General features: G+C 44.7%; 2 protein-coding genes across 3 annotated transcripts; one reads left to right on the top strand and one right to left on the bottom strand.

Annotated features, from left to right (window-relative positions):
- Positions 1–34,058: 34,058 nt before the first annotated feature.
- LOC131818081 (RNA-binding protein 42-like) lies at positions 34,059–44,799 on the bottom strand. 2 transcript variants are annotated; one of them, XM_059152160.1, is made up of 3 exons: positions 44,225–44,799; positions 39,038–39,103; positions 34,059–34,335 (listed from the first exon to the last, which is right to left on the bottom strand). In XM_059152160.1, the coding sequence occupies exons 1-2, from the start codon at positions 44,782–44,784 to the stop codon at positions 39,088–39,090; spliced, it is 576 nt and encodes a 191-aa protein (XP_059008143.1). In that variant the 5' UTR covers positions 44,785–44,799; the 3' UTR covers positions 34,059–34,335; positions 39,038–39,087. The 2 variants fall into 2 exon arrangements, with proteins under 2 accessions (XP_059008143.1, XP_059008144.1); XM_059152161.1 differs by lacking the exon at positions 34,059–34,335 and adding an exon at positions 34,356–34,680.
- A 1,454-nt stretch (positions 44,800–46,253) lies between these two features.
- On the top strand, positions 46,254–49,901 carry IRX5 (iroquois homeobox 5). The gene is made up of 3 exons (XM_059152159.1): positions 46,254–46,895; positions 48,000–48,405; positions 48,560–49,901. Exons 1-3 carry the CDS (start codon positions 46,647–46,649, stop codon positions 49,354–49,356), a joined length of 1,452 nt encoding a protein of 483 aa, XP_059008142.1. The 5' UTR covers positions 46,254–46,646; the 3' UTR covers positions 49,357–49,901.
- The last annotated feature ends 21,910 nt before the right edge of the window (positions 49,902–71,811 follow it).

The following is a 71,811-nucleotide window of genomic DNA, read 5'->3' as shown; positions in this document are numbered from 1 at the left end:
AACTTTTGGCCCTTGAGTCCAGGAGACGGGGTCCATTTGCTGTTGGTTGTAGAATATGCGCCACCTTGTTACTAGTCAAGCATGAAAGACAGTTGCGGGGTGGGGAGGGTTGAAACTCGGCACATCAAGGGTGACAATACACTGCAAAAGTGTGCCTTAAATTAGAATATGGGCACAGATCGGTGACAGGAAGCTGCTCTGTACTCCCTAATTACAAAGTCTCACTTCCACACAACTGACACAAATGTTAAGTCAAATTAAATATTGTCCAATTAACTAGCATCCACAAGACTTCCAGACCAGTGACGAGGTTATTATCTGGCTGAATACAGGAAGCGCAAGGACTTGCAGAGTCTCAGCCAGCCTAGATCTGCTTAGCTCCGCAACCGCGACAAGGTTAGGCCATTTTGTTTTCACACGTCTCTCCTTCAGGGCTCGGCTTGTAATATTTACAAAAAAAGGCAATGCTGGTAAACAGTTTCACACAATGAGGTGTGAGAGTGGATAGGGGCCTATTCAAGCTCTGAACTCCCCTGATGAGCTGCCAAAAGTTGTTATGAATGGCCCAGCTGACAGGGTGATGACTGATAAAGCAAAAACAAACAGCTCGGGTAATTCATGAAAACACACAGCACCAAGACAACTCAAAGTGGCGAGTGACAGTTAAGATAATGGAATTTTGGAAGCTTTTTCTTCAGGGGTCCTTGCCATACAATTATTCTGTTAATAGATTCTCCTTTAATGTGGCTGGATCTTCAATTTTTTTTTTTTCCCCCATCCAATAATATTTATTACAACTGCTGGCATAGGAGCCCGGACCCTGGCCTTTCAAACAGTGGTCAATTTCTCCTCCAAAAACCAGAGCAGGATGAAATGTTTTTAGTTGAGACTCATGTCTGCTGTTTTAAAGACATAAAATATCCTATTTCCGTTTTTGTTACTAGAAACATCTCGAAGCATTCTTCCCTCATCTCTTTCGTTTGTAAACCGTTTGCCGCAAACCTTTGATTAGAAAATAAATGTTGGTTTACACACACAGCTGCTAATATTTTAAAGGAGGACAATGTAAACATGTTAGTTTCCAATGCTCATAGCCTCTTTGGGGTTCATTCCTTTAAATCAGGCATGACCAAGCCAAAAAGTATCAATTTGTCAATGTTTTGCCTTTGGACCCAATGGTTTGTTGTGAAGTACACTGTGGTTTCTGTAACAATGGATGGCCTATTTCTCAATTAATGTTTTAGAAAAGAGAAAGATGAAGACATATATGAAGCATGTGTTTGCATGCACATAAATCCTATCAGATCTGTACCCAGAGAAAGAGAGAAGGAAGCAGAGGCCAGAAAGCCTAGGAGGAAAATTCAGTTTCTGTGTACTTTATTTATTTATTTTTAAATGTTTATTTGAGAGAGCACACAAGCAGGAGAAGCAGAGGGAAAGAAAATCTGAGGCAGATTGTGGCCGACCGTGGAGCCCGAGCCATGGCTTGATCTCATGAGCCTGAGATCAGGACCTGAGCTGAAATCAAGAGTCAGAGGCTTAGCTGATGAAGCGACCCAGGAGCCCCAGGTTCTGTGCATTTTAGACCCTGGCTGCCTTGAGGTCTGGGGACAAGGAGCTAGCTGGAAATGCAGAAATCTGGGTCCCACCCTAGACCCCAACCAAATCAGAACTTGCATTCTAACAAGATCATCAGGTGATTCAAATGTATATCGAGGTTTTGAGAAGCTCCATAATTTAGATGACTGAATTTTCCTTAATAGTGTAAGCTTTATAGCTGTAAAAATTTACGAGGATGATCCATGTTTCACCCAAAGTTGAAAACGAGATCATAAATTATTCAAAGCTATTTCTGGGGCACCTGGGTGGCTCAGTAGGTTAAGTGTCTGCCTTTGGCTCAGGTTATGATCCGGGGATCCAGGAATGGAGCCCCGCATTGGGCTCTCTGCTCAGTGGGGAGTCTGCTTCTCCCTCTCCCTCTGCCCTGCTCATGCTCTCTGTCTCTCTCCCTCAAATAAATAAATAAAACCTTTAAAAAAGAAAAATAAAACTACCTCAAAGTAACTTAATATCTTCCTTCTAATTTCTTCTTTTCTTCTCCCAGCTCCCCCAAGAAGTCTCAGAGTGTCCTTGAGAGAGGTTCAGCCCTCTGTGAATCACTTTCCTTCCACCACAGACATTCATGGACTCCTCTGCCACGTTTTTGAGGGATCGGCATGACGTTAGCAGCCTGGATTTTAAAAATCCAGTCACTGCAATGAGCTATATGACTACTCTGGCAACAATAAAGAGATTTTTAAAAATCGTATCTTTCTTTTAATGTTTGTTTTTAAAGATTTTATTTATTTATTATTTGAGAGAGTGAGCAAGCTTTCCTCCCGGGACTCCAGGATCATGACCTGAGCTGAAGACAGACACTTAACAGACTGAGCCACCCAGGCACCCCTAAAAAATCAGGTCTTGACTGTGGTATCAACTATTTAGTGGCTAGAATCCAGAGTAACATAGAGGAGAGACAAATCTTACAGGAGAGAAGAATGAATTGCTAAATCCAGAGCTGCCCTACACCTGCCTACCAAAGTCAGCCAAGACCCACCTCTGGGTGTGCGTTCCTTTAGGCTGTGTTCATTAGTGTAACTAGCTATTTATAGTTTTCTTTAGACTTAAAGGGATCCTGAGACCCGGTTCAACTTAACAGCTTTTCTGGGTATTGATAAATTTATATATGTATACATTTAAAAAACTTAACATGGCCCCACTCCAAAAACAAGCCAAAAGTTAAAAGATATGTTGGGGAAGCTATTTGCAACATACATCATAAGGGCTCATTTCCTTAACTGACAAAGGGTTTTAATAATTCAATTGGAAAAAATGCACACCCAGTGGGAAAATGGACGAAGGGTATGCATGGGCAATTTATATGGAGATGTAAAAAAATACAGATTGAATAAACGCATGAAATGGTCCTCAGTCTTATTAATAATTCAAGACATACAAATCAAAGCAAGTGTGAAAGAATGGTTCTTCCAGATCATATTGCCAAAAATAAAAATTTTTGGTAATATCAGGAGCAAGCAGACGCAGGTACTTTGGTCCATCGTGTGTTTGAATGTATTGATTCAGCTGTTTTGAAGGGCAGTTTGGTACCGTCTACCAAAATTTGTGAAAGTGTTTACACCCTAAACCAACAACTCTGCTGCAAGGAATTTAATCTAGGAAAATATCAGCGAAGTGCCTTAAACGAGATGGATGAGGATGAGACCAGAGCAACAGTATTGGCAGTATTGGATGTCTGGAAGCAATCTCCAGGAGCATCATGCCAGAGGGCTGGGCACCTGGGATAGAGCAACCCAGCAAGAGAACCTGGTGGCCGCCATTCAGGGAATCATCTAGTCCTGCACATGCTGCTGCAGAATGATCTCTGAGATGTACCAGTCATGAAGGGACAGGGGACAGAAAAGCAGGGGACAGAGCAGTGTACACTTTGATATTTTTAGGTTAAATAAAAATATGTATATATTGGTCTATAATTGATATTTTTTATCCTGGAAATATAAGAAGCAGCTAAGACCACTTACCTTTATGGTAAGATCGAGGGATGGGAGAAAGACTTCTCATTTTAATTATATGTTTATCTTTTGAATTTTTAAAAATGATGTGTGTGTGTGTGAGCAACCAACACCTTGGCATTGAGATTATAAACCATTTTGTTTTATGAAGTCCCAGATGTCAGAATATTGCAGAAAAATCTTTGGAGTGATTTTATTCTCCATAAGCTTATCTTCACCATCAAATTACCAAAGGCAAGCTGATTTCTCAACCATGAAATAGCTAGATTTCCCAAAGAACTGTTGTGTCCTCTGGAGCAATAGTGAGCAATTTTGGAGGGTATGGAAAACTTTGAGAATACATGGAAAGCATAGTCAGAAGAATTTAGCTACACACAGGATTCTGGGTCCTATTTCAGAGATTTATAAAACACCTGAGAACTATCCATGGACTGTGTGGGTTCAAGGCCCTGAGGTTAAGGATCAGCTGCCCTAGAGAATCTCAAGGACAGGATGCCACTGGTTTTTAATTTTATACACAGTTCTTTGCCTGGACCATTTGGCCTTCAAGAACTTGCTGGGATGCTCCTGTGGGAAGACCTTCCTACCTCTTCCAGGCCCAGGCCAGCTGAATCAGGTGGCCTGCTTTGGCAATTACATGGCACTCCATGCTTGTCTCTATAGAGTGTAATATCTGTCATGCTGTGTTATAATTGTTCACTTGTCAGAATTAACATCAAGATGGTTGGCTCCTGCTGGGCAAGGACACTGGTTTTATTGATCTTTCTTTGTTTAATATTTGGAGACCTTAAAAATGCCCAGTAAATGAACACATGAATGAAGGTCCAATATAAATCATCAAATCTTTGTGAATAACTAACTACAAACCTGGCTTAATCTATCCTGGGCAACCCAGCCATCTTTTTCATCCCTTCCTTTTGGAGTCATCTAGAGGCTCTAGAGGAATTAAATTTTTTTTTTTTTAAAGATTTTATTTATTTATTTTACAGAGAGGCAGGCAGAGAGAGAGAGGAGGAAGCAGGCTCCCTGCTGAGCAGAGAGCCCGATGCGGGACTCGATCCCAGGACCCTGAGATCATGACCTGAGCCGAAGGCAGCGGCTTAACCCACTGAGCCACCCAGGCGCCCCAGAGGAATTAAAATTTTATAACCCAGACCCACATGAACTTTACATGTGATTTCTCTAATCCAGGGCTCTGACTCCTTCCTTTACCCCACCCAGCCCTCTGGTAAATTCCCTTGTCATAAGAGGGATGGATAGGGATGGGTTATTCAAGTTAAACCATCTGGGGTTGGAAGAATAAATATCATTCAGACTGACTAATGACTGGGTTTCCTCTGATCATCACTTATAGGGTGGTGAGAAGGAAGAAGAGAGAATCAGAGTATAATGTCCCATACCAGCATACTCTAGAGGCATTCAATGTCTCATTCCAGACACAGTTCAGCTCTTTCCCCTGTTCTAACCAAAGAGATAATGTTAAGAAGGATAAAGGGTGCCATGTAGCCATAGATCTGAGCGGGAGTTCTAGATCGGCATCCATGAAATCTTGACCAGTAAGTTATGTCCTATGACTCAATGCATTAGTCAGGATAGGCTGGGCTATGCTTCAGTAACAAATAAACTTCAAAAACAAAACAAAAAGTGGTTAAACATAATACATGTCTATTTCACTCTCATAAAGTCCTCCATGAGTTGGGTGAGTTCACTAGGGTGGCCGTTCACCATGTACTGACTCTACAACCCAGCATCTATTATTGAGTTGACATGACCAGCTCAACACAAGTTGCCATGATGGGAAGGCAGAGTGTGGAGCATCCATGCTTATGCCTATACTCACTTATGTTACCTCTGGAAGTAACACATGCCAGAACTAGTCATGTGGTCCCAGGCTAAAGGCATGGGAGTTGGGGAATACAGTCTGTAAAAATGAGACTTGCCCAGGGATGCCTGGGTGGCTCAGTTGGTTAAGTGGCTGCCTTCAGCTCAGGCCATGATCTCAGGGTCCTGGGATCGAGTCCCACATCAGGTTCCTTGCTCGGCAGGGAGCCTGCTTCTCCCTCTGTCTCTGCCTGTGCTCTCTCTCTCTGACAAAATAAAATTTAAAAAATCTTAAAAAAAAAAATGAGACTTGCCCAATAAATAGAATCGTCTCTGCTACATTCAGTGACCTCATCTGTAAAATGAGGATACTATCCACCTTACAGCATGTCTGTAAGGATTAAATAAGATTTCGTGTGAAGAGCTTGACACATAATAGACACTCACAAAATGGTGTTGGTTATTTTCATTAAGGCCAATAACTCTCTATTTGTTTGACCATTACAGAGGCTTGTTACGTGGTGGGGTCACCATGACTTGGGAGTGAAGCACTGTGATGGGGTGAGCTAGCATGCCCGGCAGCATGACTCTTCACTAGAGGCAGAAACCATGACCTTGGGGTGTGACACACAGGGATCATGGGGCAGTGGGAACCTGTCTGGAAAGGCCCAGAAAAAAATGAGTGGTCATCACTCCCATGTGGTCACATTCCAGTGAGACACCCGTAGAGACGGACACAATAATTTCTTGGGTGTGTACCAGCAGCCAACAATAACAGCAAATTCCAACAACACTTCACACAAATAATAAACTCAACTCTTTTGATAGTGATGTCTTTCTCTTTTAATTCTCTTTTGCTATCCCTCTAAATTGTTTTGCTATCACATGTGTAACAATTGCTTGATAAAGTTGACCTTATTTTGGTTACATATGTTCAATGTACACAAAATTTCAGAGGCAGGCAGTAGACTTTTAAATATGATGTGATTAATATCTACCTACTGGGAGAAGGGAGGAGAGATAAGAAATTGGGACCTTTATAGGCAACCCTGGAACTAGGTCATCTGATCCTATTACATTCGTGTTTTCCAGTTTCCTGACTGCACTCTGTGTCATTGTAAGCATGAGGCCTCTAAATACAGGGCTCACCACCCAATCGCATGGGTCAGTTAAACCATTTATTTCAGTTATTTTCTCTAAATAAAAATGATACTCACAAAACAATAATCAAATATACAGATTCTCCAGTAGCCTAAAGTATTTCTAGTATTCCTCAGTTCATTCGATTTGACTTCAATTTGTTCTTAAACATGGAAGACCAGAAGCACAAAGAGCTTTGTTGAGAAAGATAAGTCAACTTCCACCACTCAACATGGCCTCTGGCAGACCTTATTCTATAACATTCCATTGGCCCAGTTTAGACCTCAGCTTAACAGAGTGACTATAGAGTGTGGGGCCTTTTAAACACTGTTTTTTGTTTTTTATTTTAGGGAATAATTATCATCTCTTGTAATCTTTTAGGTTTCCCCAGAAAAGCATTCAGCTGCTCCAACAGTCTGGCACGTCACCTAACCCCAAGAAAAACCCACTGGTACACCCAGCACGTGTTACAAGCAGGTACTGTGTGTCTGTTTCTTGGTGCTGTGTCACATTTATGACACACAGCCAGTGAATTCAATCACTTTTGACACATTACACCAGTCTCTGACACGCTGCCGGTGGAAAGGACATGACATACTCAAAATGATATTCGAAATCGTGATAATATACAGAGCCAAATAATTGGGATGTAATAACACTTTCAAATGTTCAAAAGTGGTGATAATAATCACTTTGTCCCATTGTGAAAATATATCTTCCTCAGACAAACAACACCTAAGTAATAATGGCTACCAACATATTTAATGCCTGTTATGTACAGACACTGTTATAGGGACTTCACGTACATTATCTCTGGTCCTCCTTGTGACAGCTCTCTAAGGAGGGTACTATCATTTACCACCCCCTTTTACAGAGAAGAAAACCAAGAGCCAGAAAGGTGAAGTGATAGCTGATAAGGGGCAGAAGCTCCATTAACAACCTTGCTACATACACCTCCTTTGAAAGAAATCTAGAAGTTTCAATGGGCCTTTAAAAATTCGCTCCATTGGGGTGTCTGGGTGGCACAGCGGGTTAAGTGCCCAACTCATGGTTTCAGCTCAGGTCATGATCTCAGCGTGGTGAGATGGAGCCCTGTATCTGCTTAAGACACAGGACATGGAGCCTGCTTAAGATTCTTTCTCCCTCTGCCCCTCCCTCTGCTTGTATGCATGCTCTCTCTCCCAAATAAATAAAAATAAATCTTCAAAAAAAAAAAAATTCACTCCCTCAACAAAATTGTATCCCTGATACATGCAACAGAATAAGAAATACGGAACATGCAAATAGTATGCTAGTCTTGCTGCATGAAGGTCATCAGGCAAAGAGCTCAGTTTCTATGGACCTCTGTTTCTTTAACTCTAAAGTGGAGACAATTTCAGCATCCTTAGCACAAACATCAGGAGGCCTGAAGCCTCAATAAGCCCCGGGACCTCAGAATGTGACTGTATTGGACACATGGGCTTTGAAGAGGTGATAAAGTAAAATGGAGAACATGAGGGCGGGCCCTAATCCGATCCCACTGCTGTCCTAATAAGAATGGAAATTTGGGTCCACAGAGACACCAGGGATGTACGCACACATAGGAAAGACACAAGGAGAAGAGGGCCATCTGCAAACCAAGAAGAAAGCAGATACCAAGCCAGGCAACACCTTGATCCTGGGCTTCCAGCTTCCAGGAGTATGAAAAACGAAATTTCTGGTGTGGAAGCTACCTGGTTTGTGGCATTTTGTTATGGCAGACCTAGAAAATGAATCCAAACACATTTAAAATGATTAGTGTAGTACCTGGCAAATAATGGGGGCTCAACTGGGTTTTGCTATTAGTTGAGTTGTGATGACGCACAAACCCATAGGCAGACAGCCTTTATTTGGGCTTAAAGAACATGTACCCTGAGGTATTCAAACATGATCTGAAAAATGTTTTTTTTTTTCCCCAATCAATAGGCTTCATGAAACTTTAATTAAAAGGTTGAATATGGTTCACTTTTCAAACTAAGAAGGTCTAGTGAGTGCGGTTAAGTGTCAGTGACTATTACCTTGCTTCATACTGTGATGTGAAATTGCATGTGACTTTGAAAATCTCCTTTCCTTCTTGGTAGTTACCAGGGCATGTGCAGTAATTGTAGGGTGGAAATGGACACCGGGGACAGTCATAATACACAAAAGTCATAAGGCAAAGAGGATGGGAATATCTAAACACAAACCAGTGTGGATCAAAACAAGGAATGCGCTAAAATTTTCTTGATGTAAGCTGGATGAGAGCTGGCATATACATGCCTTCTCAGGGGCCAGTTCCAGGCACTTGTCTTGGACTTTTGGGTTAAGAAAGGTTCTGATGTGGGGCGCCTGGGTGGCTCGGTCAGTTAAGTGGCTGACTCTTGATTCGGGCTCAGGTTATAGATCTTGGGGTCCTGAGTGGGGCCCCTCGATCAGTGGGAACGCTTCAGGGTTCTCGCTCTCTCTTTGCTCCTTCCCCCTCAAATAAACAAATAAGCGGGTTTTGTTTTGTTTTGTTTGTTTGTTTGTTTAAGACATGTTCTGATGACATATCTGGGCTCAGAGAGGAGGGCCACACTGGATGAGGGACACTGTTTGAACCTGGGGGGAGGAGTGCGAGGGTAAGTGAGCTGAGCCACTTGAATATGGTTACTAATTGGATCTGGAGATTGGTTAATGGCCCCTCCCGACATTTCTGTTACAGGCTTAAGGCCTATCAGATCCAGGCTGCTGTGCGTATTACATGTAGTTGAGTACCATAACTCAGCAATTCCAAATGCACTAAAAAGTAAATGTTTTTCTTTAAATATATATGTCTTGTGACATTCAAGCTTTGTTATTGAAGAACATAAGGAAAACATTCAGTCTTGAGCTAACAAAGTCCATCAGCTGAATCACTTGTCAGGTTGTTCTAATTCGAGCTGACTAGCCCAGAGAATCACACATTTTTAGAGAAAACACATGTTTTTCCCCCAAAAGTCAGCATGGTGGCTTTTTGGTCATCACCAAAAATAGTGTTGTAGCTTGTACGCTTGCCGCAGTGGCTTTACAATTTTTAGGGACTATTTAGCTGCTGATACATGCATATTATCTTGGCGTAGGCTAGGTCATCGGATGCACTATCCACTGAGCTGTCCCCTGGAATGGGAGAGGGAACCTATTGGCCTCATCACGCCCAGGCTCTGTTTGCTTCTATTCTAAAAACCAAGCTCACACGGTCACAGTGAGCCCTTCCCTCGGTGACCCCATTAGAGAAAGCCACTGCTAATGATTCACAATTAGCACTGACAATCCCAAGTGCCAAGTTGTCTAAGGAAAGGTGCTAAGAAGACTAAGAACCTGAGTGTAAGCCCCAAATGGGCCAATTGGCTTCACACAGAGAAACATCGGCCACAGTCCTCCCTCCCCCACCACATGGTTAGAAGGGGGAAGGCCAAAAGGACTGACTCACGTCAAGCTCAGACCACTGTGGAGCAGCTCCAGGAGCAGGGGCTGCGCAGAGAGCCCCACCCTTCTGTTCCCCAAGAGAATGGTAACTCAGTGAGATTCAAGACTCAGTACATACCACTTTAGTAGGAAAACAGAAGGGCTCCAGTGTGCGACATAAGTCATCATGTATGACTTACATACATGATGCCCATAGCATCTAACACAGTTCCTCACACTCCGAGATGTATGACCAACAGTTCTTGCCTGACTCCATTCTAAAATAAACATCAGCCAACCACTGTTCATTCGGTCTAACAAAGTCTGCTAACCTCCAGTTGGTTGGACTTAAGGCAGCTGCTGTTGGAACCAATCATACTGAGCTAGACATTCTGCCCCAAGATAGCAGATCTAAAAAAAAAAAAATATCAATGACTCTACTACTTCACGTGTTCATGCAAAATATAAAGTAGGACAAAATACCATGGCGCTGGTTTACGTCCAACAGGGAAAACTATGGAGAAGACTGTATTGCTCCCTTGGAGCTCAGAGAAACTCACAGGCAGAAGAAAATAAATAAATAAATAAAAACTTCACCAGTCTAGCCACCATTAAGGCTGCTCAGATCAGGGGGTGTCCGGCTTATGCCAGACTCATTCATTCTTACTAGCTACGCACAGCGAGGGTTTGCAAACGGCCCATTTCCTACGCCATTCCGTAAGCAGCACCTTGGCAGTCTGGTTTTGCATGCCACCAGTGGAATCGTCCTCCTGTGGCAAACACTCTGGGTGGCTGCTTCCTTCCTGGGAGAGGCAAAGAGATAGGCTTGTATATGTAACAAGGATTTCCTTAACTGATTCAGCATACCTTGTGCTTCTGGCCCATGACCCTTCCCAGTTGAAATCGCATTTAGCTATGCTTTTTAAAATGTGGTTTCTAAGAGAACACAGTCTCTCACTCAAATATTGGGGCTTCTAGCATGTTCTCTGAAGACAACGCCTCAAGTCCCTTTGCACTTCTGTCTCCTATGTGGCTCTAAGAAGCCTCGAGAGCACAAGGATGGAAAATGAATTCAGGCAGCGTAAGTGGTAACCCTGTCCACCATTTCCTCTTCACCGCAGCCCCGTGGAATGCTTTTTGAAGTCAGGAGGAGCTCTGAGGGAGGGGAGGGCTGACTGGGACTACCAGCATGCAGAAATGTTCAGCTCCTTAACATGGGGCCACATGTGGCAGCAAGGAAAACATCGCCAGGATGTGAAGCCTACTTACTTCAATGGTATTCCCCTTGCCCTCTAAGCTTTTCAAGCTTAAGGAACTGTAGGAGTAGATGAACTTGGGGGGAAAGGTGCTTTCAGTCCAGGATTTGTTCTGTACAGTAACTCTTGGAACAGGGCCCTGCTGCTTTTATTCCACTTGGTCGCCACTCGGGTCTGCAGTCTCAAGCTGCTGGAAGGCTGCGTGTAACACAAAGCCCAGGGGCACTGGGGGCTCTGGAAAGCCGGCAGCTGGAATCTTCGGTGTTTTGCATTAGTGGGCAGTCAAAAAGAAATATTTGCTAGGATAGGTCCCTCCAGGGTCTTTCTCAGGCTATGTGCTATACTTATTTGAGTTATTTCAGATCTGTGCATTTGCTGAAGATGATTTGGGGCTGGCTTTTGTGCTCCTCTTTGCCTCAGGAAGCCACAGGTTCGAGTCCTGCTATCCTGTGAGGCATCAGCCACATAGCGCTGGTGTTCACGCCAGGAAAGATTGGTGGCTGGAAATGTCATTGCTCTTCTGTGCCAACAAGAGTTGGATCGGATAGATGACCTCTGCGCACTTTCCTTCCTCAGAGATGTCACGACTCCAGGCAGCGATTCTGCGATGCAGCCATGGAAAACAGCTGGCATTGGACCAGCGCCGGTCTTCGAGTTCACAGATGCAATGAACTTGGGTTCTAAGCCTCCCTTTTTACTTGTGAAATTGGAATAATGGTGGTACTCTACCCCCCTGCGGGAATTAAATGAGATCGTGCAAGTTACACGTGTATCGTGGTGCTTGGCACGCAGTGTTTGTGCTGTAAATGCGAGTTCTCACTATTTGACACTGCGATTCAGCTTCCAACCCCAGAGCACGGATCTACACACTTCCCCCTGAGAAGAACAGAGATTCACTTGTCACAGCTGGAACACAGATGTGGAGCAAGGAGAGGAGGAATGAAGGGGGTGGGAGAAGCAGACAGACGCTTCCTCTCCCCACGGATCTCAGTGTCACTCCATCATAAAGTGGTATGCTGTTCCAGATCTGGCAACATTACAAGGTGACAGAGGTGCTTCTGGTGGCAGCTTCCTCCAGGCCAGGCGCATGGAAAACTACACACGTTCTCCAGCCTAGAAAAATCTAGCCCTGCTTTGGTTAGTCTCACTTATTCTTTCAACCAAGATGTACAAAACTGGTGCTAGAATCTGAGTAGCGTAATAATAAAAGACACAGCTTTCAGCTTCCAGAGGAGGAGACGATCCAGGAGTGAGAAAACAGAGACCCAGGAGGAGCTTTCTGAGGAGGGGGATAGCTGAGCTAAGGCCCTGAAGGAAGAGGACATGAGCTTGAGGCACAGCAAACACAAGACCTAGATGCCGAGAAAAGCACTGGGAGAAGTAGGAAAAGTCCATCAGCAACAGCGAAAACCCCTGGGGGGTGGCTCACCAGGTATCTGTGGTCTTTCCAGAATCTTCCACCTGGAGATCATTACCTCACCCTTCACAAGCAGCCAGCAACACTTATAGCTTCTCAGCTCTGTAATTACACTGAGGTGGATCAGACCCAAGTGACACGAGGACTCAGAAGTTTGCAACAACTGGAAAATGACCACCAGGGTGACCTTCCTGTGCCTCGATTCAACAAATAAGAAGGGGATGGGGGCTCGGGTATGGGGTTTCACACACCTTTTTACTTGCCTTGTCCCCAACTATTTCCTATGAAAGTTCTTTCCTTGGAATTCACTCTATTAACAGGTGCACAAATTCTAAGTTGTACACTAATCACAGTTAAACAACTAAGACACTTAGTCCTAGCAGTCCTTTTCACTTGGCGTGGGTTAAGCCCAAGCCAGAAATGATGTCATCCCTAGACTACTGTTTATTCTGCTTCCTGAGCCAGCCAGTGCATGTCCAAGTCTCCATTCACGAATCTGTCCTTCGGGCTGCCCTGTCTTCTCCCCGAGTGAGCATAAATGGAGCACCTGCTCACTGCATATACGGCACCGTGAGAACAGTCCTCTTGAAAGGGGTAGCACCTGCTCCTATGGCATTTACCAACTAGCAGGACAGGACGCGCTCATAAATCATTTTTGCAACTGGCAATAGCCATCAGGCCAGCCATGGGCCAGAAAGATCAGGACCTTGCTAAAGGAGAGCTAAAGACTGATCTCTCTCTCTGAAACTATCCCATTCCTCCAGGACCCCTTGTGCATCTGTTCCTCTTCCCCAAGGATGTAAGCTCTGGGAGAGCACAGAACTGGCAGAGGATGCTTGGAGGAAAGATGATGTATTTGATTGCGGGTATTCTTTTCACCATCCTGGAGGCCATGCTCAGTGGCAACAAAGATGGATGTAGATTCCCGAAAACACTGTGTGTTCTCAGCACCAGGAGCACTCCAGAAACAAGGCTTTTTCTCAGGGCTGTCCTTGCTTCCTGAGCTCTCTTGTTCATCTTAAGCCCAACCAACACTTCACCAGGATTTGACTCTAGTTGGATTTTCTGTGAACTAGTCCTCTTTTCCCCAGGACACGTTCATTCCTTCTCCCACTTCTCACCCCAAACCACTTCTGAGAGGCTTCAGCTGGAAGAATTTTAGGAGCTGGGGTCTCATCTCCTTTCATTTCCTTCTGCTTCATTATTTTTTTTCTAGAAACTTTCTACATCTGTAACCGTTAGATTGACTCATGATCTTTCAAATCCCCTCTAACAAGTGCTAGACTGCTTGACCTAAACCCTTGACTGAAACTCTTCTAATTTCCCGTTTCTCATGACAGCACATCCCCAACAGAAGTCCTTCATGTGGCGGGCCTCCGTCTGACATACTGACATTCCTCAGTGATTGTTCTAAACACCAGCAGGTATTTTACTGGTAGAAAGAAATGATAATAACCCATTTCCCATACCTAAAGTCAATGGATACATTGTACAAATTAGAAGAGGATGCCTCCCCTTTGCCCCGGGAAGCCTGGGGGATGCGGTCAATTAAGTGTCCTACTCTTGATCTCACTTGATCATCCCAAAGTGAAACTCATCTACCAACAAGCTCCATAAATGTACACAGGGCTTCCAATCAATTTTTTAGGAACTTCGTCTTAAATATTATAGCTACAGATTGCAAGACATTGGAGGGGATCCTCCAACATGGAAGAAAAACACCCAGACAAACAGAAAAAATGGGATCTGGAAGAAACGGAGACTATGCAGGGAATGAAAGAAAATAGTGTTTAAAATAAAATTATTAACACAAGCCAAGGAGCAAAAGCAGCAACCAGAAGCTGGAGGAGCAAGGGACAGGTTCTCTCCTGGAGCTAGCAAAAGAGACCAGCCCTGCCAAAGACCAGATCTTTAGTCCTGTAAGATTCATTTTGAATTTCTGGCCTCCAGAACTATAAGTGAATAAATAGCTGCTGTTTTAAGCCATTCAGTTTGTGGTACTTTGTTATACCACTGTTAGAAAACTAACTACAGGCCTAGGTATTGAGTATAATTGTAACTTATAAAAGTGAAGTCTAGGAAATCTCTAAAAAAACCCAAAAAACAACCCTAATATCATTCATGAGTTAATTTTGCAAACTTCTCCCACTGGCTAGAAAAAAAGAAAAATCCTTCCTAATGGCTCCCCAAATCTATTAGAAGTCAGATAAAACAAGATGGTCTTTTATGACAGGCCTATGTTCAAATTTGGGCTTTCCCAGAATTTGTCAAATGTAAATTATGGATAATAATACTCATATACATTTGTTGTCAGGATTTATCACAGAAGTTACCAAATTAAAAATAAAGCAAAAAAATATCCATCAGATTATTAATAGCCTCAGAGAAATAAGAGAAGATGCTATAGCTATAAAACAAGAACAGGCTGTTACCAAACAGGAGCCATCAGAGTGTAAAATAGAGCTTTTGGAAAAGTGTGACACCTACAGTAAAAACATTTTCAGACAAAAATATTTTATTTCCATGTACACTTCTTTAGAAAGCAGTGGAAGGATGTGCTCCATGAAAATGAGAGGCAAGAAAGAAGAGGACATAGAACTGAGAAAACAGAGTCCAACACAGAAAAGCAGAAATAGCATCATCCTTGGCTCATGCCCTGTTCCCTCAACTGCAAAGCCAGCAATAGGCAATGCTCAGTTGATCTGTCTCAAATTGCACCACTCTGACACTGACCTTGCAGCCTCCATCTTGCACATTTAAAGCCCCTTGTGATTACACTGGTCCTCCTGGAAAATGCAGGATAATCTCCTTGTTTAAGGTCAGTTGATGAGTGACTTTAATTTCACCTGCAACCTTAATTCCCCCTTGCCACATAATGGAACATATTCACAGGTTCTGAAAATTAGGACATAGACATCTCTCTTTACCATGACTTTATACCTTTCTAAACTATTTGCATTGGTTAATATAAGTCCATATTGCTTTTATAATTTAAGATTAAGAGTACTTGATAAGGATTATTTTTTTAAATTTAAAAGATTTAAGCTTTCTTTTACATTCTAATGATTAAAAAAAGTGTAATGTTGCAGGATTAGACAAATGGAATATTCCAAAGAACCGGCAATCCGGAGACAGGTGTAGGTGGAATATAGCATTAGCCCAAGGTCATATATGAAACCATGGAGAAAAAAGAACAGATGCTTTACAGAAGGAACCTGTGGTTGTTACCAGAAATAAAAGGTTTAATCTTTATCTCACACCACACACCCAAGTAAATCCCACATGAGTTAAAAATCAAAACATCAAAAAAATTAAAAGTAGTAGAAAATGTAGGAAACCACACTTGTAATCTTGAGATAGTAAAAGGCTTTCTCATACCTCAATTCATATAATAAAATTTGGCAATATTAAAATAAAACCAAGTATATATACAACAACGGACTTAGAAAAAAATTTTAAAAAGTATAACAAGGAATAAGGGCGCCTAGGTGCCTCGGTCAAGCATCTGATCCTTGATTTTGTCTCAGGTCGTATATACTCTCAGGGTCCTGAGATCCAGTCCAATGTCAGGTTCCATGCTCCACAGGGAGTCCGCTTGAGGTTCTCTCCCTCTCCTTCTGTTCCTCCTCCCACTCACTCTTTCTCTAAAATAAATAAATAAATCTTTTAAAAAAAGTATAACAAGGAGTCAGTAGCCATTCTCAATAGAGATCTTCTGTAATTTGATAGGACGATAATGTTACAGGAAAATGAGCAAAGGACATGAACAGTTCACCTCTCTGAAGAAGAAACCTAAGGGCAATAAATACATAAAACTACATTCAAATCACCAATAAGGAAAGTCATACTACAAGGAAAAAGCACAAGATATTTCTGCAGGCACATTGTATTGGGTAAGAACTCAGACTCTGGTGTGCTGAAACTCTAGGGTTTGAAGCCTGGCTCTGCTGATTTCTCCCTGGTGTTCTTTAACCTTTCTGTCCTCAGTTTTCCTCTATGCAGAAGAGGGATGGGGGTAATAATCCATCTTAAAGCTTTATTATAATGATGAAATGAGTTAATATGTGGAAAGTGCTTCAAATAATGCCAGGCGCAGAGTAATCACTAAATATCAGTTCAGGGACACCTGGGTGGCCCAGTTGGTTAAGTCCTAGCCTTCAGCTCAGGCCATGATCCCAGTGTCCTGGGATTGAGTCCCACATCAGGCTCCTTGCTCAATGGGGAGCCTGCTTCTCTCTCTGCCTCTGCCTGCCACTCTGCTTGCTTGTGCTCTCTCTCTCTCTCTCTCTCACTCTTTCTAACAAATAAATAAATAAATAAATAAAATCTTTTATAAATAAATATTAGTTCAATATTTTATAACACATGCACAAATACATGCATACCACAAACACACACACCTAGGCACACTCAGAAGTTTGCAGCACTATTTGCCCTAACAAAAAACTGGAGATGATTTTACATGACATCAATAGGCAGTAGATAAATAAATTTCATATCTCCAAAATTTGGAATGGCAATTAGCTATTAAAAGGAAGAAGATCTATGCACCAGTATAGGACGATGTCTATGCACCAGTATAGGACAATGTCTATGACAAATTAGGTGGGGAAAAAACAAGTCATAGACATCTACAAATTCTGTTCTTTAAATATATTATATATAATATATACACATGCATACATACCTGCATGTGAGCATGTATATATGCACAGAAATTGTCATTAATGCTTGACATGTTATCAAACTGTTCGCAAAAGTGACTACCACAGAGGTAAGTTGGGTCAGGGGTGAAGGAGAAAGGGAGAACTTATCCAATAAACTCTTACATTTTTCTTTTCTCTTTTTGTTTTATTTATTTATTTTTTTAAAGATTTATTCATTTGAGAGAGAGAGAAGAGGGCGTGAGCAGAGGGAGAGGCAGAGGGAGAGGGAGAAAGAGAGAAACAGACTCCCCTCTCAGTGTAGAGCCCAACTGGGGCTCAATCCTACAACCCTGAGACCATGAAATCAGGAGTTGGACACTTTACCGACTGTGTCCCCCCAACTTTTTGTTTTAAAATAAGCATGTACTTTTCTAAAAATTACAAAACATAAAATAGAAGAAAATCACGGTCAGTTTGGATACATTCTCAAGACAATGGCAAGTGAGAGAAAATTAGGAGATCGAGTCATCCTGCAGCTCACCACCCCCAAGAAAAGATGGAATGAGTGGCAAGGGAATTGGTCTAGTTGTGTTTCAAAGGGTCTCAGTTTAGTTATGGTTTTGCAAACACTTTGAATGTGGGCTAAAAATGTCAAAGTCCTACGTCTTTGTCAAAGTCCTACGTCTTTCAAGGACAAAGACTACAACAAATAGCCTCCATTAATTGTTTCCAATGTCCATACTATTTTGTGAGTTTCACGTCCCCTGGAAAATGTTTGCAAAATTCAAACAACGGGCCTTCAATATTACTTAGATAACATAAACAAATTAAAATAAGGCCAGCCTAAGCCAGTTGTGTTTATCAACCTGATCCCCTCTGAAAATGAGAAATGAAGTCAAATACCCTTTAATGCTATTTATTAGTGGAGTAATATAATACATTTTGACAAGTTGAACAGTTGTAACAGGCAGCTGTTAAAGTCTCTACAGGGCCTGTTTAGAATGAAAACAGGAGGGAGAGACAGCTCTATAACTGGGTTTTAAGAACGGCTCAGCCATCAACTATATCCTAACCAAGTACTTTTATCCAGTTAATTTACGGAAGGAATCCCTTAGGGTCTTCAGCCGTCTACCAGCGCGGCTCATTAGAGCCCAGTATCCAACTTTTCTCATTGTAACATTGAAAGCATTTACGCTTAAAATGTAATTAAACTTAAAACAAACAAGATCTTTATTCCCTGACAGTCCTGCTATTTTTAAATTGACAAAGGCATGAACTTATATAGGATTATTTAGAAAGTACTATACATTTCAGCCACTTATGGCAAGACATTTGCCCAACTGTTCATCCTGCATGCAATTAGGAATCTAAATACTTGGGTAACGGGTTTCTACTGGGAATTAAACTTGCAGATCTCTTACAAACGAGTAATGTGGTAAGACTTGCTGTCCAATGAGGTGTCTTATTGAAATATCCCAGGCCGGTTCACTTGTCACGGCTGTCGTCTTAGCCACTCGTACTCACAGTGTATAGCTTTCATTACGAAAATAGAAATTTGTGTCCTAAGTGCTGTTACATTACTAATGCTAAATATTTAATTCCCTGGGGTTCCAATTATGGTTGAGCACTGGCAACACTGATTCTACTTTTTAATAACAACTGTAAAAGCAATTTGAGCATTTTTCAATTAATTAAATACATAGTGAACGAGTAACCTCTTGTCATTTTGCCCTCCAGGACCTGAGCTAATTGGTGTAGAATAAAATGTTTTGAAAATTAACTGATATTCTGGTCTGCACAGTTATACCATTAAACTCCGGTCTGCAGAATGAAGTTTGTCTTCTAATAGTTACACTCAGTAGAGTGTGCAGATGTGAGGAAGTACCTACATTTTATGTACTTAACGGTGCCTCTAATTAGAGCAGAGTTGAAAGTCAAGCGTAGCTTCTCTAAACACCAGTCAGTATCAATAATGCTTTGCATTGTTCCCAGATAAATGCAACGGATTTCAACAGAGGAAGGCTCCCCGGATTTCATTCCGGGTATTCACAATTTAGTTTAGCCATTTAAAAAGTTTACCCGTAAGAATTCCTGTCGTTAATTATAGTCACACACACACAAAACCCTCAAAATAAATTCTGACATTTCTGTCACAAGAGAAAGTTCCAAACCAAACGTCTGGGAAAGTTCTTCCTTTTCAACACGCTGTTGCACTTTCTCCTTCTACTGCAGAACAATGTCATAAATAAGTTCTAAATTGGTTTCTCAGCTTTAAAAGTATGGTGAGGATGAATCATAAAAGCAGATGCTGTTTTACCCACATTTTTAAATGAACCTTTTTCTGAAGTGCAATGAAATCTGATTAAAGAGACCATCTCCTTGTAGAAAAACGTCTCTGACAGGTGTTCTGCCAGTTCCGAGTCTTGATTGGGCATAATCTAAAATCCATGCTCGGAAAGTGAATGCCTTTTCGGCAGCTGTCTTTCTAACAGAGATGATCCCCTAAACAGGTTTCACTGAATTAGGAACCTCAGCAAAAGCATTACAGCTCATGGAATAAGACACGGAAAGTGAAATTAATCACTCTGGGAGAGAGGGGGAAAATAATAGGGAACGTGTAATCATTTCCATACCAATTTTTAGGGTTTAAGTCTTTAATATTTTGAAGATTTTAGTAACATCTTTGAGAAATGAACTTTATTACTGGATTAACTTGATAGTACCCGTCTGTTAATATAAATAGATCAACCTAAATTTCTGATTTTTTGAGAACTAAAGTAGATAATGAGAGTATTTTAGAATTTGGGAGGTTGAGGAGACTCCTTGGGAAGCATTTCCGGTCTGCTCGCAAATACACACCTACACATAAAAATGAAAAGAAAAATATACATCTGCTTAAGGTTTATTTCAATAAAGACAGCATCTTATCGGACCTTCAAAACTACCGGCCATAGGCTTAATATGGCCTATCATTAACAATTCTTTTTTTTTTTTTTTAAATCATTAACAACTCTTAAAACAAAAAGCCACAGAATTTGTAAATGACAGATTAAATCCAGCATTGCCAATTATCTTATTTCCAGCCCAAAGAAGAGCTCAAATTTTAAGATCTAAAAATAAAGACACAAGTGGTGAAGATATTGTTTGTATTAAGGAATGGGTAGGAAATGAGTCCAAAATAATTTATTACTTAGTTCTGAAAAATAAGGATTTCATTACCAGTACTAATCTATGTCCAAACACAACTAAGTAAAACAATACGAGGCTCCCTAAAACCCTGGACAGTTATTCACATAATAACCAAAGCAGCTGTGTTTTGTCCCAGGATCCTTAAATTATTGACCAGCAGGTCCTTCAGATCCCAGAAAGGCAGGAGCAGATCAGGGCTGGTTGAAGACAACAGGACAACAGACTTTTTCCCCTCAGGATCTATATACCCATCGAATTTCCCTCCTCTCACTTTGGATGATCTCATGCTTGATCTATTCAGAGAGGCCGGTAGCTCCAGTCTGCACATTGGAAACTAAGTTGCACCTATTACCAATTACGTGGGAGCTGGGAGTGTGCGGGAGGGAGCTCACTGGCGGGGGAAGCAGAGGATCTGGGCCCAGTTTTGAAGGCACTCACTGTGGTATGACCTTGGGCAGGTCACTAGGTGCCCCCACACCTCTGAACTCCAGGTACTGACATGCGGGACAATATAATCCTTGCGTTGTTTCAACGACTCGATAAGAAAACATGATGAAAACACTGGAGAAGTGGCAAAGCATCATGGAAACGTTAAGAACCAAGACTTCTGGTCTAACATTCACCTATTGGGACCTTTAACAATGCATTTTTCATTCTGTTATTGTGCAAAGAATGTGAAGTTAAAGATGTATATAATGCATCCATAATCATGTGCATTTAAAAAATTAGAATAACTGGGGACCCAGGGTGGCTTAGTCTGTTAAGCATCTGCCTTCGGCTCAGGTCGTGATCCCTGGGGTCCTGGGACTGAACGGAGAGTCTACTTCTCTCTCTTCTTCTCCCCCTCCCCCCCCCCCAATCATGCTCTCACTCTTTCTCAAATAAATCAATAAAACCTTGTAAAAAAATCAGAATAATTAAGGACTCCACAGTTTTGACCAGAGATTCTTTTAGAATTAAGGTTTTAGCTTAGGCATTTTATAAAAAAGGAAGAAGAAGCAATAGGATAAAGAAGAAAAGGAAACTATCAGGATATTATCACAATATAGTCATCACTTAATAAACTCTGAACTAAAATGAGGTCCATTTTAAACCTGATTTTCTCTTCTAAGGAGTGTTCAACTAGCTGCCTTCGGTCGCAGACACGAGGCCCAGAGCTCCCTTCTCCTGTAGGGGACTTCTGCAGAGTCCTGCCAAGCAGAGAAGATGTTGAGGGGAGGAGTTAGAGCAGCTGCCCCTCAATTAAATATCCTGTTGGCTAAAATATACAGAGCACGGACATGTGAGGGAACAGGGGTTTCTGGAGGGACAAGAGCAGCTTCCAGTTAATACACCACTATAGTATGTGAACCGCTAGTGGGCCCCCCAAAGTCTTTTCTCGGGGCTGCCTGTATTCTAACGAGTGCCATCGCTGGTCCCCAAGTGCACAGAAGCATAAAAACAGCAATGTGAAGGGCAGAAGAAATATTATGGGTTGGGCGGGTAAGGAATATAGCTGACAGCAACTGAAGAAACAGGACAATGTTAACAAATGAGAAAAAGAACTGAAAAAAATAAAAACTAAAAAATAAATAAAATAAAACAAAACTCCTTAAATGAGAGCTGTTATACAGGATAATTCTCACCAATGACCACGAGTTACTATCAAAGTTCAATGAGACTCAGTTTCCAAGGTAAGAGGGAAATGCATGATCCATTTTTAAAAAGGCTTCCATCACAAATAGTTAAAGTTAATTCTTAAAACTTGGCTGTCTTGTATAATTCACTCCCTAGAGGGTTCCAGATTACCGTGGTTTTACTGTAGTTAGATAGTTTTATGGTTAATGTACTGTGGTATAAATAAATATAGCTTAGCCTAAGCGTCTCCACTGAAAATATGTATGTCATAAAATGACAAATAAAATAGGTCAATGACCAAACCCGTAGTAAATAATTCAAGCATAAAAGCACACAACATCAGAATAAACTAAAACCCATCCTCTTCAGACTGGATACATTTATTCAAAATGGACTTCGGCGGCAAAAAGAAATGTCCAAAGATAAAAGGTGAGAAAGGAGGTATTAAAGTCACTAGCTTATATCCTTCTGCTAAAGTCTAAATAGCTACATGTCACACTCATGAGAAGAGCCTATAGGAAAACCAAGCTAGCCTATGCATCTGTATTACAACAAAATAATATTCTACACTATTCTGATTTGATTCTACATGATAGAGACTTGGTAGGTGCTCACTAAATTGATGTGGCCCAGAAATATAATTTCTAAGTGGTTTGAAGGTCCTATAAATTAAAAGCGGGAAATATCAGGAATATCATCAGTGCTTCCTGGGAATGTTTAGATATCGAACACACAATGAAAGAGAAAGAGTGGGAAAGCTTCAAGGACATTGCTTCACTGCCAGCTACAAAGGATGCACTGACAAGGACTGCAACTAAGAGCAGGAAATGCTGGTTTGCTTTGTGAGTAGGGGACTGTGGCCAGTCTCCAAATAGCATGAGGAGATGATGAGGACCAAGTCAGGGTTACAGCTTCACCCCTCCCTGGGCTGTAGCATCATTACTAGCTGGTCCTATCTGGTCACGACGACAGAGGACGTCCTGAATTGTGACGTCAAGGACATAGGGAGGCAAGGTGACCTCCACAGGGCCGCTTGGGGACTGAGGCAGGTGACAAAGTCTGTATCTTCCTTTACCCCCTTGTTTGGTGTTGGTTACGTCACAGTTTTAGTAACCCCATCATTTTGGATTTTAATTGACGTGACTCTTTGGTTTGAGTATTTTCTAGAGTATATAACCACGGAAAAGAGCGTGCTTGCCTTCAACGTCTACTGCCTTAAGGTACGCATTGTTCTACCGACTACTGCTCTATTAACTCAAAGACATTAGTAAACCATGCCGTTTTCCACACAGCTGCGAATTCTAGACAGTCTATCTAGACCATGGCCATGCATCTCCTTTAGGAAAAGTTTAACTTGACTCTCCGGCTCCAACATTTACACAGCCCAGCTGAACCTGAGTAGAGTGAGACTGTCATTCCAGAATCGGTTCATGGCAACATTTCCTTCCCAAACAGTTCCGTAGCGGGAATCTCAGCCATCTCTCATGAAGACCCAGGTTAAGGATTAAACTTACAAACACTCCCACAGTGTTCAGTGCCTGCCATGCATCTTTCACTTTACCAGTAAAGGACATTTCAAGCTTCTGCTACTGAGAGACAAGGAGAAGCAGATGACACACTGTTTGTACTATTTGGGGGTTGCAGTGGGGAGATTCAGGGAAGGTAAAGCCAGCAAGGTCTCTGGAAGGTTGTTTAGAGACAGGGCAGGAGAATGGGGAGACTCTCTCTCCTTTGAGCAGGGGTTGACAAACTACAGCCTGTGGGCTAACCTCAGTGAGCTTCTTCCCTGCTCTGCCCCATCCCTGAGCTCTCCCAATGCTGGTTTGAGTTATTTAGTGAGGAGGTAGCAGTGCCTGGGGGTCTGTTCCCGGCAAGCAGCCACTGCGCGGGGAGGATGCTTGGCTGGGACGGTGGACAACGATGCTAAGGGGGGGTCCCCTGGTCCGGTGCTGAGCAGCCTTGCAAATGGTGCTGAGGGGCAAAGGAGTGTTAAGCAGAAGGGTATCTACCTGAAGGATTTTTTTTTTTTTTTAATTTGACAAAGAGAGATCACAAGTAGGAAGAGGGGCAGGTGGAGAGAGAGGAGGAAGCAGGCTCCCTGCTGAGCAAAGAGCCCGATGCGGAGTTCGATCCCAGGACCCTGAGATCATGACCTGAGGTAAAGGCAGAGGCTTAACACACTGAGCCAACCAGGTGCCCTTCTACCTGAAGGGTTTAAACAAGGGTGTGATAAAATCAGATCTCCATTTCAGAAAGATCACTCTGACAGCAGAGGTGAGGTAGAAGGAAGATGGGGGGGTGCCTCTGCTCTCCCATATGCTCTCTACCCTTCCTATCATGTCCGCTCTGAAATTCCCTAATCATCCTTCTCTCTGTATTCCAGCTATTCCAGCTTCTTCCCTGGGCACTCAGGGCACTTTCCAGACACCTGCAAAAGTCTATTGTTTCCACCCCAAATCACCATTTTCTCAACTGCTTCTTTGTCCCATGCTTTCCCATCTATCTGTAGTGATGGACCAACAGTTTGTTTTTATTTGATTTTATTTCTAACTCTACTCTTCTGTAGATTGGAATTTTTGTAAAATACAAAATCATGCCCTCGGATTTCAGGGCAATGTCAAATTGCTATAAGTGTCTCCAGTCCTTTTCCTAATCTTTAGTATTTGTCTTGTCACAAGCTGATAATCAACATCTGTGTCAATGAATTCAGTAAATTGCAGGATACAAAATTAATATACAAAAATCAGTGGTATTTCCATACACTAACAACAGATTTTCTGAAAAAGAAATTAAAAAAATCAATCCCATTTTTAACAGCGCCAAATACAAAAAAATACTGATGAATAAATTTAGCCAAAGACATTGATGAAAATATAAGAAAATGATGAAAGAAATTGAAAAAGACACAAATAAATGCAAAGGTATCCTATGTTCATGGATTGGAAAAGTTAATATTGTTAAAATGTCAATACTACCAAAAGATTAAATGCAGTTGCAATCACTAGCAAAACTCTCACGGCATTTTTTGCAGAAATAAAAAAAACATTCCTGGGGCGCCTGGGTGGCTCAGTGGTTTAAGCCGCTGCCTTCGGCTCAGGTCATGATCTCAGGGTCCTGGGATCGAGTCCCGCATTGGGCTCTCTGCTCAGCGGGGAGCCTGCTTCCTCCTCTCTCTCTCTCTGCCTACTTGTGATCTCTCTCTATCAAATAAATAAATAAAATCTTAAAAAAAAAAAAAACAACATTCCTACGATTTCTATGAAACCACAAAAGATCTCCTGCATACCAAAATTAAACCTCAGAAAGACCAAAGCAGGAGGCATCACAGTTTCTGATTTTAAGCTATATTATAAAACCACAGTAATTAAACAGTATGGTACTTGTTAAAAAACAAATAGACCAGTGGAGCAGAACTTAGAGCCCAGAAATAAACCCAAACATATATGGGCAATGAATATTTAATAAGGGAGGCAAGAATAACTACTGGAGAAAAGTAGTCTCTTCAATAAATGGTGCTGGGCAAGTTGGAAATTCAGTGTAAAAGAGTGAAACTCCTATCTTTCACCACTCACAAAAATTACTTCAAAATAGATTAAAGACTTAAATATAAACCATGAAACTCCTAGGGGAAAACACAGGATAAAAGCTCCTTGACTTGGGTCTTGGTAACGAATTTTTAAAAATCACACCTAAGCATAAGCAATAAAATAAAAAACAAGCAATTGGACTATATCAAACTAAAAAGCTTCTGCACAGCAAAAGAAACCATCAACAAAATGAAAAGATGACCTATGGAATGGGGAAAAGTATTTTCATATATCTGAAATGTCTATATATCTGATAAGAAGTTAATATCTAATATACATAAAATATATAAAGATTTCATACAACTCAATAGCAAAACAAAACAGATAAGCAAAATCCAAGATAAACAAATAATCCAATTATAAAATGGGCAAAAACTAGAATAGACCTTTTACTAAAGAAGATACAGGAATGCCCAACGGATACATGAAAAGATGCTCACCATCACTAGCTATTAGGGAATGCAAATGAAAACCACAGTGAGATTTCACATCACACCTGTTAGAATAACTATCACCAAAAAGACAAGAGATAACGCATGCTGGCATGGATGTGAGGAAAAAGGAACCCTTGAGCCCTGTTGGTGGGATTACAACATAGTATAGCCATTACGGAAAATAGCACAGTTTTCTCAAAAAATTAAAAATAAAGCTACCAATAATCCATCAATGCACTTGCTGGGAATATACCCAAAGGAAACCAGACACTAACTTAAAAAGATAACTGCACCCCCATGTTCATAGCAGCATTATTTATAATAGCCAAGACATGGAGAGAACCTAAGAATTCACTGATGGATGGGTGGATATTCACAGATAGAACTACAAGGAGAAATAAATGAATCCACTATTAATAGTTGAAGACTTTAACACCCTTCTATCATAAATGAACAGACCCAGCAGTTAGAAAATCAGTCAGGACATAGTTGAACTCAACAGCACCATCAATAAACTAGTTATATAATAGACATCTGTTGATTATTTCATCCAATGACAGCAGAATACACATCCTTCTCAAGTTCACATGGAACATTCACTAAGGCAGACCACATTCTGGGCCATAAAACACACCTTAACAAATTTAAAAGAATAGGACTCCTACCATATATGGTCCCAAACTACACTGGAATTACATTTAGTGAAACTAATTAAGATAGTTGAAAGAATCAAAGTATTTGAAAATTTAATAACACATGGGTCAAAGAAGAAATCTCAAGAGAAATTTCAAAACATTTTGAACTAAATGAAAATGAAAATATAACTTAGCTAAATCTGTGGGATGAAGGAAAGCAGAACTTAGAGGAGAATTCATAGCTTTTGAATGCATATATTAGAAAAAAAGAACGTTCTAAAAACAATAATCTAAGTTTCCACCTTAGGAAATTAGAGAGTTAAATCCAAAATAATCAGAAGAAAAATAATAAAATTGGAGCAGAAACCAATAATATAGCAGAAACCAAGAAATCAATAGAGAAAAATCAATTAAACCAAAACTATTTCTTTGAAAGAGATTAATGAAACTGATAATCCTCTAGCCAAGCTAATTAAGAGAAAAGGAGAGAGAAAACAAATCATTAATATAAGTGAAAGGGGGACATCAGTACAGATCCAATGGACACTAAAAGGATAGTAAAGGGATACTATGAACACCATGCTCACAAAGTTAACCCAAGCACACAAAGTTAACATGAAGTACACCAATACCTTAAAAGACACAATTTGCCAAAAGTTACCCAAGAATAAACAAACAATCTGAATAGGCCTAACTCTAACTATTCAAGAAACTGAATCTCGATAATCAATAATCTCCCAAAACAGAAAACACTAGGCCCAGATGGGTTCACTGGTGAATTCTATCAAACATTTAAGAAATAAATTCTACAAATTCTCTTCAGTCTCTTGGAAGACAGAAGAAGAGGGAAAACTTCCTGACTCATTCTATGAGGTCAGAATTACCATAGTACCAATAGATAAATAAATAAATAAATAAACCAGAAAAAAGCTGTATAGAAATTATAGAAGAAAGAAAACTAAAATCCAATATCTCTCATGAACAAAGATGCAAAAAAACCTCAACGAAATACTGGCAAATTGAATCTAACAATGTATAAAAAGAATTACATAACACAAGTGCAGATTATTCACCATAGCTGTATAAATGGGATTTATGTCACGTGAGCAAGGTTGGTTCAACATCATGGATTTGAGAGTCCCAAGTTTTCCTCAGGAAGTATGTCAGTTACATCAAGCAGATACAGGCAGGAATATCATAAAAATCTACCTTTACAATTAACAATCCGTCAGCTAGACTATAAACTCTGTGAGGGAAGGACCATGCCCACTGTGGTCTCTACTTTATGACCAATGCTGTCCGGTATCCTGTACCTAGTAGGTGTTTGGTAAGTACTTGTGGAATGAATGTCTGAGGTATTAAGATCCAGATAATACTGCGTACTAATCACTTAAATTTACACTATAATCCAAAGTCATCAATTTCCCAAAACAAAAATATTCTCCAGTGTTTTTTTTTTTTTTGCCTTGGAAATGTTTTGACACTCTCTATCTTAAAATTTCTATGCATGGGATGTCTGTGGGGCTCAGGGTGTTAAGTGTCTGCCTTCAGCTCAAGTCGTGATCCCAGGGTCCTGGGATTGAGTCCCAAATCAGGCTACTTGCTCAGCAGGGAGCCTGCTTCTCCCTCTGTCTGCCTCTGACTCTCTTTCCCTCTGACAAATAAATAAATAAAATCATAAAAAAAATTTTTTTATGCACAATTGATACTTAGTACACTTCATGTTTGGGGGACAGCTGTGGCTGGGAACACTCACTTTACTCTCTTTACATACTTTTGAACCCCATCTTTTTCAAAACAAACATTGCCTAGTAATATTGAACCGTTCCATCTCAGACTTGCTTTTCACAGCTGTATCACATGATAAAGAACACTTAATAAGGAGAGAAAACACATTTTTGGAGAAATTTTCCCATTAAGAGAAGAAACAAATTGCATCACTGTGGAAGATGAGATTTGGTCCCTGCCTGCTTACTAGATGGTGAGTTCCAAACTCCTTGGCTATTCTACTACCATGTCAAACCCAACTCTTTGGCCCACACGGTGTCTTTTCTTCCCATCAGACCTTCTCACCTTGGTCCCAGAACACTGACACCACGACCTGATTGTTTAAGTCCTGTGGACACCCTTGTGGTCTTATTTTTTCCTTTACCTTCATGTGAAACCGGTCACCAAGCCCTTTTATTTCTAGCATCTTGGTGTTTCCCATCAATCCTTCAACACCTCTCCTCCCTGGCCTCTCCCCTACTCAGACAACTATTCCCTCCCTCTTGAACACTTACCAGCAACCATCAGCCAACTGGTCTCTCTCCACCTGATCTTGCTGGTCTCCAGTGTTTTCCCGCCCTGCCACCACCAAAGAGGTATCTGTAAAATGCACACCTGATCAGGCGGACCTAAGATGAAGTCCAAGCTCCTGGCCAGGCAGATGAAAGCCCTCTGCAGCCTGGCCCTGCTGCCTCTCCTCAAACTTCCCCATCTCTGCCCACACCCCTCCTGCTCTGCTCAAACTTCTCAGACTCCCAAATGCATCAGGCTCTCCCGCTCTTTGGTCTTTCCTTCTCCCTGCCTGGAGCCCTCTTCCTTCAGGGCTCAATCCTAATGCCTCTCTCCTCTGGGAAGCCTTCCTTGACATTGTCTGCCATCTGTAAGGCTTGGTTTTAGGAGTTGTGACCCTGTGGTCCCACAGCATCTGGCTCTCCCTCTTACTGTGCTGGGTTGAAAGGGTGAAATGGTCTGTTGACGCCCATCTCATCAGTAGAGGTTCAGCCCTACACTCGACAAGCAAGCACTGTGTGTTGTTCACCATTTCTCCTCCAGGCCGAGCTCTATTCTCACTTTACTGAACTCAGGGAACATATCGGATTCATATTTGGTTTCCGGATTTATCATAGTGCTTGGGTACAGCAAGGAGGCGTAAAAAGTAGTGAATGAATGCAATATTCTCTTGGCTGAAATGCAGTTCTGAGATTAACACCTTTGAACTTGGTACTTAGACCCCTATTTGGTGCCCAAATGTCAGTATGACATGTACAGATGGCAAGCAGACATTTGTTTCTGACATACATATGATAAGATACACCAAGGATAGGGATGTGATACAAGCAACCCTAAAGCGAATTCCCAGAACTGGGGACAGGCCATCTCCATGCATTTGCTTTTTGCTTTTGATTCTAATGATCCTCGTTATTACTTAGTAGCTAGTCATTTCATCTTGCTGGGACTCAGTTTCTTCATATATCGAATGAATCTTTTCCAGCTTCAAAGGCCTGCAGGAGGAAGTGGCTGCTATTTTTACACACTGAGTTTGAAAGTTATTTTAATAAGAAGGCTCCTGGAAAAACTAAAATACTCTACCAGTGTATCTTGCAACTCACACTTCAGTGTTCATACAGAAAAGTTTAAAGATGGCAAGTGGGTTAAGGTAATTTAGCAATAAGTTGTTCTAAAAACAATTTGTGGAGAATATATATATAAACAATTATAGACAAAATTATAAAGTGTCTGGTATTTTAAAAGAATATACAGAGAATACAGCAATCATGGCAGAGTCAGGAAGTCTAGTGGTAACCAACCTATGATTTGCAGTATTTGTAAAAAAAAATTTAAAAAACTAAAACTGCACTGTTTTATGTTTTAAACTGCTGAACAATATTACAAGATGATTCTGCAATGCTTCCTCTTCATATATACTCAAAACTTTTAGGTCACCGACCTAGTGTAGCCCTTCCACAAAACATGATTTGTGTTGGCGATGCCATAAAGTCAGGTATATTGGCATCAATATTACAACCTATAAAACCCTGAGTACCGTAATTTTGGTGATTGATTTTAAAATTGGTTTGAGCAAATCTATGATTTTTACAAATGTAAAGAAACTCTAATAGACCCTTAGGTCTTTTCCAAGTTCTCAAATTCAAGGGGCCTTGGTGATATTAACTTCCTAGTTTATTAACTTTCTTTACTTTCCTAAAATAAGGCACATATTTAGAAATGGCCCTTAACAGTCTTACCACTTCGTGCACTTAAAAAAAAATGAGCAGCAATGCTTGTGTTTTCTTAGCTTACTCAAAATAGTTCCTTAGTAAAGCCATCAGCTCTCTCTATGGGTTACAAATCTTCTCTTGATATAAACTTTTATCTATATGTGATCTTGCACTTTTCATTTTGGAGCTTTAAGAACTTTAAGTTCTTTTGCTATTTAAAGCCCAAAATAAACAAAAATCTTAATTAGTATGATAGTCTTAATAGATTACGCATTTAAGACACCAGAATAGTATAAAACCTCTTATTCCTTATCAAACATAAAAGGAGGGAAATAAAATATTTTGTTTTACACACACACACACACACACACAGATGGAGGCTTAAAAGCTGAAACATACTTCCAAGCCCTAGTTTTAGGAGGAAGAGTATCCATTTGTTTTTTCACTCAAACCCATGTATTTAAAATCAAGTATTACTCTTTTAAACAGCATGCCTCATTTGTGGTGAGCTCCTAAAACAGGAAGATTTTTGGGCAAGTGTCGTACCCCTTCAATGCCCCAGGACATTCTAGCCAGACCAGATTCCACTCCACTTTTAACAAACCACACACGAGCTCATTTCCGTCTCTTTGCTGATATCCTCCATATTATGTATGTTCTCCTTCAAATTCCACTCTGCCATCTTTCGTGAGGCCTGCTCTGCCAGTTCCATCTGGCCTGGGCTTTCTCCTGAGTTCTGAAGGTTCTGGATTTCTAGTCATGAGCAGTCATGTTGGTCTCTCAGTTTCTTTTTCTTCCCTGTCCTCACTCCCTAATCTATGCCCTATGAAGACCAGGCTAAGAGAAGGTTGGGGGTGGGGGGGCTGTATTATTGCCTTCTTTCCTGTTCGGTTCCGGGCACCTAAAAGTGCCTGGAACGTGGGGTGCTTCCGTAGCTGCTTAATGATGAGTGACCTAGTGGTATTAAAAGATACCATGTGCATACATAACATGCTATCTTTAATCCAGGTCCTTTTTAAGGGCAAGGACCATTTTACTGTCTTAGGTCATTTCTATCACTGTGCTCATAAACATAACAGGCTAGAGATAGAAACTATATATAGAAGCACTGAAAGATTGGGGTCCCCTGAGCCTAGTGCCTCACTTGAAAAAGTTAAAGATTTATAATATTGACTTTTGTTAGCAGGACCATTTTAACCAGTAAATGACATCGATGCTTCTAAAAACAAATGGAGTTCAGTCTTTGGTAAGAGTTCTAAAGTCAAAATATGTAATGGTGAAAATCAGAGTAAAAATGGTCCTTGAAAAATCTTTCCACTGGGTCTCCCCCCAAATATAGCATACATGGTTTTGTACATGTCTCATTGTGCTGAGGTAAATACAATAAAACAGTATGATTTCCACTAGGGCTGGGAACAGAGCGGTTTCTTCTGGTAAGCATCATTGCATTTTTAAGGCTCGTGTACTAGGAAAAGACGCTTTTTGGTTTTTATTTCCTTCTTTTTCTTACAAACACAAGTCTTGTGGTCGAATCAAACGAGCATGAAATGCAACACTACTGAAAAACAACTGTTAAGATAATGAATTAATTCTACAAATAAAAACTGCCAGCAAGAGGTTAGTGACTAAAGGACGAGTCTATCCATTCAGAAGCTACTACAATATATCCTCGAATACCAAGTCTCAACTAACACTTAGAAAATTCCCCCTATATTTATCCAAGTAACCCATCAGCTCTGCACATCCTCCCTACCGTATATGTCTACCTTTACAAACAAATTATTTATCAAAAAAAAGGAAAAAAAAATCAATTTTTTTCAAAAGTATTTCTCTAAAAATAAGAACAAAACCTAGATTGTGGAGAACTGTTTTTGATAGCTGGCTACAAGTTATTCGAGAGAGTTTGCATATTTTAAAATCAGAAACAAATCCAGTTAAAGCAAAGACACCGCAAAAATGTCTATGTCCGCCTTGTCTCCCCTTCCACACACACAAAATCAAGTCTAGTCATAAAAAGAAAGACTCCGTGTAATTATCATATGACCCACAATTGCACTCCTGGGCATTTTTCCCAGGAAAAATGAAAACTTATGTTCACACAAAAACCTGTACACAAATGTTTATAGCAGTTTTGTTCATAACAGTCAGGAACCGGAAACAAGCCTTTAGTCCCGACCGGTGATGGTTAGACAATCTGCAGACCTTCATACCCTGGACTACTACCCAATGATAAAAAGAATAAATTCCTGAGAAGGGCAAGTCGAATCTCCGGAAAAAATATGCTGAGCGAGAAAGGCCAATCCCCCCACGATAACACACAATAGAATCCCACTTATAGAACACTCTGGCAAAGACCGAATGATAGAGATGGAGAACAGGCAAGTGGCTGCTGGGATTAAGGAGAAGAGCAGGGGAGAAGCAAGTATGGATATGAAAGGGTAGAGGAAGAATCCCTGTGGTGAAGGGAATGTTCTGAATCTCGAGCGGATCAGTGTTACCGCCCAGGCTGTGATACTATGACACTACATATTACAAGTGTCACGATTAGGCAAAACTGGGTAAAAAGTACAAGGGATCCCTCCATTAGTTAGTACAACTGCATGTGAAACCTTTACTTATCTCGAAATACAAAGTTTAGTTAAAAATTTCAGAAGAAGCAATATTCTAGTCTAATAAATTTACTTGGCCATATTGAGATACGAGCTTGAGAATACATCACAGCCCCTTTGATGCTTTGTAGAAACTACAGAAGTGGCTAGAGTACAAACTGGGTCAAGAACAAAATAGGGACCCACAGCCGTTTCTACAGGTGTCACCAGCATCTGTGAATCTCCCCAGTTCCCTCACAGAGGACTGTCTCTGATCAGATAGGCCCCCTCGCAGTGTTCACACTGCACAGGCCAGAGGCATCCTTCTGTTTTCCTACAGCTGCCACAGGCCACAACAAGGCATTTCCCAATGGCAAGGCAACCCATTATTAGTTGGTCTACACAAATAAAAGAACTCTGTGAGAGAACGGGATGTCACCTCCTTTACATAAGTCAAATATTCAAACACATAACAAATGATCTGCCCGTTAAGGCAACATTTTCTGGTAACTGAGTTGAGCAAACAGATTTTGTGAGCAGAAATGTTCTATTCCAGGGGGACTAATATAGAGAAGTAAAATATATGTCTGGATTCCTTTCAAGTCTTTCTTCTCCCATAAACGTAATAGTTGTATCAGTGACGCTGGACTGCTAGAAGAATCACTATGACAGAGGGATGGATTTTTTGGGACCCCTCTTTTTCAAGTATAAACATTCATTTGATCCAATAAAGACATTTTAGAAAAAAAGTCAACATATAGAAACAATTTTATTTTTTCTATACTTAGATTCAAACAGAAAGTGTTTGGTAATACTCTACAATACTAATCATTTCAAATAAAATGGATGATCAAGAAGAGTATGACCTTCTTCTGCAAAACAACTGAGGATCTGAATTGGAAAAATATTTTTGTCTATAAATAGGAATATCCAAAACAATTTAAACCTCTTGAGCACTTGACTGTTTCGGGTCCTTTGCGTCTAGATTGAACAGACCACAGGAAGTTTCAAACCCCAACAGCTGAATCTAAAAGGAAAGAAAAAAAAAGATCCATTTAGCTGTCATGATCATTGTCACCGTCAATCCCTAATATCTCAGACTTCCCTGACCGCACTCAACTTCCCCATGCTGCTTTCAGCTTGGGGGAAGACAAATCACTAACTAATCAATTATGTACACTAATTAAAAATGCTACCTTTAGGAGGTGTTTTCATACCTTAGTAATGGGGTGAGTATTTCCTCTTGCCGCTGACTTTGAAACCTTTTCGATGTCATGTTAGCCAGGATGCACTGAACATTTGCAAACACTTAATGCTACAGTCTACGTACACTATCGAATTGCCCTCCGAAAGTAGTGGTACGATTCTGCAACTGGTTGAGGTCACATGGAAAATAGAATTATATGCTAATTTGTTCCTATATTAAGTTATCATAGAAGGTCAGACCAAACACAGCAAAATGAATTCTGGAAAAAAAATTAACTAAGTAGATTAGTATGTACCGTATCAAAGTAAACTGTTTATCTTAATAGATACAAATACAAGAAAGATTTTTTTTAAATACAGGCATTTTCTCCTTTTCAAAAAATAAATGTTTTAACTAACCCCAGGCAATGACTTGCATGATCTGAAAACACTCTATATAAATAATTTTTCCCTAAAGAAGAACAGGGGCAGAGCATTTTTCCCCCCTAAGGGGTGAGAAAATGGAGAAGGGCATCGTATCCAAAAGAGAATAATTTCCCCCCAAAAAACTTGCCTTTAAATACATATTTATTAAAACTTGCTTTACCTAAGTAGTTGTACCCATGCACTGTAAAAAAAATGAACACACAGGTTTTAACTCTATGATGGGGTCAAGAGATGCTGAGTATAATACATGTATTATTTAACTCCAAAATAAACTAAACAACAATATAAATTTTTCATTAGCCCAGATTTGTCTGAAAAAAAAAAAAAAAAACGTTTTATTTAAAAAACTATTGAGGAAGAAAAACCTATATTATTTCTTTTTCTGAAAAGCATATCTCCAGATATCACCTTATCCATGGATGAGTTGTACAGATACTACATCAACTTAACAACAACAAAAAAACTATATATAAAGCAAATCAATGATCGAAGAATTTGTGGGCTACCAGTTTTATATATGATGATGGTGTATTCGTCACAGTTCTTTTTTCAAAGATCCATTAATAGAGAAAGGGAAAGAATCTGGGGAGGGGGTGACAGAGAAATGAAACCTTACAGCATTTGAAACCATGGGACCAATATTTTATAAAGCATCCAATCTACTGCAGAACACAACTAAGACGAGTGACAGAGATCATCTGTGTCACACCCTTAGGCAAAATCCTGAGGAAGAAAAAAATGGTAATATTTTGTTCTAGAGTCTATCCTTTTTTCCATTAAAAGACAGGTTTATATTTTTCATTTTATTGCAACATTTCCAATGCCATCCTACAAGAGAACTATCACTCACAAAAAGCCATCTGAATTTCTTTCAATCGGAACTCACTGTGAATTTTTAAAGGAACTTCACCTACAACTTCTTTAATTAGATGCCATTACTGTTAGTTATCATAAAATACGCTGGATTCCCATGAAGTATCAGTTTGACGTCTTGTTTAAATACTTACTTTTCTTCTATCTACTACCAGCCATGTTTACCCTGCTTTCTCCTAACCAAGTTAGATATGAAGATACATATTCAGGCACAAAGTCTTCAGGCTCCTTGATGGATTGTAAAATACAGCTATATACTTCTCTACTATTATTCTTATTTGAAGGCCCTTATGTATTGGGATCTTAATCCATCAGAAGTTGAGAATTACATTCAAAAAAGGGAAGGGAAGTCAGACAAAAATGAAAACATGCACTGATGCCTAAGTAAATTAATCTTCATTCCCACTGAAAGTAATCTGATGTCCAGGGACTGGGAATTATTCTACCATAAAATACAGCACATTAAATACTACAATAGCCCATTTGAAATATCCTAAGATAATGATTATGTCATCTACAAATGATCGTACATATAGTTATATTTTAATATTCATTACTGGAGGTTCTAATGCAAAATATGTTGAAATTGTGAAAATCCTCAATCTGTTAAAGATAAGATCAAGCAAATCAAATTCTGTAACTGAAAGTAAGACTCAAAATAAGATCTGGAAAAAGAATCGACAAAAGTGAAGGCAAAATATTTGGACCCTGGTTGTTATCACAAACAACACTATCACTCCTGATGGTTTGCATATAAAACTCCTTATCTCCACTAGCTAGTTGAAAAGAATGAAAAGCTTCTCACAACCAGCTAAAAAGAAAGTCTTTACCAGGCTCCTTGAAAAAGCTCATTTTCACATTACTCAGGCTTCATTATGCTAAATCAATATTCGTTTAGTCACTGGGGTTATTGACATATTTTAAAATAAAAGTATACCCTTCAGCTACTGCACTCATTACAGGTAATTTGTCTTGTCAGAGAGCAGGGAATATTATCCTAGTCTTTCAGGGGCTGACAGCCCATGGAAATACCTCCCCATGGTTACAACTGTAAATAATTTTAAGGTAAAATATTGAAAAATCAATGACTGTTTCCTGCAATCTGTCACAAACAAATCAATCATAATCCGCACTGCCAGAGAGTATGATTTGAGGGAGATGGGAGCAGATGTAATTCTTGGCTGAAATCTCTCATTTCAAAATCACTTCACATAATGGTGTCATCATTTAAACACTCAACAGTCAGTGCAACTGCCACTGTAACATCTAGTTGGACAAAACCACAAGGAGGAGGAGGAGAAAACGCCATCGCTATTATGTTAACAAACATTTAATTTTAATGGCTGCTGCATTAGTAAATTTCAACTGAAAACTGTTTTACCTGTCCCCTTTCACAGTCCTACATTAATCAAGGCTGCTGGTCTACGTATGTGTACAAATGCTTAATAAATTAGCCTCTGACTCAAAACTTGACTCTCCTACATACATCTTTTATTTTCAATGTCCGTTATAGAGAATGAAATTTGGAATTAATAAATAAGACATCTGGATTGTAGAATACCCATAATTCTGCCCATACAACAAAGACAAAAAATAGTGTCGTAGATGTCACGATTATACTTTTAAAGTAGGTTTAAAGGTCTCAGTTGCCCGGATATTGGATTTTATATTTTCCTTCTATTAATACATATTACATTTCAACTTTGTAATATTGTAGCCTATTTTAAGATGACCAGCAAGACCCAGTCAATTCAAAAATACCCTTGCATTCTACACCCAAGCTACAGACTGATACTTTAAAAACTGAAGTAATAACCCAAGTATCTGAAGTGTAAAAGTTGGTCAAGGTCATAATATGGAATTGTTTTGTGAATGTAAACTGCTTTCTAAGTAATCGCCGATACCACCATTTTTTCCAGGCTACATTTACATTGCTCCCTCGGCTTACAGTCTCTGTCTCGGCATCAATACGAGAATCTGAGATCGGTATACTGCACCTTTTTGTTCTGTTCACCAAAAAAATCAGTTTATTTAAAGATCAAAGAGTCTTCTTTCTGCAGGTTTTTGTTTTTTAAATGTATATTAGTCCTTTTAATTGGAAGAACTTGCTTTTAGCTACCACCCTGCTTACTGATTTCTGAATTGTCATCACTGGACACCATGAAACCCTTTATTATCCTATTAAATATATATCACCATAAATATATAAATATACCCCTCCATAGGTATAGTTCAGGATGCAGATGTTTTGGGTGGCTAGAAAAGTATATCATTTTTCTTAAAAAGGAAAAAAAAAATAGCTATAAATACCATTCCACTACTTAAGCCTATATACACATTCTCAGGCATTGGTCCTTCATAAAAGGGTTTTACTGTGTTTTTAATTTCACCTGCATATTCAATGTGGCAACACAGCATTGAGGAGACAGCAGCTTTTCGGACGGATACCAACTGGGCATGAATTTCGTCCTTCGAGACTCTCAGAGTCATTCTTTAACACTAACATTAGATTTTTGAAAATGCAAAAGCACCCGGGTAAATGATCAAAGACATCTTCCAGAGGAAAACAGAGTCCTCCATTCCATGTGAATCCCTGCAACAGCTGCAGAGGCAGCAGCAAGCCAGCCGAGTGAGAGGAAAAGGAAAGCACTACCCCTGGCCCAGGAATGCCAGGAAAATGGCAAGGGAGCTCAAGGGGTGAACAAGGAAAAGGACCCCCACGTGTGGTAGGCCCTGCCGTCACAGCAGCCCCGGCTGGGCCCGGCTCACTCCCCGGCAGAGCTCTGGAGCCCCTTGTCAAGCACCGAGGCTCCCACCCCAGAGTCTGGCTGAGGCTGGCAGGAGATCGCCCCGCGCAGAGTCCGCTCCCAGAGAAGACAACAAAGACTGGGAGGTGAACGAGGACAGGCAAGCAACATGCTGAATGCATGCACAGGAGCCACCAACTAAAATGACGTCTACTAGGCCCGGGGAGGCCACTGTCACAGGTCTACTTCTCAGAAAGAAGCTATTTTAAGGGTGCTGAGTAGGCCTAGATGAGGTTTCTCCGCTCTCCCAGCACAGCCCACAGCCCTAGGAGAAGCAGCTCAAAACTCAGCACGGGAAAGTCAGATCATTTCATACCCCACAGTTAAAGAAATTGCTGGCTGGTAGATAAAGTTCTTATATGTAATAAAGGCTCAGGATTACAGAGGAAAGTATTCTTTTAAAAGAGATAGTATTACCTCCCTATCTTCTGAATCTCCTCCTTCCGATAGCCAGTACAGTAGCTCCATTATGAACTGTAGATTCTTAAAAAGAAAAACAGCAATAGTTAGCTTCATCTTCCCTTGCACTTCCTTCCTTCATGGAATTACAATTTAATTATCAATACTTCAATTGATCTTATTCCTGAATGACACATTTCTCAAAAAGCACACTCTAGTTACTTCCACTAGAGAACATTTAGTACAACCTTCTCAATTAATCAACCATAACCCATTACTGTTGAAAGGACATGTTTTCTTCATATTTTTTTTTAAATAGGGGACCCTCCCACCTATTTTATATAAAAGTAGCACTAGTTTTAATACATTTGAGTATCATTAATATACATGAATTATAAACCTTAATAATAAATTTTGGTTGACAACAGATATAAAACAAAACCAATTTGCACATAGTTTAGATTTTTCCTCTATTCTTCCTTGCTGGGGAGGCACCCAATCCTCTTTTAAATTCAACAACTTTACACGTGGTTAAAAACAACCACAACAACAACAACAACAACAAAGATGAAGCTTAAAGGCATACGGGGAGGAATCAGACTGCTCACTGCTTCACATTTTCCTTCAATTTCTGTCGTGTATTTTCTAACTAGCTGTAAGGCACCAGCTTCAAGTCACACAGGAAACCCTGTCTCCATAAGACCCAATCAGTGACAGGGAAACACAAGTGTGTTATTTAAAAACAATTATATATAATTTCATCTTTATGTTAAAAATCACTTTCAGCCCTTTGAAAGTTTACAGAGAAGCATTTCCTCTACCGCAGGCTGTACAAACTAGAGCTGCCTTCTGTTTCAGTTAGCCTTTTTTCTTCGGTCATACAACCATCTTCTTTACCTCAAAATATTCTCTATCACTAAACCCAGTTCCTTGCTCTCCCCAATAGACAACATGAATACTCCACAAAATAATTTTTTCTCCTCTGCTTATATTCAGCAGTTCCTATTCTGATGAGAAATGACAAGCTTTACACACACCTGTATACCCTTTGTCATTAAAAGAGTTTGGTACCCCTGCCTGGAACTGATCCTCCAATTAAATTAATTTTTGAAAGAACTGGGTAATGAAAAATAATCAAAACCTGTGATTTGGCATAAACAGCTTATTTCCTTTAAGTAGTAACTCCATTTCTATAAAATATAACCTCAGTCTTGACTTTTATGGAAAGCACTGAGTTTACAAATTTCACCATCCAAAGATATCATTAAAAATTGTTACGTAAATTTCCATGAATCAGAATTTTTTCTATTCACTGAACTTTTCTTTAATGCATTTAGTAAAATTTTAATAATCAAAGGCCTCAAGTGACATTCTTTACATTCTGTACTTAGTTCCTATTACTAATATAAATACTTTGGTAAAACCAACACTGACGCTATTTGGGGTTTACTCCACACACAAACACACTGTGTTGCAGACACTCACTTGCAGATGAGCTTAGGGATATACAAGGACAAATTTCAGCCAACATTTGGAGGAACTCCATAGTTCAGAAGTGAACTTAGCTGAAAACATCCAAATGTATTATGGAAGCATCGTACTTACAACCTGCACACACACACACACACACAAAAAAAAAAAAAAAAGAAAAGAAAAAAGAAAGAAAGAAAGAAAAGAAAATGATTCTGTTTAAAGAAACACAGAAGACTAGTTAAATACTTTTGGGATATTAGATGTGAATATCTAATCTAATTTCCTCCAAGGTATCACTCCATATTACGCCAAATAAACAAATAAAGGCTGTATCGAGATGTGGAATAGCATTAGCCGGAGAAAAGGCTAGAAAAATGAATTACATAAATGACAACTGCCGGAGAATATTATATTTCCTTCTCCTGAACAAATGTTAAGTGCATCCTTACTAATAAAGATTTAAACTTGAACTACATTAGAATATACTGGTTTTCAATTTTGAAGCATCTAAGTTAATTTGCCAAGCTAACTTGGTGCTTAGGTATACTCTAGCTATAAAAATACTGCAAATGTATGCAGAAATAAGTTATAAGTATCACACTTCACAGTGGTGCTGTGAGAGCAAAGCCCAGTCATTACTGCACAAGAAAAAAACAATTCCAGGATTTTACATCTTCTTAGAGTCGCATCAGTTGCATCTTTTAAGAACAATTATTCTCTATAAAACAGCTAACAATATACCAAAAAGATGTTAAAATTAAAGGAGCTGATAAAATGTAGAAATTGAAGGGAAAAACACACAGATATTGAGCTATTACCACACAAAAAAGGCTGTGCTACCTCGGAGTTAAAACACGATTCCAAAATATGGCACTGTTTTCATATTCTAAAGAACATGTTTAATCTACTTTGGACTACATGATTTCACTTACTTGCACATTATCAACTGAAGAACATTTAAATTTTTCCTAAAATTTCTATATGTAAAAATATATTAACAATTATGTGGTGCTATTCATTAAGACACACAATAGATAATTAGTTCCCATTCTTATTTCATTTTTTTTTAACGCAGCATATAAAATTTGAAAATAACACATGGGTAACAGCAGAGGGATGCTGATCTTAGCTGCCAGAACAAAAATGTTGATGGTGGGGTGGGGGGAGCTTTGAGGGATAAGGAAAGCAATTATCTCAAAATTAATGCTCTTGTTTTAGTTTCACCAAACAAATCTAAATAAGTCTTTCTTTGATTTTAGTTTACCATGTAATTCTAGCCAGCTAATTATCCTTGGAGTCACGAATGAGCTGTGACTCTACACCTGGCTTCTCCGATCATATGCCTATGGCCTCCTCCACTTTCATTTCCTCTTTCTACAATGACTTATAATATTAAAGAAAAACACTCACACATCTTATATACACTACTGATGGACAGCCAGCTTCCAGGAAATCATGAGCTACAAAGAGAGGGGGGAAATCTTAATGCAATACTTATGTTAAAGGGTATTAGGTGCTGGGTGAGCCAAGGGTAATATAATCAGCAGCATCTCTCTTGCTATTGTTTTTGCATTCAGAAATTTGAAGTAAAGGACTATGATATTATTTTAGTGGTTGCCCAGGTTATGATTCAGATCCTTAAACTAATAAGAGGCTAAAGGCACTACCTTCACTTGCTCATAATTTGAATTTATAGACAATACTTTGGAAGAAATAAAACAGTTTTCTTCTATTTCTGGAAATAAAAACAAGGCATTCCATAAACAACTAAGCTAAATACTTGATGATGTGAATAGAGAAACTACTTTCAAGCATTAAAACATTCTAGGAGACTGTTTTCCAAAATATAAAGTGGCATGAATTTCTCATATGTTTACATTTTTATTATATTCCTGCTTCTGCACATTAAGCGAGACTTCCTCTACAGATTTATTCTCAACATTAATAAATGTTTGCTTAATAACAGACTGTCGCATTTGTGCTTTTCTTTCTAAATTAGTAACCATGACTCCACAAAGAGCACAAAGAAAGCTGACAAAGGCATGGCCAAAAAGCCACAAGTAGTATTACTACATGCCAGAGCACTTAACATTAAACTACCATTTCTCTCTGAAACTTCTGTTGCCAGACTGCTCCCAAAAATCTGGAAGCTCAAAGACGGGTTTCAAGTGCAATTAAATTCTCCAAAAGCAAAACTGTACAAAAATATGCCGCCCTTCTTATGTCACCATTTTATAGACAACATTTTTTCAGGATCTTAATTAAGATAACGATGCACACCTGTGTCAACATTCTCTGGCAAGACAGCCTTATCAATCATAATCCTTTAAGTACACTCCAAAACAGCAAAGCGATATGACAGAAGCAATCTGTTGCCTTTCCTAGCGCTGGTGTTGTGTCTCACCCACAAGAATGATGAGATCTTTAAAATACAGCAGACCTACTTTTATGAGTCTTTAAAGTTTTAACTGTAAACAGTTATTACACTAAATAAACAGGAATAACCTCTTTTGCACTTGATTTACACAATGACAACTGTACGGCCAAAACTCGAACAGCAAGCTTTGCAGCCATGTCGTGGCAATGCAATTGTGGATCTTATTTTAAAGCTTGAAATTTTAAGAGTTATGCATAACTGGATCCGTGCAGACATGACAAACCAATAAACCTTTAGGAACTCTTAAAATTACAATTTTCTAAAAGTCCTACATTAAAAGCAATCAGGGCATGGCTATCCCCAGTGTTAGTTAAAATGTTCAGAAGGATATAAATGCAAGAGTCCCTACCCCCCCCCCCCAAAAAAGGAGTCATCTTGGTAATGTGGAAGGAAAGGGAGAGAGTTCCCGCCTCTGCGAGGGTGGGGGTGGGGTGGGGGGGAGCTTCAGTGACCAGAGACCAGTGAAACTACAGCTTAACAAGTAAGCAGGTTCCCAAACGGGAAAGCTGATGAATAAAGGAGAAGGCAGGGGAGAGGGAACCTTAACCTTAAGTAGCCACTACCAAGATCAAAAGGTAAAAACCTCGTGTTTACCAGCAAAAACGTAAAAACTTTCACAGGAACATTGAGAAACCCCCGCCAGATGCTATTTGAATCCCATCTGCCTGCTAATGATTAGTTCTTCCATTTCACATATTAACACACAAGTCTGAGACGCCAGGCGGCCGTGGCCAGTCGAGCAGCAGAGCCATCAATGTGCAAATAAAGCAGAAAATAGAGACATCCTTAAGAAATGAGTCTTAAATTTGACGTAGAGCGGAGGTGACAACCACGGCAACAGAACCATAAATTCGAAATGCTTCAATATCTTTCAGGATTCTCTCCAGACCTTGACACCAAAAAGAAGACGGTAAAAGGAAAGGGGAGGGCAAGGGGGGATAGCCTAGCGGCCCAGAGTGGCAGGATGATGTAATGAGGATGTCTGTGTGACAGACTCAGATTCTCGGTGGCACAAACCTCCAAGGCTCCATGTCAGAAAACAGCAACCTGGACGAGAGCCGAGAGGGTGCTACGGCCGCGCGTGGATGGAGGGGACACGCCCACGCGCGCCCGCCGCGGCACCGTGACATTAGGAGAGGCCCGCCCAACACTCACGCGGCCCACGCCCACCCTGCGGCTTGCGGGGCACTGCCGCGGCCATCCGGTCCACGAAGGGACTCGGATGCGGCGCGAGGGGCAGTGAGCCCGGGCGCGACCGGGCGGGAACGCGGCGGGACGGGGTACCCGGGACTCACCTCTCCTCCGCCGCGCGGGCGCGCGGACCGCGGACGCTCCCTCGTGGCTGGCGCGAGCCCCCGGCGGGCGGCGCGCGCGGGCAGCTACCGACCGTTAGCGCGAGGGGCAGCCGCGGCGGCAGGGGCGGCGGCGGCGGCGGCGGCGGGCGGAGCCGGGGGCGGGCGCTGAGGAGCACAAGGGCCGCGAGAGGCGGGAGCGAAGGGAACGGGGAGGGGTAGCTCCCCGCGACCACTCGGTCTACACCGAGCTCCCCTTGGCCGCCCGAAAAGCCATCACCGGCCAGCTCGGCGCTCCCTCCCACTTCGGCCGTCCCGGGCGCCCGGCCTCGCCTCAATCCCGGCCCGCCGGCAGCCACCTGGGCCGGGCTATGCCCGCCTCCGCGGCGGCAGGCTTCTCGTCTCCATGACAATAGGGAGCCGTTGCCCCGCCCGATCCCACCCCCTCGGTGCCGTGACTCGGAGGGAAGCGAGCGCACGTCGTCGAGGGGCGGGGCCAGTAGAGGCCAGCGCCCAATTAGAGATAGAGGCAAGGAGGGACAGGGCGGGGCTGACAGAGACATTGCCGAATGTCTGCTTGAGGGGCGGAGCGTGGGGGGGGAGGCGGTGAAGCTGATGGTTGGGGAGGAGTTAGCGCGCCTGCGTGAAGTCCTGCAGCGGAGCGCGTCGGAGTTTACTTCAGTGTGTCAGTGTGAGGGGCCTGGAGCTCCGTAAATAAAGTGCATCTTGCTTGTCAAAGTCCTTGCGGGGAACTATGTGGTTTTCTTTCGGCCTGCGTGTGCCCCAGTTTTATGTAAGGTCACCAAGTCTGTGATACACCGAGCTCCAGTGGAGTGCCCAACACTGTGCCAGCCCTGTTTTGGTTCACCAGCGCCCCTGTCTGTCCCAGAGTTCGAGTGCGTCTGGCTTGTGGCGGCGCGGGATGGAGAGACAGGCAGGGGGTCTGTTTTGTATTCTGTGTGGCCGTCGTGGGCAAGGGCTCTGCCTGTGACTCAGTTGTGTGTGTTTGCCTTGCCAGCGCCTCGCTGAACAAACAGTGGCTGGGTTGGGCAAAGCCGAGTGTTTGCAATGGAGCGTGGGCGGGTGCTAAAGTGCGCGCTAAGGGGAAGGGGACCCGCACCCTCCACCATCACCACCGTCCTGGCAGAGGGAGCTGTAGATGGAAAGCCCGAGGAAGAGGCGGCGAGGCATGGTGGGGGCCAGATGGGGTGTAGTGGGGTCCGTGGACCTACTCTGGTACAGCTGCTTCTTCATGTGGCAGCTCTTGCCCATTACCTCTCCTCTAGAGAAAGGCTCTCCCCCGTAATCCCGGCCCTCCCCCTTCCTTGCCGTTTGGCGGGGAGTTGGTGGAAGGAGGCCGGAGACGTACAGATGTCCAAGGTCTGTCTCTCGCCCACCTGCTGCTGCTGGCGGAGAGGGACAGTCATCTCGGCCTTCCCGCGCCCCGGACGAGGGCATCCCTCCATCTCTTCCAGGGACCTTCATTCCAGGTCTCCAACTCGCTCTCCGGCTCCCTGGCTTGGGGGAGAAGCCAGGGGCGGGTAGGTGACGGTCCGCTTGGGAGCCCAGCCTCTTGCGGAACAAGAAATCCGCTAACTCCGCGGTTTACTGTGGCAAACACAGAGCAGAGCGCTCGCCCGCGCCCAGCCCGCCGCCTCGCTGCCTTTGTGCTTCGGATCGACCGGACCCGCCACCAGGGCCTGCCTTATGTCGGAACCGCACTCTACCCCGACTTAGCAGGGAAGGAAAGTTGGAAGAGATCGGCGCGCCTGGGATGTGATTGTCATCCTGGGGCCGGCGCTCGATAGTCTGAGAAAGAGAAAGAGGGAGAGAGACCCGGGAGAGAAGGGGGGGTGGGGGGGAGAAAAAGAGGAGGGTGGAGAGGAGGGCCGCGGAGGAGAGGCGGGCGCGAGGGAGGGGCGAGGGGAGCGCCAGCGAGCGGGAGAGGGAGCCGGGGAGGAAGAGGGAGAGGGCGAGGCGCGCCTGGCGGCCGGGTTGGCTGCGGCCGCCCAGAGGTTCCTGCCAGTCCTCCCACCGACTACACCCCGGGAAGGAGGAGCTTCAGGCGCGCACAAGGCGTCAGAATCCTCAATTTCCAACTTAGCATCTTGGCAGGACCTTTGCGAAGCCAAAAGCAGAGCCCCCCAGTGCAAAGAGCGAGGGGGAAAAAGAGAAAGCTGCAAGGGAGGGGGGAGAAACCCAGCCGGGGCGAGCGAGGCGCGCAGAGAAGAGGGCTCGGCAGTCGCAGCCGGAGGCGCGCGGGAAGCCAGCGAGGAGGCGCCGCGGGCCGGAGCCCGGGAGCCGGGGCCCGAGAAGCGGCAGCCGGGGGCAGCCGGAGGCCAGGTGCCCGCCCGCTCGCCCTCGCAGGGCGCCGCCCGGCTCGTTGGCGGCCGCGGCGCGGCGCGCCCCATGCCCGTGTGTGGCCATGTCCTACCCGCAGAGCTACTTGTACCAGCCGTCCGCCTCTCTGGCGCTCTACTCGTGCCCGGCTTACAGCACCAGCGTCATCTCGGGGCCCCGCACGGATGAGCTCGGCCGCTCGTCGTCGGGCTCCGCATTCTCGCCCTACGCCGGCTCCACCGCCTTCACGGCGCCCTCGCCGGGCTACAACTCGCACCTCCAGTACGGTGCCGATCCCGCGGCTGCCGCCGCCGCCGCCTTCTCTTCGTACGTGGTGAGTGAGCGGGTGCCGCGGCGGGCAAGGGCAGCTGGGGCCGCACGGGGCGGAGGGGGCTGCGGAGGACACAGGCCCTGGCGCCACCGCGACCGCCCCCGCCAAGCTTCGCGGCCGCTGCAAACTTGGGCGACTGTTTCGCGCGGCTTCTCCTGGGCCTCGGGCTCAGGAGTTGCTCGGAGGGCAGACCCGCGTCCTGCTTGGGTCGCTGAGCGGGCGGAGAGGGTTTTTTGGGGAGAGGTCGCTGCAATTAAAGAGCAGCGTCCGGTTCAAACATGAGCTCCAGGCCGCCCTGCAGGTTTTATTTTATTTTATCTTAATGGTTTTGCCATTTTGGAAAAGTAGTTCAAAAGAAACGGACCAGAAATCAGAGCAGAAGCGCGCTGAGTCAATGTAAATGTGTTTGGCCTCGCCTTTAATTAGTCCTCCAAAATGTTGCAAATCCGTAATCCTATCTTCGCAATCCGATTTGGAGGTATTAGATTTCTGAAAAGTCGGCCGAGCTGCGGTGCATCCGGGATTTTTCGGCCGGGTGCACTTTCTGGAAAAATGCCGTGGCTTCGGTTTGGGGTAACATTTTTGGGGGGGTGAGAGTGCCCGGGCAAGGCTTAGCTTTTCCTTTGCCTTCCTCTTTGGGGGGGGGGGGGGAATGCCTTGACTTCCCTTGCTCTCTCCCCTTGCGCCTAACGTGCAGCCATCAGGGCACTAAGTGCCGAGTCGCCGCTGCTGCCCAGGCCTCCATCTGGGTGGAGGGCCTGGCCAAGGTGGCCCGATCTGCGCATGGGGGGGGGGGGCGGACTTGCCCCGGCAGACGCGGGCCTACTGGGTGCCGCTGAGGCCAGGACGGCTTCAAGCGTCCCCAAAGGATGGGAATCAGGAATTGGTGCCTACCCCCCCGACCCCCCCCCCCCCGCTCCCTACGGAAGCAGAGGAGGAGGAAGAGTTGCCCCTGGGTCTGAGCCCGCCAGCCCTACCCCAGGGGAAGTCGGAGTTTGGGCCTCTCAGCTCACGGACCCCTGGGCGCAGGGAAAACGTGCTTCGGTCGTCTAGGTGGTCCTGGGGACCACGGCCCGCTCTCACCCTCTCTTTGCCTGTTCCTTGCAGGGCTCTCCCTACGATCATACGCCGGGGATGGCAGGTTCCCTAGGGTACCACCCCTACGCGGCGCCCCTGGGCTCGTACCCCTACGGGGACCCCGCGTACCGGAAGAACGCCACACGAGACGCCACCGCCACGCTCAAGGCCTGGCTCAACGAACACCGCAAGAACCCCTACCCCACCAAGGGCGAGAAGATCATGCTGGCCATCATCACCAAGATGACCCTCACCCAGGTGTCCACCTGGTTCGCCAACGCGCGCCGGCGCCTCAAGAAGGAGAACAAGATGACGTGGACGCCACGGAACCGCAGCGAGGACGAGGAGGAGGAGGAGAACATTGATCTGGAGAAAAACGACGAGGATGAGCCCCAGAAGCCAGAGGACAAGGGCGACTCCGAGGGCCCTGAAGCAGGTTGGTGGACGCGGGAAAGGGTGTGTTGGAGAGGGAGTAAGAAGGAAAAGGGTGGCCTGGAGGTTGGGGGCTAGGGTCACTGCCTTTGCGGGCAGGGACCTGGGCCCCACCGCGCGGCCTCCGCGCCCCTGACGGCCTGGGGTTTCACCCGCAGGAGGAGCGGAGCAGAAGGCGGCTTCGGGCTGCGAACGGCTGCAGGGGCCGCCCAGCCCCGCCAGCAAGGAGACGGAGGGCAGCCTCAGCGACTCGGATTTTAAGGAGCCGCCATCCGAGGGCCGTCTGGACGCGCTGCCCGGGCCCCCCCGCGCCGGCGGGCCTTCTCCGGCTGGGCCAGCGGCAGCGCGGTTGGCGGAGGACCCGGCCCCTCACTACCCCTCCGGCGCGCCGGCTCCGGGCCCGCATCCAGCCGCGGGAGAGCTGCCCCCCGGTCCCGGCGGGCCCTCGGTCATACACTCTCCGCCACCACCGCCGCCACAGGCGGTGCTCGCCAAGCCCAAACTGTGGTCTCTGGCAGAGATCGCCACATCCTCGGACAAAGTCAAGGACGGGGGCAGCGGGAGCGAAGGCTCTCCCTGCCCGCCGTGTCCCGGGCCGGTAGCGGGGCAAGCCTTAGGAGGCAGCCGCGCATCGCCGGCCCCGGCGCCATCGCGCTCGCCCTCGGCGCAGTGCCCCTTTCCAGGAGGGACGGTGCTGTCCCGGCCTCTCTACTACACGGCGCCCTTCTATCCCGGCTACACGAACTATGGCTCCTTCGGACACCTTCACGGCCACCCAGGGCCAGGGCCAGGCCCCACAACCGGTCCGGGCTCGCATTTCAATGGATTAAACCAGACCGTGTTGAACCGAGCGGACGCTTTGGCTAAAGACCCGAAAATGTTGCGGAGCCAGTCTCAGCTAGACCTGTGCAAAGACTCTCCCTATGAATTGAAGAAAGGTATGTCCGACATTTAACGCGGGCTGCGTCGGTCCCGGACTTTCCTAATTTATTAAAAAAACATGGCCTTGGCAGTTATTTTTCCATCAACAAGAGAGAAAAACAAAACTACCCCTCCTATTAAAAAGTTTATAGTTCATGGAGATGGATGACATACCCATGTAAACATCTCCCCACACAAAAATGTCTTAACCAACGGAAAAGAAAAAAATTTAAAAAAGGATTTGTATTAAATCTTATTCTGTATATTTAATGTAGCATTTTTGTATTTAAATTGATAATTCAATATCTTTGAAGTAAATTATGAAATTAAGACACCTGTACAGGCATTTAATGTTTTTTTTGTAATATAAATATATACATTTGTGTTTCCCCCGAAACTGTTTCATAGTTTAAAATACAAGTTTAATTTAATTTTTTACACCTATTGATTTTTCTGGGTATGAGCTAAAGTATTATTACAGAAAGGAAACAGGTTATACTCTTAGATTTAAAAAGTAAAAGAAACTGCAGCCGCCTTTGTAAAATGCAAAATATTTAATTAAAAGAGATTTTAACATAATCAGAGCCACTCATTACTTTTTAGAAGCCTCAATAAGCTGTCCATCGCCTTGGACAAAAGGTGGAAACTGCAACTTTCTTTCTTTTTATTTTTTCTCTTTCTTTCTTTCTTTCTTTCTTTCTTTCTTTCTTTCTTTCTTTCTTTCTTTCTTCTTCTTCTTTTTTTCCCCCCCAAGTGAGGAATGAAAGGTTCCACAGAACCTGTGTGCCAGGGGGAAGCCATAATTAGGCGGCAGGCCCCGGGGACCCTGGCCCTGCTGGGAATGCAGATTTGGATCCCTGATGCAGGCTGCTTGGGGGAGATTGGACCCTGGAGGAAGGAGCAGAGAGACCCAAGTGTGTGCCCAGAAGGGAGAAGAGATGGTAAAGCCTGCTAGAGACACGCACCACCCGAGCACCATCGCTTAACCTAATTACTTCCAATCAGTGTCGTGTTTTATGCAAAGCAATCAGCTGGTGAACTTTGCTAATGAGTTCGATTTTATGCCGGATTTAGCCCTTATTACTATTTCAAAGGTGCTGTGGGCTAATGCGGGCGGGGAGCGTTAGGGGATGCCAAGGAGAAGGCTTTCCCAAGTCACTGTTTTCCCTACCCCTTTAAAATTGGGCATTGATCTCTTCGTTGGATTTGATTAAATTAGTAAATGTTCCAGCCGCGACAGTGCGGGTGGTAGGCAGCCCCGTAGATCCCCGCGCAGCCGCGAGACCGCGGCCGCGGGACTGGCTAGGGGACGGTTCCCCCCTTTCACAGGTAGGTGTCACACTTGTCCTGAAATACAAGCCTGCACTATGCAGAGTCGGACATTGGAGAGAGTGGGCGGAAGTGGGGGATGGAGAGCCACAGTCGCTTGGGGGCAGTGAGGGGAGCCCCGAACGAACTTGGAGGGTGCCCCCAGCCCCTGCTCCCGCACGCACCCCTTTTTGGACAAGTGGCCTTCAAAAGTTCGAAGACATTTGCCTAGGTAATGAGGCTGTTGAGGACTCGATCCGGCTTGTCGTCGCGTTAGCACTTTTCCTGTCTCTGATTCGAAAATCTAAGTAGTAACAAAAGTATTGGGGGGGGGGGGTTATTTTCTAGTTTTAAACCCGCATGTTTCATCTCAAAATGAAAAATCAGGATGAGTCTCAATCCCAAATGGGGAAAAGACACCGCCCTGTGCCCGAGGCCCGCCAACAGTGTCCGTGTTCGCGTCTCCATTTTGCGTCGGAGAGGTGGAACAGAGGACGTGTTTTACTTCGTGGGAAATTTTCGGTGGTCGGGGGAGGGGAGGGTTTACCGCAAAAACATGCTCTAGCCAGGGGAATTAATTTGCTCTATTAAACCCAAGCTTGAGTGGAGAGTGAATGTGTTTGCACATAACACCGGTTTAATTAGCCTAAATCAGAATGCACATATTTGCATTTCTACTCAAGATTACTTTAACCCTACTTGTTTTTTTAGACACACCCCAAACTTTCATCGAAGTTTTAACTTTTGCTTTTTTTTTTTTTTTAAACTTGCGACGGGACTCCATTCGCTTATTCGAATTTAAACAAGTTTGCAAACTGCATTGTCCAGATGTTTTTGCGAACAGCAGTCGATTTAAGAGTTTAAATTAGTGAGAAAATTCACGCAGGGAAAATGGTTTCAAAGCTGGAAGTGTGAGTGATTAAATATACATGAGATGATCGTATTTTATTTTGTCCCTTTAATTATAAATGATTTTTTAAAACAATTGCATTCCAGAGATGACTAGCCCTACCGCCAACCCCCACCCCGGAGCCCCGGCCCCCTCCACCCCCCCCCCCCAGCCTAGTTCACAATCAGCTTCCCCCTTCTCCCCTCCCCTCCCCCCCCCGTTGAATATGCAGCCCCCGGAGTCACCTTCTCTTCTAAAATTGTCAGAAGAATAGGCCAGTCCCCTTCTCTTAAGAGAGAGTTTAAGGACCACATCAGCTCTGCGGGGTTTTGGAAGCGCTGGCCCTAAACCCTGCCCAACGATTTTAAAAAAGAAAATTACAGGCCTCCTTGTGTTCTCGGGAATATGCAAATAGCGCGGAGCGGGCCTCCCAAGTCTGAGATCCTAGGCTCGGGGCTGGGAGCCGAATGCCCGCGGGGCTCCCTGGGAACGGGAATCGCGCACCAGGGAGCTCCCGGCGTTTCTCCCCTACGAGGGGCGGCGCGAGGAGCCTCCCGGCCAGGGAGCGAAACCACCAGGGGCCGGAAGGCTGGAACCCGAGTCGCTGCCCCCTGTCCGCATCCCTCCTGCCCTTGGCCTCTGCAGGGTCTACGGGTTACTCTGTGTACTTCATCTTGAATACAAGCCTCCAATTAAGTTTGGGGTTTGCTCTTTGCAGAGCTGAGTTTCTTGGCCAGTGATTTTCTGGTGTCTAGAGACTTTACAGTTTGGGGGAAGCCGGCCGCGCAGTTCGGGGTTCGGATAATTAGATGTCTCCCGCGTTTAATCCTAGAAGTAGTTTCGCGTCTTTAGGCTCCCAAGTGCCTCCTCGAGCCCGCTTGGCCGCGTCTTGGGCCGTCTCAAAGGCAGAGCGTCTTGGAGGCGCTGAGAGCAAACTTCCGGGGTGCAGTGGAGTCGAGGTTTGTTCGCAGGGTTAGACTGGGGTGCGGGAGTTGCGCGAGGCGTTAGACACCTGGGTGCTGGGGCAGCGCGGACGTTTGCCACCTGCACTTGACTGCGCTGGTTCTGGACCCCTCGAGGAGCCTTTAGCTTGGCACTCAGGTCCCAGGAGGGCCGAATCCCAGGCAGCAGGGACAGAGGGATCACTGCTTGGGGTCTATGCAGTCACACGCCCTGAGGCAGCGCCAAACTGGGAATGACTGGATCCCTTCCCTTACTTCTCTGTGTGGGTCCGAATCAGTTCATGGGATTTGGGGGTAAGAGCCAACAGCCCAGTCAATCCTCGAGGGCGCATGAGCGGACACTGAGGAAAAGCTACAGAAAGGGGACATTGCTGCTTCCATTCCCGCTCCTCGGCTCGGGGTGCTTGAGTTCGAAATGTTGTTCCCCGGCCTGGGTGCGGGGCCTGCATCGAGGCTTTCTGGTTTGCAAACCCTTCGGGGCCTCTCGTTTTGCTAGAGGTGCGAAGCCCTTGGAGCCTGGAAGCTTGCGGGGGAGGGTCGTACGTGCAGTTTCAGAAATGACCCACCTGTCCCCCACGACGAGCTGCCAGCTCGGGCAGACGCAGGCAATAGCGCTTCGCAAAGCGCCCAAAGTGAAAGGAATGTGATTGCGCTCCCAGGAGGGAGCCGAACGCGGATGCAGTTTAGGAAGGGCGCCGCCTACTGGTCCCCGGGCGCCAGGCTGTTGGCAGAGAGGAGGAGTTAAGGCAAGACCTGTCTCTGTCCCCCACCCCCAGCGGGGTCTTAGCTCTGAACCCCAAGCGGGTGAAACTGAAACTGCCCAGCTACCGCACTCGCCGCGGCTCGGGTCCCAGGACCAAGTTAGCATTGGAGATTTGGAAAGCAGGGCTTGCGATTAGAACAGTTTTAACCCCACCGATTCCCGCCACGGTTTGGCCAGAAACTAGTCAGAAACTAGGCGGCAGGCAATTGAGGAAATACGCCCACGGTTGAAACAGTGTGCGGGTGGGAGACCGCCGCGGTGCGTGGCCCAGGCAGCGCGCCCCGGCTCCCGCTGGGCTTCAGGTGTGCGCTTACCTTCTGCTGGCCTTTCCGGGCCAGGGTTCTGGAACCCGCACGGTTTTGTTTTTAGTCTGCGGGCTGGCCTATCTGGAGTCTACCACGCAACCGCACCCCGTAAAACCGTTTCTGTCTTTTGGCCTATGCGTTGGACATCCATAGAAAAAGGAAAAACAAAACTACCTTCGCATTCTTGAAACCCTCCTATTTCGAAAGCATTTTGATGAGGTCGGCGCAGCAAACCAAGAGGTGCACACCTGAGCGTCCGCTTTTACTCCGACAGAAGCCCTAACCCATAGTGTCGACTGGGCTCCCCCGGTGCAGAGATACTGGGGGAAAGCGGAGGCGCGTCCTCGGCCTGGATCATGGAATCCCTTTCCACTCGGCCACCGACTAGGAAAATCGGGCCTGACTGAGAACTTGCCACCTGCCCTCCTTCCAAACTGGCCCAAACTGCAGGACTGTCCCTAGACCCACCCCACGGGTCTCCCTCGGTGACCTGGCCAGAGTTGCTCTCCTTTTCGTTTTCGTTTAAATGCGACTTGGGTCCAGGACACAAGAGGGGGCCCAGGTTGTGGCCTAAGGAAGGATCGCCTCTGGGGCGGGGATGCAGCTCTGGACGCACCTCCTGCCCAGGTCGGCCCTTTCGGCCCTTGCGGGGGGGTCTCTGGCCTCCTGTTGGCTCTAGGCCCCAGATCTCAGTCCCCAAGGCGGCCCTCCTGGCTGCGCTCGTTTCCAGCGCCCGGACGAGCCCGGCGCGCCCAGACGCCACTTTTTCCCAGTGAAATCTGCTTTTATTTGCTCCGAGCAAACCCCGGGCTCTCAGCGCTCTCGCCTGATGGATGCAAATGTAAATGTGCACTTATTTAATTGGATCAGGCCCCAAGATAAAAGAGATAAACGGCTCCCCGTTTGCTAACTTATTTTCCGAGGCATGCAGCGCCGCGGAGGGGAAGCTAATGAAGGAGCCGCGCGTCGCTCAGCGCTGCAGCCCTCCACGGTTATAGTGCGCTGGCCGGTCGGTAGGCTCCGCTCGGCCGGCGGCTCCTCCTCGACCTCCTTTGCCTGGCCCCTTGCCGCCGGGTAGGGAGCCCATGGGACCTTCTGTGTTCCAGGACCAGAAAGAGAGAAGGCACGGCGCGGGCTTCGCTTTTGCAAATATCCCACTCATCGCCAGAATTTTCTCTGGCTCTTCCCCTTCTCGTCTCTTACTCAGCTCCCCTTGCTGGAGTCCAACCGGCCCCGGTCCATTTGATAGAAAATCCCTTCTTGCTTTCCTCCCCAGGCGTCGTCTTTTGCCCCAGGTGGCTGTTTCAGAGAGAAAGAAACCAGGGCCACGAAAAAGGCTAGTCGCGCCCCATCTCCACCTCCGCCACCAGGGTCCCGTGGAGCCGCCCTTTAGACAGAAGGACCCCCTTCTCTGTTCCCATATGGCTGTCTTTTGGAGCCTGGGGTTTCTTTCAGAATCGTCGGGACGCCATGGATTACCTCCCCTCCAGCCCGCTCCATAACGTGCACACGCAATATACACAGCCCTTCAATAATTTCAAGGGGTCACGGAACCGGACATCTAGACATTAGGAGGAGAAAGGTCTGCTTGGCTCTTCCTTCCCCGGGTCTGGAGTTCAGAACTTCAAAGCTGGCTCGTCCTCCTCCACCATCCTTAGTTCGTTCCCCAAGCTGGGCCTGGGACTCCCCCCACTGCCAAATTGTTCTTCTTTTCGGAAGGGCTGGGGCGGAGGTCGGGGTGGGTGAGGACAGGAGGCCAGACACAGCAGCCTGCGGTACCTGGGGGTAAAAGAGACAGGGAAAGGGGAGCCCTCGTCGGAAACCCGCTCAGGTAGCCCCCGGAAGCTAGGCTGGGCAGGACTTGGGAGGGCTGGCGCAGGGGAGGCTGGCCAGGGCTGGGCCGGGTGAGGCCGGGCTAGGCTGGGCGGCAGGGCCGCGCCCCGTCCCCAAGGCGCTGATGGATTGGCTTGTCAGGAGAGCTCTGTGCGCGGAGCCCATCAGAAAGCACTTACCTCGCTATACTGAAATTACTGTCTTTTCAGGGGCTAATTTGTGTAACTCCCATGGAGGGGCTTGGAGGGGGTTTGATGAGGCATAAAATGATGATTAATGAATTTATTGGCCGCTGCTCATCAAACAAGGGCTAGAGAGCTCCGGTCCGCACGGTCCACACTGGCGGCCTGGCGGCGTTGCTCATCACAGCCGGGGTACCGCCTTGGGGGGTGGGGAGCGGGGTGCTTAGCGCTGGCGCTTTCGTTAACCTTAGTTGCTTCCTGCTGGCCAACCCCCGCATTCAGGGCTACTGCAGCCAGCCATGCCACCATCGCCCCCTGCGGGTGGGCTGCTCAGGCCTAGGGGGAGACTGGGCTCCGGTGGTGCAGGCCCAGATGGGTCATAGCCTTTCCAGGCTCAGCCTTGTAATAGCTGGGACAGAGTGTGACCAGGGAACCCGCAGGCAGCCCGGGAATGGAGGCATGGGCTGTCAGCGAGAGACCGTTTGGCTTACTGGTTGGGTGCTTGGGCCTTGGTGGCTAAGTCCTATCATCTGTAAAATGAGGCCTTATACCACCCCTGGTTTTGTGAGGATTCTAGTGAATGGCATACAGTTGTCCTTCAGTACAGTTACTGGGGTCACACTCTCTTAAGACTACTTCATGAGAGACACTAGCCAAGGCCTGGGGTTAAAAGGGAAGGGCAGCAAACAGACTTTGGGGAGGATCCTGCAAGAATGACTGATGTTCCTCCCCCCCCCCCCACTTCTCCAGCCTGGAAGCACTCCCTGGGGCTTGATGGGGGGACACTGGGAGCTTGGGAAGGCAGTTAGACAGGGGAGCGACCTGATGATCAGAGCTCAGCTTTGGGAAGCTGGCTGGACAAGCCTTGGGATAGAATCAATTTCAGATCAGTTCTCCCTGGTGGTGGTGGTTCAGAACTCCTCCCACTCACAGCCTACCCTTTGTCTGCCTTTTGGAATCTGTCCACAAGGGCCTTTTGGCTTCCTCTGGTCTCAGTCAAGAACTTGCAGCCCATGAACTTGTAAATTCTGCTGAGATTCTTTATCTCCCCTGCCTACCTTGTATCCTCCGCACTGCCCCACCTTGATCTCTCAACAGTCTGCTCTACCTTTGACTCCCCAGGACATCCTGTCCTGCTGAAATAGTGCAGGAAAGACCTTGGCATTGATCCCATCCCGTGGAATGCTTAGATTGGCCTCCAGGTTAGTGCAGTTCTGCTTAACCTGAGCACCTAAGATATCCCAGATGTGCCATTCCAGGTATGACTTTGCAGCAGTGAACAAAACAAAGCTTACCTTCCTGGACCTTATACTGTGGAGGGGGAGACAGAAAGTGAGCAAATGAGGGTGATGATGGCATCTCACAATGTCTGGATGATGAGTATTGGCAGAAAAATTAAGTAGGGTGAGGATGTGGAAGGGATTTTGCTCCTTTAGCCAGGGTAGTCTGGGAAGCATCCCTTAGGAGGGGCCCTTGAGGAGATACCCGAAAGCAGTTGGGGAGTAGGCCATGAAGATATCTGAAGGGGCGATTTCTGGGCAGAGGGATAGCAAGTGCAAAGATCCTGAGGTCGGAACAGATTTGAGCAATAGCAAGGGGAACTTTCCAGGAGGTGATAAGGCCAAGGCATACCCAGGTTTGGGCTATAAGGGGTTTTGTTGGTCTTGGTGAGATCTTTGGGTTTAATGATGAGAGAGAGAAAGGAAGAGAGGGATGGTCTGGGGGAGTGATAGGATCTAATTTATGTCTTCGAGGCATCCCCAGACATGAGGAGCTGAAGCTCTGGGTGGGCAAGATCGGAGCAGGGCCCAGTTAGGAGGTTAAAGGTAGAATCCAGGGGGAGGTAATGCTGTCGTGGACACGGAGGTCGCCAGAGAAGTAGTGGTTGCTCCCAGTGATCAGGTTTAGGCCATATTTTGAAAGTAGAGTCAACAGGCTTTGCTGATAGATTGAATGTGGGAGGTGGGCCGAGGGGAATTCTGGATGCCCCCAAGAGTTTGGGTACTAAGGGACTTGGGAGATACCATTTGTTGAGATGTCAAATATAAGAGAGGCACGGGGATTTTATTATATTATTTATTTTATTTTTTTTTTAAGATTTTATTTATTTATTTGACAGACAGAGATCACAAGTAGGCAGAGAGGGAGGCAGAGAGAGAGAGGAGGAAGCAGGCTCCCTCCTGAGCAGAGAGCCCGATGCAGGGCTGGATCCCAGGACCCTGGGATCATGACCTGAGCTGAAGGCAGAGGCTTTAACCCACTGAGCCACCCAGGCACCCCTATTTTATTTTATTTTATTTTATTTTATTTTATTTTTAAGAGGGAGAAAATAAGACACTATGTGACCTGACCTCCATGCCCTTTGGCCCAGAAGAGCTGTTCCAGTGGACACAGGGCATCCAGGGACAAACCCTAAAACGAGCACAATGTTTTCCCTCCTGAAACCAGACATCTTCGAGCTCCCTGACCACCACATTTGCCCTTTTACTCCTGTATTTTTTTCTTTTTCTTCTCTTTCTTTCTTTCTTTCTTTCTTTCTTTCTTTCTTTCTTTCTTTCTTTCTTTCTTTTTTTTTAAATCAGTGGAGACAACTGAGGTCCAGAAAGTGAAAATGACTCGCCCAAGCTCACACAGTGAGTTCCCAGGCAGAACGGAGCCAGAAATCCAGGTCTCCTCACTCCTCGGCTGTGTTCTGCCTGTGCCTCGCCCGAGCTATGTTCTCTGGGATATCCGTATTTTAACAGAGAGCTGGAAACAAAATGCCTTAACAGAGAGGAATGAATTTATAATGGTGGAATCTCAGACACGGTGACAGGCTGTCAAGGGAGATATTTTTAGGCTGGGCCCGGAAACATCTTAGCCCTCCTCCAACACTGCTGGAGGACTGCTGCCTCTTCAGGACTCTGCGTGTGAAGTGCAGATGAGGGCAAAGCTAGGAATGGGCCATCTCTCCCAAACACCCGACAGCAAGGAGGGTCTGAGCCTGCTGCTCCTGCCAAGGAGGGTTTTCTTCTGTAAATCATTGCTAGCTGAAAAGATTTGCTCATTTCTCTTGTTGGAAGTGACTGTCTGCCCGCCGCCCGCCGTTATCCTACATAATGCAAACAGAAATCAATGTTCCTTTACCCCTAGGTTCACAGAACACCTCCTATCAGACAAAGATTTGAATAGGAGGCAAGGCCCTGAATCATGGATCTTTCATGTATTTATTTTTGAATTCTTTCCTTCCCTTCCTCCCTCCCTCCATTCCTTTTTTCCTTCCTTCCTTTCTTTTATGTCTTAGCTTGACTGTTTCTCCCCCCCACCCCCTTCCCCACCCCCCCCACCCCTAATTCTTTTCTTGACTCCTTGTGTTGGATATATGGTCGTCAGCTTGGGCATTTTTTTCTGTAAAACTATCAGTGGCTTTGTCCCAAGGGAACTCACAGGCCCTTAGGAACAGCATCTTGACATCTTTCAAGCAGAGTGAGACATCTGTTAGCCCTAGATTCCAAATACCCTCACAGTTCCACAGCATCCCAGACACCTTTCCAGCTAACTCGGTTTGACATCAGACTTACCACACAGTTGTCATTTCTGAGACTTTTTTTTTTAGATCCAAACCACAAGGGTTTTTTTTTTTTTTTTTTTTTTTTTGTTAGTTTTGTTTGCCCTCTATTTGTATCCAGCATCTAAATCCAAACCCTGTGGTAATAGGTGGCTCTTTTTCCAAATACTCATACGTGCAAAGATGTTCATTGGCCCATGAGGACTGATTTTCCTGGATCACGTAAAAGCATGGATTAGCAGCAACTTGGAGAAAAGGGTTCATTTAGAATAAACACCACCTCTCTGCTCTCATGAAGAGTGTGGTACAAAAATCACTGGCCTGCTTTATTTTGGTTGGTGGAGTTCTTTTCCTCACCAAACTTTTTTTTTTTTTCTTACTCACTTTCTTTTTCCTCTTTAATTTTCTTTTTTACTCTGGCAAACACCTGCCAGTTCCTACACCACGTAGGAGGAATGTCTGAGAAGACTCCATAGGACTTGAGTCTGTAAGGAATGAGCCCTTATGTTGCTCAGCCTCCTCAAAACGCTCGGGGTTCCCATTTTCAATGGCCCTGTCCTAGCCACCAACAATCACAATCACAACCACTATTTCCATAATAACTTCTTGCAAGTTTTGGAGTTTTGTCACCATCTACTTATCTTGAAAGGGATATTTATACCAGTGCTGCAACTGAAAAATGAGTATCACTTGCCATCAACACAAGACAATGGTAAAAAGCAAATTCGTGATGTGAGGTTCTTGGTGCCCTGGGCTCCGAAGGTGAGCGGCATCCCTCTCGGGGTCTCTGGTTGGTCCCAGAGGCCTCCCCAACCCTATTCCTCTGCTTTGCAGACTGCCTCCAAAATTACATGGGCCACAGGCGCAAGTTTTCACCCTACCTAACACCACCTCGGGTGGCCCCGGAGATGGGCTTACCACACTTTGGAAAATGGTAACTGTTCATTTTCTAGGTATGGGAACAGCGGCCCCGACTTGTTCGACGTGCTCAAGATCACAAAGCTGTCTGGTGACAGAGCCAGGGAAGGCTTCCTCCCCTTCCCCAACCAGCTTCCCCGTGCTCCTTTCTGAATAAATGCCTTGGACAGTAGTCCTCATCTCCACGCCTGCGCTGGAGAAGTCAGGACCAAATTGGGAAGATCTCTGCAATGCTGCTGGGCTGTTTGTTGTTCCTTCTGTCCCCCTAGATCTGTGAGGTTGAAGCCCCTTTTTTCCTCCTCTGTGGGTCACTCTTTGGGGGTAAATGGCCAAGACCTACTACCCAATGTGCCCTTTCACACCGTAGAAGACTCTGAATGTTCTTTCCTTCTTTAGGGGAAGGAGAGGGGGCTGGGACCTCCAGCTCTGAACAGAGTTGTAGAGGGTGCTAGACCTGGGGGGGGAGGGTGGTCCTTGCCCCCCATGTCCTCTTTCTCCAGCTGCTCACAAGTGGCACGTTTCTGTCCCCTTCCTTTCTCTCCCAAAGCCACCCATGGTCACACATGGTAACCTTGTTTATTGTCGGGGGGGCTGTTGGGCCCCCGGCTGTAATGTCAGTCAGAGTCAACACTCCCCACCACATCTCCGACCTGTCCCCTCTTTCCTCCCTCTGTGAGGACCTTCTGCCCAGCTTGGTCACCTTGTGGGCACTTCCCTCAGTGGAAGAACCTCAGAAACAGGCCGCCACCTCTTTTTTCCTCACATGGTCTCACTCCCCAGGTCCCATAGATCCTTCTAGGGGATCCTATTCAACTGCCTCCACTCCACTGCTCTGGTCTGAGCCTTAGTCATCTGTCACATGGACTATCACACATTCTCCCAGCTACCTTCGTGATACCAACACAGAGTCCAAAGCCTGACGTGGCTAGAGGATTCAATACCTGTTAGTGGAAATGCAAACAGATGAATGGACTCCAAGCCAGTCCACTGGTCTATATTCTCCCCCAGAAATAGGAGTTTTGAAATAGCTCTGGGGTCAGACCGAAGTGAGCTCAAATCTGGATGGCACTCTTTATCCAGAGTGTTTTTGTGAACAAGACTAAGTGACTGAGAAACCTCGACAGAAAGGCCCAGAAGCTGTGGAGATTGAACAGGTGGGCCCTAGTGCCGGCCTGCCTGGCTACCATTCCCATCTGTGCCATGTGCCCGCTCGGTAACCCAGAGAGGTTTCCAGAACCTCTCTGAAATTCAGTGTCCTCATCTATAAAACAAGGATAACAATGAGATGTCCCTCTGACGTGAGGATTAAATGAGATAATGTGAGCAAAGCTCCCCAGAGCACAAGGCTGACGCTCCAGAAATGAACGGTTTTCCTAAAATTACTCCATACATACGATTTCTTTTGGCTGAAAATGACTTCAGCTGAGAATTTCTAAAATTGCATGGTGTGTTTGTCCCACGTCTTAACTACTTCACATCTTTTTTGCTGACCAGCAATGGTTAAGATGACTAGAGTTAAGAAGAGGAGAAAAAAAAAAGCTTATTTTAAGAATCACTCCTTGGAACATTATTTCATTACTTAAACTTTCTGCTGACTCATCTATTCCTTGGTGACTGAGTCTTTCTTTACCAATAACTTTAATTACATCAATCACTCATTCCCAAATCTGCTGAATAATGAGAAACTCTAGAGGTGACACTGCGGACTTCTGTCACACAAGCAGGGGCCTGTGGAAGGGGAACTGGTCTTCCTTCCTTTCTCCCTTTCTTTCTTCCTTCCTTCCCTCCTTTTCTTTTTTCTTTTCCTTCCTTCCTTCCTTCTTCTTCTTTTATTTTTTTATATCAATCAGTACTTCAAAGAAAGAATGCATGTTTAGCTTTCATGATTTACTGTCTGCCCATCTGTCTCTCCATCCATTTATAATTAGCAATCTCCATAGCGGGGAAAATGACAATTCATAGCTTCTTGAATGGAATCAAATGGAATTTGTTTCATCTTCTGACTTTTTTTTTTTTTTTTTTTTTTTAGTTCTAAGGCCCACTTGCCTCTATCTCCTGGCGGAAGCAGGCTGTAAAATACATAATATTTGAAAATTCCAACCCCCATTCTTTGGCTGTTAGTCACATGGTTCAAGGGTGAACGTACAGTAACAGCTCACTTACTGAGCTCCTAGTATATACCCGTTATTACAGGAAAGGTTTTATGGACATGATCTCAGGAGAACCTCATCGAACCAATGGTGTGGGCACTCTTAATATCCCCCACTTAATAGATGAAGAAACCAAGTCAGTGAAAAATTTACTTGCCTGAGTCCAGGCCGGAGTTGAGCCCATGGGAATGTCTGACCCTTATTCTGGGCCTTGATGGAACCAGGAAGGAGCTGTCCACTGGTTTTTGCTGCTTTAGGCAGTAGCTGATTTTTCTGGCTCTTGGTGGCTCCCTTCTGTGAGAAGAATAAGGTCCCAGCTCATTGTTGAACTGGAAATATTAACTGATGCTGCTGGGGAGCAGTGATCCCTACTTTGGTGAGAGTAGTAAGATGCCAGTTGGGGTAGCGGGGATGGGGGGCTTCTCACAGAATCTTGCCCCGGAGTGCATGCTCTTCCTTTCTCGCCTGCCCTGTATACCTTGTCCTCTCCCTCTTGGACAGTGATGCCTAATAAGTCTGTCTCCAGGCTTACCCCACATCTTTCCATCTACATATTAGAGTATTAAAGAGGAGGCAGTAGCCAAGGGAGCTATAGAATGTTGTAGAGCAGGAGAGTGACAAAATCAAAGCAACACTTCAAATAGATTCGAAGTCCCAATTCCTCTCTATCATTCCAGGCTCTTCATCAGTCTGACCTCTGCCTCCTGTGGGGCCCCATCTCCCAAGACTCCTCATGGATATCCTGTGCTGTGGTCCCACTGGCCAAATACTCACTCCCTGAGCCCTTTTTCCCAGGCTGGATTTTTTTGGCTCAGAACAATCCAACCCAGGTTGCTGCCTAAATCCGCTCCTGCTTCAGAGATTGAGCTCAAGAGCTTCCAGAAACTTCTAGACTTTCTCAATGGTTCCAGCCCAACTGCTTTCTCTCCCTTGGGGGGTTGCTGCCTAGCAAGAAGCAAGCAGAGCATTGGCTCTGGGGTCAGTGTAAGCTGGGTTTGCCTTCCACCTCTGCCACACATTAGCTGTGTGACCTTGAGCAAGTTTCTTAACCTCTCAGAAACTGAGTTCCCCACAGTCAAGTCATGGTCATAGTATCTGTGTCCTGGAAATCTGGTTGGAATGAGTGTGAGACTGTCCCTTGAGTGCTTTAGGAAGTCATTCAATTCAGCACCACCTACAAGGCTGGTGTGTTCACAGACCACACCATACAGTGCCTGTATGTTTGGACAGAAACAAGAGGATTCCAGAAAGCACAATGTTCTGTGAGTTTGAACTGTTCTTTTTGTCTTTGCACGTATGTTTCCACAAACATGGAGACGTGGTTCTAAACTCTCCTGGTCTATTTGTCTTACACCAGAACTCTGCTGTTGTCTTACTATGGCTCTGTGGGATGTCTTAAAATGTGGTAGGGCAGTCCTGACTCTTGGTTTTTCTTTTTTGAAACAATTTATTTGACTTAGCTCTTTGGGGGCATCTATTCTTCAAGGCACATTTTAAGATGAGTTTATCAAGTATTTAAATCATTTATCTCTGCACCCTTGCCATCAATACTGTGCCAGCCATGGAGGCTTAGCTTTAGGTTATCAGGGTGAGAGCTCCCAAGTGATTTTTTAGGAATACAGGTTGAAGAAATAATAAATTTCACACCAGAGTTCTAGTAGGATCGGTTTCAGGCCCCCCACCCCCCCACCCCAGGTGGTCTGGGGGGGGGGACATAGCTGAGGCCTCAGGTGTCTTCTCTTGGGTGGAAGGAAGGAGCAAAGTCCTGTAGTGGCTCTAAGGTTGGGTTTGGATCTGGCTGCATGAGGGTTTAGGAAGTCCAGCATACCTACATCCACTGAGGGATGTTTTCTCACTTTGATTAAGTTCCCTTCATTCCCCTAGCCCAGTCCTGGAGCACCAACCTCAGAGCAGTGCAACTAAGCATGTAGGCTCCGGCCTCGGGCTGCCTGGGTTCCCATTCTCCATGTTTTCCTGCCACCTGTCCCACCTCAGTAAAGGACAACACACCATCTAGAAAGCTCCAGTCAGGGGGCGCCTGGGTGGCACTGTCATTTGAGCATCTAACTCTTCACTTCCACTCAGGTCATGATCTCATGGGTCATGGGATTGAGCCCTGAGGACACTCCCTGTTAAGTGGGGAGTCTGCTTGAAAATTCTCTCCCTCTGCCCCTCCCCCTGTTCTCTCTCTAATAAGTGAATAAATCCTAAAAAAAAGAAAAAAGAGTTTTTTGTTTGTTTGTTTGTTTTTTGTTTTTTAAATGAGTCACTTCTCAGCTTTTCCCAACTTTTCCCAATTGTCTCCTCCTGTTACTGAATGTGGACTCAGATTTGGTGGGATTCCACACATCTTCGATTTTTCCCTTGAGGCTTTACTTCCCTTCATTTCTGCCTCCATCACTGTGACACAGGCCACTGATCACTGTCACCTCTCTCCTCCTCCTCTTTCCTCCCAGCTCTAGTCCTGCTGTGGCAGTTAGTTGATTCTCCCCACTGAAGACAGAATGTGTATGTAATGATATAATTCCTTGCCCCAAATATTTAATGCCTCTCTACAGGCCTCATACAAGACCCCAACTCTTAAGGCTGATGCTCCTTCAGATTCTGTGCTCTAAACCTGTAAAACTGTTTTCCATTGCTATGTATTGTTTGGCTTTCGGGCCTTTGAACATGCTGTCCCCTCTTCCTGGCATGCCCACATTCTCACTATGTCCCCCACCCTATGTGGCAAAAGGTCTGTGCTTGAGGCTCCCCCCACAACCGTGTATTCAGTCTCTCTCTGTGCTGAAGGCATATAGTAAAGGATAAGCAAAATTTACTAGTTTACTATGACCGTGGGTATGCAATTCACTTCTGGGGTTCAGTTTATCCATTTGTAAAAGGATCAGAATCATAGTGACGAGTCCATTGCAGTTAGACACGTTAGGATTTGTTTGTTTGTTTGTTTGCTTCTTTTCTTTTCTTTTTTTAAAATAAACTCTATCCCTGATCTGGGGCTGAAACTCACGACCCTGCGATCAAGGCCACGTGCTCCACTGACTGTGCCAACTAGGTCACCCACCCCTGGGTGGACACTTTAAAAGTCAGTATATGAGTCACTATCTCACAGGACTTGGGGGGGGGAGTGAAGGAGATCATTGTAGGCAAAGTTCATAGATGAGTGGAGGAATAAACAGAAGCATAAGAGCCAGCGATCGCCTTAAGGAGTTTTCAGTGAGATCAGATTCATGCCCCCACAGCCGACAGCTCCTTGAGAGTCATTTCCTTCCTTTCTTCTTGAAGGAACCTCAACTTTGTTTGGGGTGGCAGTGTGCCCAGTCTTAGGGGATATGCCATTTATGTCTAGGCCATTCATGATCATTTCATTCCCGTTTGCCACATGCTTACTTTCCCAGCATCCCTTGCACCTAGGTGTCCATGTGACCAATTCTGGCCAATGAGACATGAGAATCTAATCTTTCCGAATTTCAGTTTCTTGTAAAATGAGAGGTGGGATCAAAGAATAGTAATGTTTAATCCTCTTTCTTTCTTTCCTTCCTTTTCTTTCTTCTCTTTCTTTTCTTTCTTTCTTAGCAGAGAACCCTCCTTTCTGGTTCCTAACAGATTTTTCCATGGAATCCTAATATATACAGCAATCTAAGTATAATTGCTTTAATCAAAAGAGAGGTTGAAGAGTACAGGAACTCGATCCTAGCCTTCACCGGCAGCCCACAAAACACCCTCTACAAAATAGCACTTGGAAAACCACTAGGTAGGAACACCTCTACATCCTGTTTTGGGTATTGTTTTATTTGTGCATATTTTTGGACAACCCTTCTAGTCTAGCTTCCTGAATTTCCTTCGTGATCCATTCCCCTTGCCTCCTCCCCCTTTGGTCCCTATGCTTTCAATGAAATTAATTTGACTTTAGTTCCTGGGCTAGACATAGGATTTAAGTCTAACATTCTGTTCATCTGGATATGATGATTGGCTCAGCAATGTGCACGTGACCCAATTTGGTCCAATGAGATTGAGGCCAAGGATTTTCATTAAGGTGGAGGAGAGGTACACACGTTCTTGATCCATTGGACATGCAGCGTGGTACTAAGAAACCTGAGAATGAAGGGAATGGAGCTGAGAGATGGAAAGAAAACAGGCCTTAGAGACTTTGAACCCTTGGATTCAGCTTTGCTTGAAGACTGACAGATCTGCTGTTGGATTTGGGGATTTGTGAGCTCATAAATTCCCTTCTAAGTAGTTTTACCTTCAACGCAACTCAGAGTGGCAACTAATAAAGATCATTTCCAGATCCTGAATCCTGGAACCTCTGAGGGGTAGATATGAAGATTGGTTACAGACTGTCCTGTTTTTCTCCTGGGCGTGTGGTAGGACTGTACTTCTCCAGTCATCCTGAAAGAGGCATGGCCTAGGACATCCATTGCCAGTGAAACGTGCAGAGAAGTGTTATGCGTCACTTCTGGGCGGGGTTCTTTAAAAGTCAGTGCATGATTTACCTCTCTCTCTCTTTCCTTCCCATCATGATGTTCCAGATGGCGGAGGCTCCTTCAGCCTGGGTCCCAGACTGAGGACAATGTGGAGCAGAGAGCCCTGCTGACCCTCGATGGATCTGTACCGTGAGCAAGAAATAAACCTTTGTTGATTCAAGCCATTGAGCTACTGGCTCATTTGTAGAATAGCTCTCCTTAGCCTGTCCCTAATAATATAGTAGAATTTTTCTCCTTCTTCTCCCTCTTCTTCCTGTGCCTTCTCTCTCCCTTTTTCTCCCTCTCTTCTCCTGCTACCCTGCTCTGCCCAGCAGTCTTAAGTAAGTCTATTTCTTTTAACTTATCTTCTGTCAACAGACTTTTAAAGGCTTTCATGATGGTTCATCTACTGCCTCCCCAGTGATATCGAGGTGGACATTGGCAGGAGAAAACTAGCCTGCCCCAACAAAGCCGTGCCCCTGGCATCAATACAGGTGCCAATCATTGCAGCAGTCAGCAAGTCATTCTCCCTAGCGCTCCAACCTCCCCAGCAGACCAACCTCCTAATCATATTATTGGACTCAAAAGGCTCTGAATCAACCCTTTTCCATTCATTATATTACGAAAATGGACAAGACCCTGAAGTTTGTGCTGTGGTCTTCGAAACATACGGCTCTTGCCAAGATTTAAAAACGCAACAATTTAAAAAATTCCTATATACTGGCTTTCATTGCTAATAAGCAACTTCTAGAGCGGATCGGTTAATTGAGCCAATGCACAAGATTCTGTAGCTGGGGGAGGGGGTTGGCAAATGCCTCAGTTCTTTGGGAAGCAGAAAAGTAGGAGTCAAACATTCCTGCAGCTTGGGAGTGATTATCGTCACTACCCTCTATGACACTGGTATGGCTCAGGAGTCTCAGAGTTACCTGTGAATGGGGGCCAGACAGACCATGTCAGTGAGTGGTGGGGGCTGTAGGAAACTGTGGTGATGCCTCTTTCACATTCGGCTCTAGCGGAGAGTCACCATATAAGAATATAGGTCTGGCATCGCTAGCTCCTTCAGAGGTCCCCCTACCCCCTTCCCTGGGGAAAGTTGAAATCCATTTAAATTGTCCATGTCCTCACATTTTTCCTAAAATACTATTCTATCCAAACTCCTTGGGCAAACCGCAGGTAGGATGTTTGATGGTTTATAACACGGTCATCCCTTCACCTTCCCATTCTATGTGATCTCCGTTTTACAGGTGAGGAAATGGAGGCTCACAGAGGTAAAATGATTCACCCCGAAGGACACAGCCGGACCCCGAAGCTCAAGCCTATACCTCCTGACTCCAACTCAACCCCATCCCAGGGTCACCTGACAGCTCAAGTATGCAGCAGAGAGGATAACTGTCCACCAAAGACTCATGCTCCCATTTCCCTAGTCTAGGTTACCAATGGGTGGCAAGTGACAGGCCAGAACTACGCGGCTCCCGCCATGTTTCTAGGTGAAGTCATGTGACTAGTTCTTGTCCATGGAATCTGAAAGGAAGTGCTACCTGCCAGCACTCGCTGGGAAGAAGTGGGTGTGCCTTCCCCACCCTCCCCTGCTCCCTCCACCACTGTTGCAGATGAACACAGCGACCTTGGAAACCATGCTTTAACATCAAAGAACCTCAGGACAATAAACCTGTGGATTCCTGAATCATCTTTTGGAGAAAAGCCCCCCTCTAATCAGGAGCGTCCATTTTGGACTCGACATCAGGAATCAAGAAACCTCCACCGTTCGAGCCATTATACACTTTGGGTTTTGTCGCAGGGACTAGCATGACCGTCTCTCTGCCAAAGTGAATGGATTTTTGAAAAATCTATCTTTTTCTTCTCCTTTCTTTATTGGCGGGAAGAGTCTCTAATGCACCGGGTCATCCTCTTGAATCCGATGGGTCTAGGGTGAGAAAATGACTCAAATGGAGTTTGGTTTCTGGAGGGGGTGTGTGTAGTGGCCCCCAAGTGCACTGAATCTTGCCTCCCCCCCCCCCCACTTGTTCGTATTCCAGCTGGAGGTGAACGAACATATTATCATTGAGCCCTCCTGGAGAAAGACGAAAGACAAAACAAGCATTTGGCCTGTCTGGGCCACACACCCTTCACCAAGATAGGAGTCAACATGTTTGGGAACATCAAAGACAGTGTGATATCTTAAGCATAAGGAGATTAACATTTACAAAGGTTTGCCCCTCGGCCTGTTCCCAGGAATCCAGCAGACAGAGCCAGGAGGGGCAATTAACATCACCCATCTGCATTGGGGTCTTCTGGCATGTTGTATTAGAGGGTTTTTTTGTTTTCTTTCTTTTTTTTTTCTTTCTTTCTTTCTTTCTTTCTTTCTTTTTTTTTTTTTTTTTTTGGTGGGGCAGGGCGGGTGGGCGGAGAGCTTTCTCCTGGATTGGGAATAAGAAGGTGAGTCTGGTGTCCTCTTCAAGCAAGAACCCTTTGCGTATTTAGGGAGATGCTGAAACAGTCTGGGGAATGACAACACAGGTACAAAGACCCGGGGGGAGGGGGGGGGACTTCTTTCTCCACAAGTATCAAGCCATTCACCCTCAGAGAGAGGAAGAGAGTCTTTGCCCATCTTCGTATAGTCCGAAACAGTCCGTGCCTCCTAAACCAGGCAGCCAGTACAAAACAGGGCTGAAACAGTCTGTAGGAATTGGGGGGTAGGGGGGTGGTGAGGCACTCGTTCATCTCTTTGAAGCAAGAGGCCAAGAATATCTCAACACACTCCAAGTACCAGCAACAGTAGGCAATGGATGGGGACCAAAATCCCTTACAGCTGTTGGAAACCATACCCTATTCAGAGATAATTGGCAATTAGTTGAACAACTCCTGTTTAAAACACTCCTCCTCCCCACCCTCAAAGACAGCTGTGTTTAAAAAGGGGAGGGGAGAGAGTTCTCAAGAAATGTGGAAACCTAATCTTCAAGTCAATAAAACAAAACAGGGCCCTGGGAGTAAATGAGTGAGAGGATTTAAAAATATCCGGAGGCCGTGGAACATCTTTTGGAAATCCACTGCTCTACTCTGCTCTCGAAGTGGAACAGGGTGGCCAGGAGCACAGATGCTGGGGGCCGAAAGGCATGAGTCTGGGCAGCTGTTCTGCCACTGGCCAGCTGTGTGAACTCTGCGCATTTCTTCAACACTCTTAGCCTCAGTTGGCTCATCTGCAAAATGGGAATGACAGTAATTATGCTGGGGAGATGAAATCAGATGGTGCGTGGGGCTTGGCAATAGTAAGGGCTCCATAAGCCATAGCTCTCAGGCATCCACGCTTATTCAGATCCAGGCCTTAGCCTGGCGTTCAAGGCCCTCTACGATTTGTCTCCCACCTAATCTTCAGAAGCCTTCCCCATTTTCATGTTCCCTGTTGACTAGCAACCAAATGGAACCAGTCCCCTGGGCCTCTGTTTTCTAATCTGAGAAATGAGATCAATGAACTAAATTCTCTCGAAGGTCGCTATTAATCCTGACTTCCCGCCTCACGCGTCAGTCTTACCAAGTCCTCAAGATCAGGCTCAAACACCATGAGGAAGCCTTCCCTGGGAAGGAGTTGATTTCTTCTTGTAAAGCTCAAACTGGACTTGCAAGTTGGCGGCACTTTGGTTTGATTTACATTATATTTTTTATTTTTATTTTTTTAAAGATTTTATTTGAGAGAGAGAGAGCGAGAGCACAGGAGCAGGGAGAGGGGCAGAGGGAGAAGCAGAATCCCCACTGAGCCGGGAGCCCGATGTGTGACCTAGAGCCAAAGGCAGATGCTTAACTGACTGAGACACCTAGGTGCCTCTGTATCGTATTTTTTAAAATCGGAAAATACTGCAACAAGATTTGGATTTCCAGCTTCCCTAAAAAAAGTCTTAAGACCTGGCAATCCTGGCCCCACTACTGAAAAAAGCTGTTGTCCGGAGATGGGTCACTGCTGCCCCCTGCAGGTGGGGCAGGCGCTTCTAGATTTTTCCACCTCTGATGCGTCCCTGATTGACTTTAACAGCCTGAGCCCAGAAGGCAACTGGGATCCCTGGTTCTTCCTCCTCTACTTTCTATTTTTATCTTGTAAGGGCTATTTCTTGCTTTCTACCTTATGCTGGAATTACTGATGTTTATGGACATCTTTATCTCTTCTGCTATAGACTAAGATCCTTGGGGTAGGGGCTCTCTTTTATTCATCTGTGAAGCCCAAAGGTCCTGGTTCAGTGTCTGGTTTAGAAAGGGAATGAGCAGGGTCCCCTGATACATATGAGTGTAACCCCCTGGTGTTGTGCAAACCAGTGCTGTGATTGACTAGTGAGTAAAATAATGAATGAATGATGAAGACATGTACTTATAGAGCATCTACTGTATGCCAAGCACTGTGGTAAGTGCTTTGCAGATACTGACCTACTCATAAAATGAGTGCACATATGAATGAATATCAAATGAATGGGTCTCTCTGTTTGGTTCTTACCTCAGGGTGGAGACCTCTCCTCCCCGGGAGACAAGCAGATATTCTCAGCTCTGAACTTCATAGGTCTGGGGGCTTTGTCCATCAGAGACACACTCACATCAGTGGAATGGGGATCCGAGAGACTGTGATTATTCCCAATCTGGAATCACGGTTCGTTGTTTGAAGACCCACACCCAGGCCTTAGTGGAACCCCAAGACCAATAGACAGAGGTCACTATCACCTAGCAGAGCTAGATTATCTTGCCAGTTTCCCCTTCAATGCCTCCCAGAGCATCAGTTAGAGTCTTATTCCCTGGAGTGCAGAGTAAAACAGTCTGTGTTTGCAGGGTACCTGGGTGGCTCAGTTAGTTAAGAGTCTAACTCTTGGTTTCAGTTCAGGCTCTGATCTCGGGCTTATGAGACTGAACCCCAAGTTGGACTCTGTGCTCAACATGACTCTGTTTGGGATTCTCTCTCCCTTTCCCTCCGCCCCTCCTGCTCATTCTTTCTCTCCAAAATAAATAAATAACTCTTAAAAAAAAAAAAAAAAAAAGCCCCCCTATGTTTACACAGAGATTTGTAGCAATCTGTTTCCTGTATAGGATATTTTAGAGATTCAAAAATCTTTCCTCATTGGTTACCTACTTTGATTTCAAAGAATTACCCCCATTTCTCTCCCTCCTCTTTATGTCCATTATGCAGTACATGCATTA

The sequence above is a fragment of the Mustela lutreola genome, chromosome 16, assembly GCF_030435805.1.
Source record: "Mustela lutreola isolate mMusLut2 chromosome 16, mMusLut2.pri, whole genome shotgun sequence".
In the NCBI taxonomy this organism is placed as follows: domain Eukaryota; kingdom Metazoa; phylum Chordata; class Mammalia; order Carnivora; family Mustelidae; genus Mustela; species Mustela lutreola.
This window is presented reverse-complemented; position numbering and strand designations above follow the sequence as displayed.

Excerpts from the sequence above, each read along its gene's own strand:
- LOC131818081 (XM_059152160.1), bottom strand. The coding sequence starts at position 44,784 with ATGTCTCTGTCAGCCCCGCCCTGTCCCTCCTTGCCTCTATCTCTAATT.
- IRX5 (XM_059152159.1), top strand. The coding sequence starts at position 46,647 with ATGTCCTACCCGCAGAGCTACTTGTACCAGCCGTCCGCCTCTCTGGCG. Across the intron at positions 46,896-47,999 it reads CCGCCTTCTCTTCGTACGTG|GGCTCTCCCTACGATCATAC; the intron begins GTGAGTGAGCGG and ends TGTTCCTTGCAG. Across the intron at positions 48,406-48,559 it reads CTCCGAGGGCCCTGAAGCAG|GAGGAGCGGAGCAGAAGGCG; the intron begins GTTGGTGGACGC and ends TTTCACCCGCAG.